The sequence below is a fragment of the Prionailurus viverrinus genome, chromosome F2, assembly GCF_022837055.1.
Source record: "Prionailurus viverrinus isolate Anna chromosome F2, UM_Priviv_1.0, whole genome shotgun sequence".
NCBI classification, from domain to species: Eukaryota; Metazoa; Chordata; class Mammalia; order Carnivora; family Felidae; genus Prionailurus; species Prionailurus viverrinus.
Genome location: NC_062578.1, coordinates 53,939,455 through 54,011,543, shown reverse-complemented (window position 1 = coordinate 54,011,543; position 72,089 = coordinate 53,939,455). Strand labels below are relative to the sequence as shown.

Here is a 72,089-nt window from a genome sequence, read left to right as displayed (position 1 = left end):
TTCTCCCAACTCAGGCTGTTAGCTCCCAATTTACATGGCCAGCAGCCACCAGAAATGAGTCACAAGCTGGCCAGCCTGCTCTCTGCAAAGATTTTGGGTTCTCTCATTTTCCTCTTGCCTTGTTCTAATTCTCTATTTGGTCCTACTGTCTACCAGACTCCTGGTCCTTTAGATTTTAATATACGAAGAATAAATTCTATTTCTAAAGCCTGAAAGTAAGAGACCTTAGAATTTTCCAAAGACTGTTTTGTTGTTGTTGCTGGTGGTGGTAGTGGTTTGTTTTGTTTTTGTTTATCAACTAATTCTGCCCAGTCTTGGATACTTTAGAGCACTTACCAGCTCAAGATCCAGACTTCAAAAACCCAAACTTAGCATTAATCCATTTGGCTCAAATCTAGCCTGCTTGATTCTGGTACCTCAGAAGAGGAGGATCAGCTGGTTGGTTGAATTCACATCTGTCTCTCCCATTTATGAGTAATAATCTCAGGGACAAGGACCAGGTCTGGTTAATCTTTGAATCCCCCAGCTTCTAACACCATGCTTCATACATGGTAGTTACTCTGTAAACTTTTGCTAAATTAAGCTGACTGGACTTAGTATGGCTCAGGAGTATAACCTTAGAATTTCAGTTTTTAAGTGTTCCAGGCATTTTCCTTCTAATCTGGAATGACTCAAGATTTCCCTTACACATAAATCAGAGATGCTGATTGGAACTGTCTATGAAAGCCTATAACATTTTAATATCCTCAAGTAAATCCAATAAAATGCATTTTATGACTATTATATAGCAGTGAAAACCCCAAAGGAAAGGATTTTCATTTGTCATGGATTCTGAGCCTAATTTCAAAGGGTTTTTTTTTTTAATAAATGGTTTCAGAAAAATAAAGTTCTAGAGTTTGGAGAAAATTGGTTTTTACTCAGATTTGATTTAAGAAAACCCTAGAAATGAGAACAATATGATATTAGACAAGATTTAATTTAGTTTTCCAATGAAGAAAGCAGGATTTTTCTTGCACATATTTCTAGTCTTCTGCTACTTTGTTATATCATAGAAATTTTTTTGTTATCTACATGACAAAAATAAGGAACAAAAATACATGGCCACAGGAATTCTAGCTGAATCCACTACTATGAGATGAATATGGTGAATATGTCAAATGGGGCTGTACTTTTGTTTCTTTGGAAGCATGAAATCATGAAATAATCCCCAAAGTGTCTATATTTTGGCCACAGCAACTTCTTACTTGACATGTCTCCATATTGAACCTCATCAAGATAAAAAAGCAAAAGTGAACTATTAGGACCTCATCAAGATAAAAGGCTTCTGTACAACAAAGAAAACAATCAACAAAACTAAAAGACAACCGACTCAATGGGAGAAGATGTTTGCAAATGACATTATCAGATAAAGGGTTAGTATCCAAAATCTATAAAAAAAAAAAACTTATCAAACTCAACACCCAAAAAACAAATAATCTAGTGAAGAAATGAGCAGAAGACATGGATAGACATTTTTCCAAAGAAGACATCCAGATGGCTAACAGACACATGAAAAGGTGCTCAACATCACTCATCATCAGGGAAGAAAATCATAGAAAGATTTCTATTTGAAGCTACTGCCAGGTAGAATAATATGTCAGTGAAATGATAGCTTTCACTGGTGCATGGTATCACAATAATAAGGAGAGACTCTATTGGAAGATAATACTAGAGCTTGAGGGACTATTAACAACTTCCTTGTTTTCCCCTACTGAATGAGGAGATGTTCAAAAAATGAACAAAATGTTCATTGAGATAAACAAAAGAATGAAGCAGATAGAGACCAAAACAGGGCTCTTAGAGAACATGTGGCAACGATGGACTTACTGATTCTGAGCCCCTAGAATTAAGTAAGTGCGCTCACCTACTCATTGCAAATAAAAAGCAAGTTTGGGACTTTTACCACTATGCTTTCCTCATGATCTACTAGTGCAGATTCTCTGTAGGCAGGCAGACCCCAAAGGTTCAAGGGGGGGGAGGGAACTAACTTGTCAGGTCCTCCTATAAAACTCACTAAGCTCTAAATCACTCTGCATCTCCTAGGAAACAGAGGGTAAAGGGACTGAGAGGGAAAAAAAATTCCCTGTAAGGACAAGAGGAGCGGGAAATAAGGGCACTTCTTACTCCTACCAGCACCTCAAAATGATGTATAATTGATGCATTATTAATGCATCTATTCTACAGAGCAGTGTTTGGGGGAGCATAGGGGAGAGAGAATTTCTGTGGAGATGAGTTCTCTAAGAACTGTATTAAATTTTTTTTTCTAGCAATGGCTAGAAAGTGTTGGCTTTGAAAGCGTTCTTTATAATTGTACCTGTGAACACACAAAAAAATGTCTTTTAACTTCCCCACAGAAACTTTTTCTCACAATGCTTGATGTTCAAAACTATGCTTTTATCCCAATGTTCTTTCCCTTAGGATATATTATTTGATCTGTTACACTTGTCTACAGATTTCAATTCTTAAGAACATTTCCCATTAAATATGATAGTAGCCCTGCTTACTGGCTAATTCATCATAAATTGTAGTTCTGGCACATAATACTAACCAGCTATGGAGTAAAAGATCTACAAAAGGTCTTGGATACTTATGCCTATGAGGAAAACTGAGAAGAAATTTTCACAGGTGGGAGGTGAGCCAGGAAGGACACTTTTCTGGAATCCAACAGAGAAGATTCAAGAAATTTCAAGAGGACTCAAGACTCAAGAAGTGGTCAAGATGTTGATGTTGAATTGATCAAGAAAAATCAGAACTGAAATGTATATTTTCCCCTGGCAACTAAGAAGTTACTCTGTAGCCCAATGAGAGTAGTGTTAGCAGAATAGAGGGATTAAAGCAATTTATAGAGGTTTAAGGAATAAAGGAGCTATGGGAATGGAAACCACACTATTATTGAATGTAGATTTAGTTTTGAAAAGAAGAAGAAAGTACAAGATCTTACAGGAAAGTTTAGGTTCAGGGAAAATCAATGTTCTTTCATAAATTGCTACCAATAAATAAACATATACTGAAAACCTATAGTAATTATTAAAATATATTCTGCATAATGGCATGCAGTAAACTACTAATTTCTGTGTTCTCAATTATTAGACTATACAGTATAAAATGGGGCTAAATGTGATGAACAAATAATATACCTAAGGGAGTCAGACAACTGTGAGTGGGCCAGGGATTTCATCAAAGTCTGTGGAGGGAGTGGGGCTTGTTTATTTTCTTAAAATCAGGATATATAAAAACTGGATAAGAGGTCTTCCAAGATGACAACAGCAGAAACAAAGGTATGATGATTAGGATACAAGTTGCATTTTAAACATCCAATCGCATTAAAATTTCCCCCATTTTTTGCTACTCATTAAGAAATCCCCTTATTCTTCTCCCTCAAAAGACCACCAAACACAGAATTATTAGAGAAACTAGACATGGGCCAAGTTAGAGGACATAAAACAGATTGAGTTGTTAGCTTCACTTCTCATTCTGCCTTTTCTCCCTGTCAGCTGGGAGTCAAAATGCTTTCTGGGCATCACCAGGAAGATTAGCTAACAGTTTCTCAAACACACACACACACACACACACACACACACACACACACACACACACTCAGGCTCTTTCTTCCATGTTTTCTGAGCCATAGTTGCCCTCAAATTCAATTTCATCTTTCAACTTGCTCCCATTCTTTTTCCAATTTTCAGACATCTTTTAAAAATTCATTTTTGATCTCCATCCTATCTTATCTTTCCTACAATGTGTTTATTTCATTTTGTGTTTTCTTATTATAAATCTCATAAAAAGTCAGCCTGAACGAGAAACCACAGGGTAGATTTTTTTAATATTAGTGATATTTAGCTATATATATAATTATATAGTTGAAAGCATTGATTTAGATGAGAGGGAAAGAGGAAAAATGCAGGAAAATTTAAGAATAGATGATGAATGAATTCTTTAACAAAGACAGTAGAAATTGGATTCAGTATATAAACACAGAAGTTCCTTAGCAAGTAAAAATCACTTCATTCAACAAATATTTATTGAGCTTCTATTATTTGCCAAGCAATATCATAAACATTGGGAAATATAGCAGTAAACAAATAAAAAAAATCCCTTGTTTAATGCTTACATTCTGGTGGAAGAGACAATGAACAAAAGAAGTGAATATATAAAATGTTTTATCATAGTAAGCACAGCAGAGAAAAGTAAGACACAAAAGGGAGCTAGAGAGTGGTCAGTGGGATTAGGTAGTTGGGGATTTTTTTAAAAAATTTTTTGATGTTTATTTATTTTTGAGAGAGAGAGAGAGAGAGCATGAGCAGGGGAGGAGCAGAGAGAGGGAGACACAGAATCCGAAGCAGGCTCCAGGCTCTGAGCTGTCAGCACAGAGCCTGACGTGGGGCTCCAACTCATGAACGGTGAGATCATGACCTGAGCTGAAGTCAGACGCTTAACAGACTGAGCCACCCAGGTGCCCCGGGATAGTTTTAAACAAAGTGATAAGAAAAAAGGTCATGGAGAAAAAAAATATTTCAACAACAACCTGAACGAAGTAAAAGGAAAGGCATGCAAATTACCTGGGGAAGTCTGTTGCAGGCAAAGAGCAACAAATGCAAAGGCCTAAGGCCAAAACAAATCCATCCTATTCAAGGAAGGGCAAGGAGGTAGATGAGTGAGGAGAGTAGTCAGACATGAGGTCAAAGAGGCAATGGTGAGCCTGTTGGTATAGAGCATTATGGGCCACTGTAAAAACTTGGGCTTCTGCTTGGGATAAAATGGGAAGACAATGGAGAGTTTGAAGCAGAAACTGTGATCTGATTTACATTTTTAGTATAATGAATGACTCCAGCTGCAGTGTTAAGAACAATCTGTGAGGCCACAAGGGAGATGAAAGAGAAAAAAATTAGAGTTACTGCAATAACCCAACAAAAGATTACAGTAACTTGGGTGCCAAGGAGGACTCCAAAATTTGGGACCTTAACAACTAGAAGTATGGTCACCACTAACTGGCATGGGGAATATAATGGAAAAGCAGGATTTGGCAAGGAAGATCAGGAGTATTGTTCTGAATATGTTACATTTGAGAAGCCTGTTTGATATCTAGTGGAAATGTTTAGTACACGATAAGTATGAGTCTGGAGTTCAGGGAGGAGGCTTGGCTGGAGACATATAGCATACGGCTGATGAATATCAACTCATTTTCCCTTAATACAAAAAAAAGAAGGATGGATGCTACTTTGGGAAGTTTTATAATGTAGGGAAGGGAAATTATTAGCGTCTGACAGTCCTATTTCCTCTGTCAAGACTGAGGCAAAGTTATGGACACAAAAAGAAAGAGTTCAGGCTACTAACCAGCATCAAGTAAAAGGACTGCCAAGTGGCACTGAGAGTCCAGCTAGACTTTAAAATGCTAAACTTGTAGTAGTTCCAATTTGTGGTTATACAGTTTTATTTCTACAATGTTCAGTAGCCTAAGTGGTAAAACAGGGAAGCGAGGTCTTGAATTCATTAAGGGTTAGGGAATGACTGGTAGGGGCAGAGGAAGAAAAAGGAGGCAGAAAATTAATGATTCTGATGACAGTACCATAGAATTGATGACCAGAGCAAGCTGAGCAAGCATGTATAATAGAAGTGGCAAAAAATATTTACATATACTGTAGGAAATTGATCTAATACATAATCTTAGACACTGAAAGAAGCTAGATACCATGTAACAGAAGTGACATTTTGCAACACCAAGATCCTTATTCATCCTCTAAAAATTGTACACTTACACCACTGTAAGTACAATTTATAAGTACATTCAAGGAAGGAAAAAGTTTGCAGTAAAACTGATACTTTTAATAGTTGTGAAATTTCTTTCATTGTTCAGACAAAGTATCTTTGCTTTTTCATTCCAAACTGGTTTCATTTGATTGAAGCCAAAATCCCATGTGATTCTTTCTAACTTTCCCTGGAATTTTTCAACACACATAGGCATAATAATATAATTGTGGTCAGTCAAATCCCTTAACAAAGGATAGAATGTCTTCTCATGGCATTCCAAAGAGATGATTTAGTCTGAGCTGAGTAGAGAGTGAGACAAGTAAGGCATGGAGGCTCTCTGTAAGCAGCTCTAGGTTCATGTTTATTTGTTGCAATGAAATAATACTCAATATCACTTTCTTTTTAAGTGCCTACAAAATGCCAAAAAAAAAAAAAAATGAAAGATAAGTCTAAAGATGAGTGAATGTCTTTCCTATCATGCTTCCCAAACATCAGGGTATCTAACAAATTTGTAACAGGTTGGTAATGAGAAGGAATTCTCAAGTTGCATTTACAGAGCTCACAGTCAGGCAGTAACAGAAACTAGCCCTGGCTTGTTTAAAAAAGAAGGGAACTGTATTGAAAGGAGACTGAAGAAAAAATAGAAATCCAAAGAGGTGAGCAACCAAACTTAGGAAGGGTAGGAACTAGAGCAGACTGGGAACTCAGAGGCAGGAATGGTGAATTTTTGCTTTAGAGAGCTACCCACATAAGTCCCTAAGAAAGTTAAGGAAATAACTATTTTTAAGTAGCTTAATGTAAACATTTTGCTTCATTTATTTTTTATTTTAAATTTCTAGATCAGTGTATGAGTTAGCTGTTCTTGTGTACGAAATCACTCAAAAACCTGGTGACTGAAAACAACTGCTCATTATCATTCATGATCCCTGAGTAGTCTGGGTGGTTCTTCTGGTGTGTCACAGCTTGACTGATCTCGGCTGGGCTCAGCCAGGCAGCTGTGGTCTGCTCGCAGGTTGCCTGGCCCCTAGACAATGTAGCTTTCTCTGTTAGTTTTTCCTATCGCCACTGTAACATATTTAATGTATTTAAACACTACAAATGTATTTAACTAAATGTATTTAACACTAAAATGTATTTAAACACTACAAGTTATTTTACAATTCTGAAAGTCAGAAGTCTTGAGTAGGCTGAAAGCAAGGTGTCAGCAAGACTGCTTTCCTTCTGGAGGCTCTAGAGAAGAATCTGTTTCCCTGCTTTTCCAGATTCTAGAGGCTGCCTGCATTCCTTGTACCATGGCTCCGCTTTCCCTTTTCCAAGTCAGCAGTAAAACACCTTCAGATCTTTCTGTGACTTCTACCCTTGCTTCTATTTTCACATCTCCTTCTCTAAGTCTGTACCTCCTGTTTCCTTTTGATAAGGACCCTTGTGATTACAATGAGCCCACCCAGATAATTCAGAATAGTCTCCTCATTTCAAAATCCTTAATTTAATCACATCTTCATAGTCTCTTTTGCCATGTAAAGTGACATATTCATAGGTTCTGAGATTAGGATTGGATATCTTTGGGGGAGGAGGCTTAGTTTGCTTCCTACAGATGGCTTCCCTTACATATCTGACTGTTGGCAGTCTGTCAGTCATGACACCTCAGTTCTCCTCCATGTGATCTCTCTTTCCCACAACAGGCTAGCTCAGACTCATAAAATATGGTGGTCTCAAGGGTCAAGCTCAGCAAGAGGTCAGGCTCCAATGTATAAGCACCAGTCAAGTCTCTGCTAGTATCATATTTGCTTAGGTCCCGTTGGCCAGAGCAAGTCACATGCACTACTCAGATTCAAAAGGGAAAGAAATATATTTCACCTCTTTATGGGAGGGTCTGTAAGGCCTTGGATACAAAGAGGGGAAGAATTTGTGTACAATCTGTAATTGTAAGGGCTTGGATACAAAGAGGGGAAGAATTTGTGGCCATATTTACAGTCTCTTATAATTAGCACAGTAGGTAAGACCTTCTAAGACAAGTCCATCACTGGCTGGAATAATCCAACTCCTTGTAAAATTGTTTTCTTTGCCTAGAATGCGCAAAATGCATTCCTCTCTTCCTGGCTAAATTATTTTTCTCCTTCTTATCATAATTTAGATATAACCTCCTCTAGGAGGCCCCTCCTTTTTGCTGTCATCATACTCAGTACTTACCCTTGACATAGCACTTAACTGCATTGAAATTATGTTCATTTTTCTGCCTTTCAACCTAGACTCTAAGTTTCTTATGGACAGAAAATGGGTCATAGTTGCTCTTGCTTTCACAAGAGTAGTAACATATCCTGCATGTAATAGGTTAATAAGTTATTGAATAAATGTATTAATAAATATTCTATATGTATTATTATATATATTTATTTATATAAATATATATTTATATATTTATATATTTATTATTATAAATATTCTATGAACTCTAATCTTCAATTATTAATGTTTCATTAAAATATACTTATTTAATAAAGCTTTAATCCTTACTTTTTTTCTACTTTGGAACCCAATCTGTCATTGATAAGCTAAATAAGAAGGAACGTATAATTACTAGTACTAAATATTGGTTGCATAAAAGGTTTTCCTGTAATAAAAAAAATAGTGATTTTGGAACCTTGATATCACAAAATGATTGTATGACGTTTAGGAAATCCACAGAGTTCCACCAAGGGTGCTGATTTGCCAAAGTAGAGGTCAGGCTGTCGTCAATTGGGTGGCCAGTCAGAATTAGGAAACCAAGGCTAACTTAACTAGAATCCCTTCCAACTAAATACAAAATAAAAAATGAAGTATTTTGGGATTTTTCCAGGAAGGTCTTAAGGGGCTGCCTGATTGCTGTTAATACATAAGGCAGAAAGCAAAGATTTCCGAAATTACATGACTCAAAGGCTAAGATTCCAGAGCTGCAGACACAACATGAGTAAGCAGGCTGCTCCAAATTGCCAGTGGAATTAAGGAATCAAATAGGAGATGGTGAGTTACAAGAAACAGAGCTTATGTGGGGAAAGGATATTCTGTATGCCTGTAACTGAGAAAGCCAGCTATAACATAAGCTAAAATGAAATGTACAGATGTTTAATATGATGAAATAACCAAGACACCATCCCTTTGTTATTCTCCAATGTAATGTTACAAAGGACCACACTTGGAATACGTGTGGGTGCCATAAATAAATAAATATATATATATATATATATATATATATATATATATATAAAATCTAAGTTATGAAAGACAAAAATGAATAAAAACAACATTGAAGTTTAAAGACAATCAAGTTAGTTAATGTTTAAATAACTTGAGAGTGCTTCTGGCTTAATGTTAAAACTGTCACTGTTAATGCACTGAATATTTTACAGAACATCAGTTAATTACGCTTCAAAACAGATCACAGTTTAATAACAATAACAACAAATTCTAGGCTTTTCGAAAGTTTCTTCATTCTAAGCCTCTAAAACTAATGCACCCTGAAAGGCACAGTTATGTTTATTTGGAACTCATTCAGGAAATGCCCAGCCATGCAAACTGGATATATCCAATAAATTATCATTAATGTTGAATTCTTACATTTTAAAATCCAAAGACTTAATTCATTGAATCCTCACAACAACCCCGAGAGGCTTACTATTATACACATTTTTCAAATGTGGGACTGGTTGCAGAACATTTAGCTTAACTTGTCCAAGGTCATTTAATTACCAAATGGTATTACTTGAATCTAAGCAGGTGATTCCTGAACCTATTCCCTAACCATAGCACTACATTGGCTCACTTACAATATACTGTGTCCTTTATCCTAAACTGAACATTTAGCATTGACACACTTGAGTTATTTAGAAATACTCCAATAGAGTCATGTCAATATAACAAATATTTCTTGAGCACATGTTAAATATGAAGATTTTTATTAGCCTTCATGGAAACTCACAGAAAATGTATAGAAGCGTTGGTTTCCTGGATTCACAATTTCTTTTAAAATAATTTTACAATTGACATATCATCCAAGAGAGGCAAGTATAAATCTGAATTCACAAACAAAGATGTGTAAGAAATAACACTTATTCACTGTTCATTAAATTTATTTGAATCCTTATCCAAGCCTCCTTTGTGTTCTAGCAAGAAATCCATTCTGTTGATTATGTTGCTTCCCTCCTCCAGGACTTTAAAAGGCCCAAAGTGTTAACACAGCACCACATTATTGGGGGTGGGGGTGAGAGGAGTTCCTTAGTCATCACTCAGAATCTCTGTATGTCCATTTCCATAGCTTCCTCTAAGTCTTATGGCCCTCCTGCTTCTGTGTCCCTTGCGCAGGGTATGCCAATCCCTGGCAAGGCTGGGAGGCCTCATACCAGGATCGTTCTTGCTTGATGATCCATTTTCAGAGGTTCTGCCATGTCTCTAGGACATGATTATAAAACAGGGAAGCTTCCCCTCTGATCATAGACTTCAGATTTCTGTCCAGTCTAACCAAAATATTTTCTTTCTTCTGTATCTCAGAGGGGCCTCTATTCCCCTCTTCTTGCAAAGGACACCTGGCATAAAACTTTAAAATTGAGTATAGGTGTTTATAAAAGAGACTTGAGTTCAAAGAACTTCTCTTGTATACTCTGCAAAATTTACATGTGGCAAGAAATTGCTAAAGCTCAAGCTCTCTCCTTGAATAGGCAAGAAGGAGGAAATGTAACTGTACAAACTAATATTTCAATGAATTATCTTCCCTCAAGGTATCATTGAACTAATGAGGTCACAAAGTTTAGCTTAGCCTGCCCTATTGCTCCTTTAATCTAAAGCAATGGTTCTTTCTTTATTTATTTTTTAATGTTTATTTGTTTTGAGAAAGAGAGAAAGAGATGGAGAGAGCACACACAAGTGGGGGAGAGGCAGAGAGACAAAGAGAGAGAGAATCCCAAGTAGGCTCTGTGTTGTCGGCCTGGAGCCCAAGGCAGGGCTCTATCCAAGAACCTCGAGATCATGACCTGAGCCAAAATTAAGTCAGATGCTCAACTGACTGAGCCACCTCCACACCCCTAAACCAATGGTTTTTAAAGTGATTCCTGGACCAGCAGCATTAGCATCACCGGAGAACTTGCAATGCAAATCCTTATGCTTCATCCAAGACACACAGAATCAGAAACTCTGGGGATGGGCCCAGTGGCCTGTGTCGTGAAAAGCCTTTGAATGATTCTGATGCCTGCTAAATTTGAGAACCACTGGTTTAGGCTATGCATAGGCTCTATCATAACATTGATTGTATAGTCTTAAAATTAACAATTTACTTGCATCCTTCATTAGACTTTTAAGTTGCATAAAAGCAGGAACCCCATCAGTCTTTCACATTGCTATATTCCTGTTGCCTAATACAACACCCGGAACACAGTAGTGCTGAGTATATTAATAAATGAATGAATTTAGATATGTTTTATCTTCAGGATTATTGCTCTAGCTTTTTTCCAGATTATCATTCAGATTATATTCATGGACTTGCAATAATTCCTAAAATGAATTCACTTTTGTACCCCAAATTTTCTTAGGGAAACAGAAAGCAGATTTAACCTCCAATGTTACTCTAACTAAATACATGGGTTCTCTCATTCACTAAATATTTATTAAAAACTTAGCTATTATTAGGTCTTCTGTTAGGAGCTCACTAGATAGGTGAGTAAAGTGCATTCTTACTCTCAAAGAATGTACAACTCAGTAGCTAAATTAAATTAATTCTAAACCTATTAATTAATTCTAAACCTAAAACAAATCTGTTGGGTACCATGGATTATTGGAGAATAAGCAGGTAAAGTCATGTTTTTCTGAGTAAATTTGAAAGCATACAGACCACTGGAGTTTTCCAGCTTTGGCAATGACTCTCCAGGATAATTCAAGCTATTTAGAAAGATAGATAATATATCTTTTAGCTAATTAAATGCTCTTGTATTTTCATAAATATGTTTATGTATTTCTTTTTTTAATTGAGCTTTTTATGCTCTTTTTAAAAAAATTTTAATTTTAATTTTTGAGAGAAAGAGGGTGAGTGGGGGAGGGACAGAGAGACCGGGGGGGGGGGGGTAGGGTGGGGTGAGGGTAGACAAAGAATCTGAAGCAGGCTCTAGACCCTGAGCTGTCGGCACAGAGCCTGACGCAGGGCTTAAACTCATGAACCATGAGATCATAACCTGAACCAAAGTCAGACGCTTAACTGACTGACCCACCCAGGCACCCCTGTTTATGTATTTCTAACTATATATTTGAAAATATTCATTTGGATGAGACATGGATCCTCCAACTTAAAATTTCTACTACTAATTGTTTTATTTGCTAACATTCCCATTGAGTTTGAGTTTTCACTGTGCCAGGTACAAGTTATTCATTATTAATTATCATATCATACTAACAGTATTCCCTAGGGGAAGTTAAATTCTTCCTCAGAGACCTAGGAAGCTAAGAAATCACATGGAAAATAAAGATAGAGTGAAGTTTATAAAATCTCTTAACGATCAGATCTTTCTTGACTATAGATAAAGAAGGCTTAGGTGAGAGCTAGTGAGGAATAGTTTTAGCCTGGGTTGTAAATTAATGAATTTAGTGTTATTTTACATCCTACCTGACCATTCAGACTGGAGCCACCTGTCACACTAGTCTGCTCACTTTGGAGGAATGCTCATCTAGGAATGGATGTTATAGAGAGGGATAGAAGAGAGTCCCATGCAAGATTATAGACAAAACCAAGTTGCAGATGAGTTCACATGATGGGTGGCCCTCACAGTTGTTAATCTTGAGTGCAGTGACATGCTAGGAGAGAGGAAAACACACCAGTCTAGACAGGCAGTCAGCATTGGTGCAGAGCTAACAAAACACTATCTGGGCAATGGCACTGGTGTTGTGTCCCTGAAAATAACAGCTAAACATATGGTCTTAAAATTAAAATGAGGAAAATGGACTCTGTCAACAAGACATCATTCTCTAATTTTTACTAGTTTTCTTTGTACTTTTCTGCTTTCTCCCAAAGTCTTCTGTGATTACGTATTGTTATTATAATCAAAAAGCAAATTTTGTTAGTTTTGAATAGCACTCAGATTTCTAGGCAATCAACTTACCTGCCAACTTCAAAAGGATAAGTAGCTTCTTACCTTCCCTATTATACTGTAAGCTGATATTCTAAAATATTCCAACTTGAAGTATAGAATTCAGAAAAAAGCAGCCTAATCTGTAGCATCATGATCCCAAGTAATGCCTAGGCTTGGATTTTTTTCCTAATTTGGGAGGATAAAGCCATGAAACAGAAACTGAAGAGAAAGAAAGGGTTGAAAAAAGCAAAAGCATTTTCTATATCATTCCTGATTGAAAAAGTACAAAATAAATGGCTAAAATGATGATATCATTCTTGGACAGGTATGGGTAGAATAGAGCTGAAGTTAATACCTTCCCTGGAAGTAATCAGGGTCTGTTCCTGGAGAAATAATTATTAACCTCTCTGTTTAACATGATGTTTAACATCCTTGGCCATGATGTTAACTGAAGAAAGTCAGTGGGGTCATTATCTTAAGACACAACTGTGCCAAAACGACACCAACACATTGTAGTGACAGACTCTGAATAAACTATGCATAAGTTGATTATATAAATGATATTGCCATTTTTTCCAAACAAAAAATTGTGTTTTAACGTATTTATTTTCTTTACCCTGATAGTTAAATACACAACATTCTTCAACAAATAAATTTTAAGTGGAAGAAGATGTTACTATTAGATTAAAAGGAGTCACCTAGGCATATATTTTTTTAAGTATAGTCAAAACAAAACTATGTTGACCAGGGGTATACATTTGGCTGAGAAAACTACAAAGAAATAAAAATTTAAGAAGTGGTTATTATAAAATCTAGGAAGTAGTTACTTTTGGGGGGATGGAGGATGTTGCAATAGGGACAAGGAACACAGGAGAGGTTTCTGAGATTGACAGACAAAGTACTTCTTTATTTGAATGCTGATGTCAAGGATGTTTGCCTTATAATAATTTATTAAGCTAAACAATTAAATTAAGCTATTTTTAATTGGTACATACACATAAAAAAACTACATGCATTTTGTATTAACTCCAATATTTAAAAAATTCCAACAGTGGTTCTTAACTGGAAGTGATATCTCTCCCCAGCCTTATCCCCCATCTAGGGAAGTTTGGAAATTTGGGGCAGGAGGTAGATGCCAAGATTAATAGTCAAAATTACTATGAGGACATTTTTAGTGGTCATTATGACTGGGAGGGGGGCACACAGAACATTACAGAGACAAGGTCCATAAACATGTTGCAGTCCTAAAAGAGTCCTGTACAGTAGGAAAATTATTCTTCCCAGAATGTCAATAGTGTCACCTATGTGAAGTTAACAGATCAATGATGATCACCTAATGCTCCATTATATTACATCTATTTCATAATGCTCATTTAGGTCCTTTAATAATGGAGATACTGTGTGTGTGTGTGTGTGTGTGTGTGTGTGTGTGTGTGTGTGTGTACAGGAACTAGTCTCAATTTTTAGGTGGAAGATTTCATTTCAAAGTTTTACAAATTGTGTTTTAATTGCATATGTTTAAGTTCATGGGCTTTAGAATCAGTCTTCTTTTTTTTAAGTTTATTCATTTATTTTGAGAAGGAGAAAGAGAGCACAGGAGGGACAGAGAGAGAGGGAGACAGAGAGAGAATCCCAAGCAGGCTCCTCACTGTCAGCACAGAGCCCGATGTGGGGTTCAAACTTACAAACCACGAGATCATGACCTGAACAAAAATCAAGAGTCGGTTTAACCAGCTGAGCTACCCAGGCGCCCCTAGAGTCAGTCTTGAACAAGTTACTTAATCCTTCTAGAATTCAGTCTACTCATATACAAAATAAGAATATTAGTATCTACATGTATCAGTTAGCTATTGCTAAGTAATCAATCACCTCGAAACTTAAGAGTTTGAACTAATCAGCATTTATTATTACTCACAATCTGGTCTGAGCTGGGCTGACCTCAGCTAGATTCACTCATGCTTCTCAATTACCTGGAAGGGTAGTTGGGGTTGTGTAGGTTAGAATGTCCGTGTTTAGATATCTTAGCTCTTCTCCAATATAACTCATGTCTCTCCAGAAAGCTAGTTCAGGTCTGTTCACTGGTGGTGGCAGAGGTCTAAGAGAAAGAAGAGAAACATGCAGGCTCTTTTTCAAGTCTTTGCCTGCATCAAGTTTGCCATTGTTCCATTGATCAGAGCAAGTTACATGGCCAAAGCCCTGAGTCAGTGTTAAAAGAAATTATTAAATGGTATGGATTCAGGAATGCTACGGTCTGAATGAATCTCCCCAAAATTCATACGCTGAAATCCTAACCCCCAAAGACAGTGGTATTAGAAACAATAGCCTTTGGGAGGTACTTAATTCATAAGGGTGGAACCCTCATAATGGGATTAGTGCCTTATAAAAAGAGGGGGCAGAGAGATCCTTAGCCCCTTCCACCATGTGAGGACATGGAGAGAAGTTGCCAGCTATCAACAGAGAACATGATCTAGGACTTCCAGCCTTCAGAACTGTGAGAAATCAATTTCTGTTGTTTATAAGCCACCCAGTCTGTGGTATTTAGTTATAGCAGCCTGAAGGGACTAAGACTAGGGATATGTGAATAATTGTAGCTATTCATAAAACCAACCCACCATTACTATATCACAGAGCTATTTTTAGAATCATACATGCCAATAAGTGTAAAGTATTTAGTTCAGAACCTGATATACAATAAGTGCTCAATAACTGTTAGTGATTATGAAGAGTAAGAAGCTATAACCATAACATTTCAAACTTCTTATTCAGTATAGCTGCATATAACAAGTAATGGAATTATGACAATGTCTGACTGCTTTATTTCTAGAAAAAAAATTTAAATGGTAGAGAGTTTGGAAACTTCACCAAGTTACTGAAAGTTTGTTACTTATATCTGGGTTGACTTAGTTTAAATCTCTTGAAAAACCACAACACAAATAATGAGGAAACTAGCATGAAGAACATGGCTTTTCCTGGAACCTAACTAACAATGAAATAGACTCATAGTAAAAGAAAAATTAATGTGAAGGTCATTTCTCTCCAATGAACTTCCACAGGCAATCTTGAAAATTTTGAACTTAAACTCCAGGAAACTAAAAAGTATGAAGACATTTCTGAGTTCTTCAAATGGTCACAAAAGCAAATTCTCATATTTTAATTAGTAATTGTGAAGTGACATGGTATTGAAAACAGCTTGAAACAGCTTTAAGCAAGCAAAAGTTTTTGCTGACCCTTTGGAATACACACTGGCCCTACCCACAGTTCTGCTTTCATGCCCAAGTGTGAAATGGGCAGACACATGCACACAAAGGGACATTCAGAGCTGGGCTGCAGTAGCTGAATGTGTCTGAAAGGAGAAGTTGGTGATACCCAGAAGCTAGAAATACACAATGATCCTATCAGGTAAGTAAGCACCAAATAATTTCCTTCAGTTAACAATTTATTATACTATCTTTTCTTTCCATTCAGAAATAGATAGGCAGTAAAACAGATTATAAATTAGCTTTGCTACTAAAGTCGTGCCACTAATTGTGTCTTAGCTGGGTATATAGATTCCTATTGCTGTGGTAGCAAATTACTGCAAATTTATTGGCCTAAAACAACACACATGTATGATCTTAGAGTTCTGGTCTGAAGTCCTAAAATAAGGGTGTTGGCAGGACTGCCTTCCTTCTGGAGGCTCTAGAAGAGAATCTATTTCCTTGACTTTCTTCTGCTTTGAGATACCACCTGCATTCTCTGGCTCATGCCCCTTCCTCCATTTTCAAAGTCAGCAGGGGCATAACACCTTCAAGTTTCTCTCCTCCCTCTCCCTCTCCTGCTCCCAATCTGCTTTTGTGATCACATCTCCTCTCTGACTCTGAACCTTCCACTTATGAGGATCTTTGTGGTTATATTGGATCCAACCAGATAATTCAGGATAACCTCTCCATCTCAAGATACTTCACATTAGCAAAAACACTTTGCAATATAAAATACCATATTCACAGGTTCCAGGGATTAGGAAGTGGACATTTGGGGAGGAGGGGGACATTATTCTGCCTATCACACCAGGTCAAGAGGAGATTGGATTATTTTAAAATATTATACAATCAAGAAGCTTTTCTTGACTATCAGCTACAAAGAGCTGACATTTCAAATGGGGGAAGTAATACTTGGCCTTCCTAATTTATAAGTTTATTGTGAATATCAAAGTAATATGGAACCCTCTTTATATTCTGCATGCATGTAGAATGCAGAATATGACTCAGTCAAATCCCAGAATATAATTATGCTTGAATTTTCACCTATCAGAAGAGGGAGGTTTGGTCTATATTTCTTCAAGGCCTCAACCCTCTCTACATTTTAATTTCAAGGAACCTCTTGTTCTTAATAGTATGTAGGAGAGGGGTGCCTGGGTGGCTCAGTCAGTTAAACATCTGACTTCAGCTCAGGTCATGGTTCATGGGTTCAAGTCCCGCATCGGGCTCTGTGCTGACAGCTCAGAGCCTGGAGCCTACTTCAGATTCTGTCTCCCTCTCTCTCTCTGCCTCTCCTTTGCTTACACTCTGTCTCCGTTTCTCAAAAATAAATAAACATTAAAAAAATAAAAAATAGTATGTAGGAGAGAAGAAGAGTATTTACTATCATGGAAAGGTACTGGGTAGAAGCTGGATTTAACTTGTGCTTGGTCATGGTCAATGCACAGTGGCTGAGACAAATTTTCCTTTCCTTCCCTTCCCTTTCTCCTTTTCTTTCTTTCCCTTTCATTCCTTCATTCCTTTCCTTTCCTTTCCTTTCTTTGAGGAGCGGCAGGTTCACTCCCCAGTGTAACAGCCATTAAAGAGCGTTGGGGATCCCAGGATCAAAGCAGTTTCAAAGCCAGTTTTATAGGGTATACTGTATCAGATGTGAAGCCTAAGTGAAACTTGGGCAGTGTTGGTTTCTGGCCAAGTGGTTTCCAATGGTTGTATCCAGAAATGTGATGGGGACTAAAATTCCTTTATGCTGCCCACTGTTGGGTGTAGCTGTCCTTTTTAGATGTATTATGTTGAGTTTTAGTGTAGGCTTGACCTCCAAGTGTGATGGTTAATTTTCAGATCTTCTGGGCCTTTTGTTCCCCATGACAGATAGGCCCAAAGAAGAGCTGAACTAAAAGCTGATTCCAGTGTTTACTACCCTCGACATAGAAAAGAGTGTTCACTCTTCCCCTCCTCCTAAGTGCCCTCTTCCTCTGAACTTATGTTAACTTGACTTAAAGGTTCATGTTGCCCTCTCTTGCCACTGATGGTTGGTCAGGACCACACTAAAACAAGCAGAACTCCTTATTTCTGAATCTCAGGGAGAAGAAGTTAAGGGAAATAAGTTGCTTCCCACTTAGGTAACTCTGAGCTCCTCAAGCAGCTTTCCCCTCCCACTTAAAAATTCTTCATACAGACAGAGGTTTGATGAATAAAACAGAAGCTCTTGCAACTTTTTGTCATCATGGTGCTCTCTCTGGCATATATTTGCTTACTCAAATAGGTACCAAGGCTTTTTCCAGGGTGTCCTTGAAACTCTACAGAGGGTGGTCAGCAGCTACTTTCTCTGATGGAAAATACAAATTAATTAAATTCTGGTAAGGCTTTCTAATTCAAAGATAATGTATATGAATATACACCACAGACTTTAAGAGTTTAAATTCAAATGGTAGAAAACTTTATCTCTGAAAGAGAATTTAGAGTAGTCTCTGATCCTTGATGAGTTTATACTCTAATTGGAAAGATGAGGCTAATTGTTATTAAAGTATTCAAGAACAATACAAGACAACATTCAAGGAGAGACCAACAGAAATTCAAAAAAGCAAATAATCAATCAAAGTTGCAGGCTGGAGTGGCCAGAGAAAACTTCATGGAAAAGGGTGTGAGTTGAGATTTAGATTTTGAATGAATACGGTTAGCATAAACAAAAATTATTTTTAAAAACCTTTTAGGTGAGAAAAGATATGAAAGTTAGAAATAAACTCTGTGTTGGTGAGGTGAATGAGAACTGTCTTGTCTGACATGGAGATGTGTTTAAGAGAATATCAGGAAAATGAGGTTTGATAAATTTTCAGTAGGTTCTATAATATTTCAAACTTAGCAAAGTATTTACAGCTGATTCAGGAGAGGCTGGATCCTACTTCAGGCTTCTAAACAGAGGAGAAACTCAAGGAAACATTGTCTTGAGAAAAGTGTAACTATATGATATGCAGAAAGGATCAGAAGAAAAAAGACTAGAGATAGCAATATTAGCCAAGACATGATCATAGTTTCTTGGGCATAGAGGCTGGGAGAGCATCAGTGGTAAGAAAAAAAACCAAAAAACAAACAAACAAACAAAAAAGACCTAGGACCAGATATAGTATGTAGGGAGAAACAATAGATTTTGTCTTTTTTTTTTTCTTTCAATTGAGTTGATAATGGGAAGAGAAAGGGAGAAGAATTTGGGGGAGGAGTCTCAAAGATTACTTTTTTTTAAATGTTTATTTATTTTTGAGACAGAGACAGAGTGTGAGAAGGGGAGGGGCAGAGAGAGGGAGACACAGAATCTGAAGCAGGCTCCAGGCTCCGAGCTGTCAGCACAGAGCCGATGTGGGGCTTCACCTCACAAACTGTGAGATCATGACCCTATGACCTGAGCTAAAGTCGGATGACTAACCGACTGAGCCACCCAGGCACCCCTCAAAGATTACTTTTTTAAGCAGACATGGGAGAGATTCTGAAAGAGGCCAGCCAGTGGAATGGGGAAAGTGAAGGACTTGCTTTAGCCATGACATATTTGAAATTGTGAAAAGACACAACAAGTTGGCAATATGAGATTGGAAGGCTATGGAATCAGGACAGGATTGTGAAGAGGAATATATACAAAAGGCCAGCTATAATGATGACTGAGAACAAGAAGGATGGGAATTTTCTGATAGCCTCTCATTCCAGAATGAAAAAACTTACTTAAGGGCAGGCAGAAAACTCTCAGATCACCACTTTTGCTCAGACTGTGCTGTTGAACTCTTCACTCTGAAATGTAGTTCATCTTGGGAACCTTTGGTGCTGTGAATACAGTACTGTGCAGACCCACTGGCATTGCCAAGGTTATAGGGCTTGAGCTAGGTGTCCAGGACAGCTACAATGTCAAGTTGAGGGAAACTCTCTTGCCAGATGATTAAAGAAGTGCAACAGTCTTGGTTTTCTTAGAATAGAGAATCTCTGAAAGTCAGCCTTAGTACCAAAACTAAGAAGGGAAATGGAGTGGCTGACCATAAACAAACAAACAAACTAAATATCCTTCCAGCTGGTGTGGGTAGCCATATCCTATAGAACACCTTCAAAAGTTACAACAGGCCTGCTTTTTCCACAATGGTTAATGGATTTTAGGCTCATGTACAGTATTGAGAGAGGAGAGGGACAGGTGGAAAGAGGAATACTTGGTTGAACATAGCTAAATAATGCTAAACAACTCCTTTTACAAGTGCTAAAACATAAGTTTCTCTTCTTGTTTTTAGGCTTATTTCATCAGCTGTCATTTGTTAAATACCATTTTGTTGGGGGTGGGGGCAAGGAGGAGTTTATTATTGTGGCCTCTCCACCTGTTCTTCTATCACTGTTCTGATTCCTCCATCAGAATGTAAATCATGTGGCCATGAAAATAGTCCTGGCCGACTGCTTTGTATTCTGTGCCCACATACTTCCTTTTCTCTCAATGGGTATAGGAAATGTCAATGAGGAGTCTCAATTTGTCATGGTTGTTGTTGCTGTTTTTTATCTTCTACTTGGTAAATTCTTTTTTTTTTTTTTTTTCCTTTGGCTTATATCACTTCCCATAAAGAAAGATACTTGTCTTCATGATTTTTGCAAGGCAATCTTCCCATTAAAACCAAATAAGATAACACTTACACCATCTAAAGAATGTTCAATTGCTTCAAAAATGCATTACATTGGAAGGTTTATGCCTAATATTACGGCAGAAAGAAGAGATTTCCCTCAAACGTATGTGTGAGGGTGGTAACCACTGAAGCTGCATAAGGATTATGGCCAAGTTCCATGAGAGCATGATTTAGAAATCAATAATGATTCATATTTAGACATCAATATTGATACAACAATTACAAAATCAATACCTACAACAAGCATGCTCTTTGAGGGTGAGCTAACTCTTCCAGGGAGAGAGACAGAGAGAGAGAGTGAGAGAAAGAAAGAATATGAATAAGAACAAAGCCTGGTGGGAAACTTTACCTGGTTCTAATCCCAGCTCTGGAATTTATTAATTATATGGTCTTGGAAAAGTTATCAATTTCAGAGTCTCAGTTTCCTTACCTGTAAAAAAGGGATAATGGTATATTCTTCGTGGATTATTATAAACCATACAAGAGATCCTTTTCTTAAGTTCATAATTAGTGGGTGATAAGCACCATTCATTAACATTCACTACCAACCTAATGAATGGTAGCACCATTCACTACCAACCTAAATGAGAAGACAGGTTGAGGTGAGGGTAGAGAAAAAAAGGAAGGGTACTTAGCATGATCAGGGAGAAAAGGGGATACCAGCACAAATTCTAATTGCTTGAGGTATTTCTCCAAGGCCAGCCATGTTTCTCTCCTCTCAATGCTTAATATTTTCACAATTGAGTCATAATTGCTCATAAACTAAGATGTAAAATTCCCATTGTTTCTTGGAGCAAGAATGAGTGTAGAAAAGTCTACAGTTATTAGAGTAACCCTCTGAGTGATAAAAACCAGTTTCCACAGAGACATGACAGATTTTTCACAGAATAAACAAAGCTCACAGTTTTTATTTCATACAAATCATAAATGTGTGACTTTTATTACTCTGGGAGAAGGGGGTTGTTGCCTAATGGGACTGTTATTTGAACACTCTTCTTCCCAGTATGGAGTTATTAACTCAGTAGACTTGGGCCCAGGGTATTTGGTGTTAGAATGGCAGCACACTGAACCAACCTCACATTCTACCCATGTCAACCAGGATAACATGTTCTTACTGCTCATGGCAGTGTCATTTTAAAACTAAGAGCAACCTGGATCCAGCTCTCTTATTTTTCCGATGAGGAAATTAAGTGCTCTCCCACTTTAGGTTAATGACTTGCTCAGAACCCACACAGAAAGGAAGTGACACAGGCAGGAGGCAAATGTAAGCCTTTGCCAAGAAGTCAAAAATGACTACTCTGTGTTCTATTCCTAATATATTTAGAACTTCAGTAAATATGTATTGAATAAATACATGAATTCTAACTTGAAAATTAGTTCATTTTCTACTCCATGTGGCTGCTGCACACCCTCTAGTAACTTTCCATCTTTTTTCCTTCCCTCGGTACCTAACCTACTTTTGAAAATAATCATTGTGCTTATGGTAGATGGGTGTCATGTTCTCTCATTCCCCCGTGGCACTGACTGTGTTATACCCACTGTCTGGGCTGCCCTCTCTTTTCCCTCCACCCGCATTCACCTAGCTAGGAGGACCTATTAGACTTGGTTCAGGCATCGTCTGTTCCTAGAGGCATTTCATAGCTTCCTCAATACCCTCCAGGATGACATAATGCCCTTCCTGTGTGCTCTCAGAGCATCCCTGAGTTCTTCAGCAATTGTTACAGTCTGCTGCAGCTTTCTGTTTATTCACATACATCCCTCTTTAGATAGTAAGTCCTCTGAGGACAGAAACCAAATTGTGTCTCCCATCAAAGCCCTAATGTCAATGGAGCCTGATATATAGTAAGGGTTCAATAAATGTCTGACAAAAGACTGGATGAATATGTTATTAATTAATCTCAAACAACTATGTATAACTCTAGTGGCCTGTGTCATTCAAAACAGAAGTAGAAGTATTTCTATTGATGTTTCCTATCATCTGGGTTTGATTTACAAAAATGGAGGAGTTAGAAGTAAGATTCATACCTTTCCCTTCCTATTAGTTTCAAACCAAACATAAGGTCCCTCCTAAATATGTTGAGTCCTTTGAGCATGCTTTTAACACCAAGTGGAAAGCAAATAGGATGATTATTACCACTATGCTGTAAAAACCCTTAGAAAACTAGAGGATGGGAAGATTCTGGGATCCTGTTTTTCCCAAGTACTGAACAAGATTAAACCACATCCAAACTGACAACTCCCCTAAGATGCCTTTCCTAGTGTCTGTGACCATGGCTTTGTAACTGAAGGAGGCCTTACTTCTTTCACATGCCACTACCTGCACCACCAATATCCTCACTGAGTCCACTCTGGGACACTTTTTATTAAGTATCTGTACTAGTTTTCTAGGTCTGCCATAACAAAGTACAACAAATTGGGCAGCTTAAACAAAATTTATTGTCTTACATTCTAAAATCCAAGATGTTGGTAGGATGGGTTCCTGCTAGGGTTGTGAGGGAAGGATCTGTTCCAGGACTTTCTCCTTGGCTTGCAGATGGCTGTCCTCCCTGTGACTCATCATATGGTGGTTTTCCTCTCTTAATATTTCTATGTCCAAATTTCCCCTTTTTATAAAGACACAAGTCATATTGGATTAGGGCCCACTCTAATGACCTCATTTTAACTTGATACCTATAAAGACCCTACCTCCAAACAAGGTCACATTTTGGGAAAACACAATTCAGCATTAAGGTATCCAAGGTCCTAGATGAAGGGACTTTCTGGGCTGATGGACATTATCTCATCACTCTAATGAGCATCCAAGGTGTTCACACATTGTTTTTGTAGACACTATAACCTGTTATCACTACTCTTCTAGACCAAAGTGTTGGCTAAGGTATGATCCTCCATTTTCTTAGCCCCCTAGTTCCCTAAGGACCCCATTGCTACTTCATTTAACCCAAAGAAAATTTTACCTCACTATATTAGCTTTCCAATATGTAACCAAAAGTGTCCCTAAAATATTAATAACAGAAACCCTGATTTTTTGAGCATTTAAAATGTTCCAATAAATGAGCTAAGTTCTTTACTTTCATTACCTGATTCTATCCACAAAAATCCTATGAGGTAGATGTCATTTTTAAAATAGAGAAATTAGAGATAAGAGGCTAAAAGATTTCCCAAGGTCGTCAGGTGTAAAAGTGGCTAAATCAGTCTTTAAATCCAAGAAGTCTGACTTCAAATGGAGACTGCTTAACCATGCATCAGGCTCTATTACTGCTCTGACTAGTGGAGTCACTGATTTCTTTGGTGCTATAGCTGAGGAAGGCACTAACCTAGAGGAGTTAAGTTCTAAGCCAAAAATGGTGGGATCTGGAAATGCCAAGTTCTTTCCCAGAGGCATCAGTCTCCTCATGCATGGAAGGTCCTTCGCTATAATAATCTCTTCCTTAGCCCAAACTCCTCATTAGGTTTGCTAAGAGTAACTGGTCTAATGGACACTACATGGTGGTCTTCAAGTAGAAGCACCTCTGTTTGTATGTTCCTCATCAGATCTGGGAAAGCGGAAAGGCTCCTACTATACAAATTCTCCTAAAGACTCCAAACTATCCCCACAAAGCCTACCTCCCATGATGAATATGGAAAGCATTTAGACAAATCTCTTCATCATGCCTGCTAAACACATTTAGGAATATGAAAACTCCCAATTTTTATGGATTGTAATAGATGGTGTCTTCAAAGGTCTCCTTTTGCTGTGTTTATAATTCTAAATAATGACAAATTGATTTAAATTAGCTCTACAGCTTCTAGACATGGATGTTACAGCTTTGAAGATCATCAGAAACAATAATTTCTACTTTTGATCAGGCTGTTAATGTTCCAAATTAAGTGACAATACTAAGCATAACTCAGAGAACAAAATTACAGACCTTTCTACGTGCCTTTATTTGTATAGTTACTTCTGACACTTAATAAGCCCCAATAAATAGCACCATTGCCCACCCTGTGAGACTCAGTGAAAATTCTGGTGTCTCATCTTGAGGATTTGCTTTTAACTCTTGCTTTATTCCCGTATGGGTCCTCCCCATCAAGGTGTGAGAAAGGGGTCTTTCTCTTTGAGTGTGAGAAAGATTTCTCAATGTACTTTCTTGGACACAGAAGTGAGAATAAGAGTAATGATTAACCTTACTGCATATTTACTGTATAACATATATGCATATATTGCTATATGTATATTGTATAATATATGCATATATTGCTACGGTTATTTACTGTATAACAGGAACTGTGCTAAGAGTTTTTATTCATTGTCTCATTTATTCTTTAACAACCTTAGAAGGTCAGTATTAGCATTATCCCTACTTTACAGGTGACTTGCCCTAAGCACACAACTACAATATAGTGGTGCCAGGATTTGAATTCCATCTACATTATTCTAAATCCCATGTTTCTATGTTAAATAATATCCCACAGCACTACAGATCATTTCTCAGATGGCACAGGTGTCCACAGGAGCTGGAAACTGTATGTAAACTGAGTATTACTAAGCCCTTTGTCTATACCTGTCTTACTCAAGGGATCAACCAGAAGTGTGGGGGACAGGGGACAGTCAGGATTCCTCACCCTCTTTGTAAATTAAAGCAGTTTTGCAATTTTCTTATTTTAATATCCAACACACTATAATAATGGAGAGTAAAAATGGAATTGTCCCATTTATTATGATGGTTTTACTGAGTAGTAAACATTTTGTATTATTTTTAGATACTCAAAAGAGAAATGATAGTTTTGACAAAAGAGAATAAGAGAATTCACATATTAAAGATTTTTTTAAAGTCTATATACAATGACTTCTAGCCAGTTCAAGATTGCTTAATACCGATTAGTAATGACCATTAAGAAATCATTTATGGATTTTTTGTGAGTGTTCAGAGATACTAATGGGTTTTAAAATTACTTGGGATTCTTCCTGAGGTCAAAGGAAGAAAATAAAGTATGAAGTGATAATAAAATGTATGAGGTGACTAATGGACAGGTTGTATATATATATAATGGTTTCAGGAAAAAAAAAGAAAAACAAAAAAAACATTCAATTTTTACAGCATACATTTAAACAAATGGAAATCTCACTGCCATAGCCTCTTGTCTTCACTCAAGAACCAGGAAGGTTGATAACATTGTGTATCACCATGGTCTGTATCAGATTCTCAACAATTTTTCAGCCATCAGGTCACTGGCTCTAATCACCTCTGTAACCACTCCCACTCGCAGCTGCCAAAAATCTTATGAAAAGTTGTGGAAAAATAATTCTACATTTGATGAAGCACCAATAAAATGCCTTGCTCTAACATAGCACAAATAACCAACTCAAACACAGTCTTTAGATGGCAAACATGAATACTGAAAATAGTTCCCCACAGACCATCTAGGGATCAGGTATCTAAGTTTTTGCTACATGTATAAGTCAACAGAATAACAATAAATCAAATGAAATAAAGAGTTACATAATATCATAAAATTTTGAATTGTAAGAGATAAATTCTGAATAAAATTTAATTTGAGGATTTTATTTTAAATCACATGATGGCACTCCTGATTTCCCAATATAGAGACAACACAATATATTATAGATATTATAACAATGTAAATGCAGACAAAAGATGCAATTAATAGAAATAAAATGGACATTATAATCTTAAAACAATGTTGTCTGGAGTCATCATTGAGGCTGGTGAAGGAGGCTAAATGAGATGTTTAGATGTTGTTCATTAAAACCATCTTCATTCTGGCTCTTAGCAAATTAGATCTTAGAATCTAAGGTCTTCAAGCCATCTGGCTACATGATTGAGCAATTCAATTATACACTGATTTTTCTTCTTTAGAGCGTACGTAAAGTTTATATTAAGTATGCTTGACCTACTACGTACCTCTTACATATTATTCCTGTATTTGAAGAATGTGTTTGCTTGAAGTAGGATGTAATTGGTATTTTCCAAATATAAAATCTTTTTTTTAGATATACAGTTCGTAACTACAACATCCCTATAGTAAAATTAAGCTTGCTTCCAGGTTAATATTGAGTAGAGAGTCTTAAAAATGAGTAAGTTTCCTCAAGAGCAAAATAATTCAACAAGAATTATTTTGTATAGTGGGCAACAGAGTAAGCACACTGGGGATATTAAATGATATATAATTGATAAAGTATACCCTGCAAACATTTTGACTGCTATACCTTATCTTTAAACTTTAAGCTGTGAGCCTATTTTTAATCTAAAGAATTCACATCTGCAATATATAATTTTATGTTTTGTTTGGAAAAGAACAGTTGAACAGTCCAAAAGAATTTTTAGTACTGAGAAGGGAAGAGTAAAGCTACTTGTGCACTGGAAAGCAATAGATGAAAACACTTTCATGGGAATACTGGAAAGAAATATGTTAGTATTTAACCGTGATCTCATCGCATGACTATATAGAATGTTTACCTCATCATATTTTGATTTGTTCTTTATGGTATGAACATAGTAAAGGCAACTTTTTAAAAAACAAATGCAGAATTGCAAAACAAGGTCCCTTGCTTTTATGTTTCATTGCTACCCTCTCACATGTGTGGCTTGTGTTGCAGTTAACAGTTTAAAATCTGCAGGCTCCCTCTTCCACATGATTAACAAATATGTGAGATAAGCCCTAAGGATCCAGGTCAAAGTCTCCCACCACTTGCTGCCCTGTGAAAAACACACATCTAAATTCTTATCTGTCCTCACCTCTCACCCTCTACCTCTCTCTCTCCAGAGTTTTCATTAACCAGAAACAACACTCTGTGGGAAAGGTTTGTAGAAAATCTGAATGCTTTCAAGTACACCAAACGTAACAGGATAATTCATGTTGTTGGGGCTCTCTCATGTTTTTGGGGCTTTAAAACAGTGAAATAATCTAAATGAGGGTATTTGAGAGATAACAAAAGCATGGAGGAATAACAAGTAATTGCATTCAACATATTATAGACACACAGTCCCTCCATAGTAAGAAATGTTATTTTGGTAATACCTTTATCTTTACTGTGGTTTTCAACTCCACAGGGAAGGCAGACCTGCAAATACCCACTTATCAACTGAATCGATTAAATGCCAATGAAGTGCATGTTCAGGAGATAGATGTTATGAGAAAAATAAAAGATATAGAGTGCCTTACCTTTAAAATATAAAATATTTAAAATTAAGTTGAAGGCACCATAGATTTTTAATAAGATATGCATATTTATAAATCCACGTGCATAGATAGGATTTTAATAGGGAAGAATAGAATAGTTTGAGCAAAGATTTTAAAGTGAGAAAACAATAAGGAGATTCTAGAAAAAGTGAACGTAATTCATAATGATCACTCAAATTCTGGTGCTTTAACAAGTGGTGGTTGCATTCATTATTCTTCTACCTTTCTACCTGACCGGCCAAAGCCATGTTAACCTTTCAGAGATCTTAAACACTGAAAAAATTATGGTGTCATTCCCATCCATACACACACAGACATACATACAAACACTTAAAACAAAAGCAAGACAGCCTTTAAAATTAGTCTGAGGAAGTAAAAATGCTGGTTGTTCCATTTTGGAATAATAAAATCTATTGGATGAGGTGTTGTTGGTTCCCCTACTTCGCTTAAGATTGTGTTTATCTTGACCCTGGGAAATCTAAGATTATGGCTGGCAGAGCTAACCTTAAAAAATGCAATTATATCTCCAAACTTTTCAAGTAAGAATGAGGTTAGACTCCCCTATAAAAATTTAAGTTTAACAATTAACATAGAAGTATTACTGGTGAGAGGGAATCACTGATAATCGAGTTGAAAGCAAGACACAAAATACTGACACATGGGGTCAAAGGCTAAGGTCCACACTTCCAAGGAGCAGGACCAGATCAAGTAGGATAAAAGTGTTCAGGATTTTTTCAATCGTGCTTGTAGCTATTGCCTTATAAGTGTGTATTCATGGCTCCGTCTACTGCTGATGGTCATTCTTTCAAATATGATAAATATTAATATGTTAAAAAAAAGAATGAGGTTAGACCTGCAGTTTCTCAACCTCAGTACTATAGATATTTGGGGTCAGATAATTCTTTGTAGGGGACTTCCCTGTCCATTGTAGAATATTAAGCAGCATCCCTGGGGCCTCTATTTATTAGACGGTAAACAGTTACAGCAATTATAACAACCAAAAATGTGTCCAGATATTGCTGCATGTCCTATAGGGGTAAAATTACTTCTTAAGAACCACCAGGTTAGAGAAAGGAATCAAGACTAGTGAATTAACATGAAAACCCATCAATTTTCAGCTCAAATTTAGAAATACATTTCTAAGGTCTATTTGCACTCATATACTGATCTTGTTCTCAGGAGTGAAGACACTTATTGTGTGTATTGTCTATCACAGCCAGTATTGGGCCAAGAGATGGGTAGGTAGATAGCTAATTATATGTAAGTGGAAAGATTAATACAAATCAGAAAACCATTAAAGGCTATTTGCAGCCAACATAGAAACATTATGTTATCTGCACCTGTGAGAAACACTAGACAGAAAACAATGAAGCCCATTAGAAAGTTCTTAGCTTGGGGGATAAGCATTTTTTTTTGAGACTTGTGACATCCTTGAGCTTCAAAAGCCAAGGAAGACAGCAGTACTAGTCCCCACTTGGAAAGGGGTTTGTTTATTCTGCTTATCTGCAGCCAAAGCTAACAATCTTAATGGTTTTAAAGACCTTAATGTTTCACAGTACTAGGAAGGTCTAATTTGCAGACAGAAGTATCTATAAATGAGCATGTCTTCAGAGAGTCTTGACATATAGTCAAACAACTTAAAAGCATTCAGACTATTTCTAAATAATGAATAGAGGGCAAACAAAAGTGGTGAGTTGGTTATCTTTTTTTTTTTCTCAGTTAAGGTAGAGAGTAAAGGAAGGAAGGAAGGAAGGAAGGAAGGAAGGAAGGAAGGAAGAGAGAGGGAGAGAGGATGGTAGGGAGGCAAAGAGGGAGGGAGTGAAAGAAAGAAAAGAAAGGAGAGAGAAAGAAAGAGAGGGAAAGAAAGAAAAAAGACAGAGAGAGAGAGAGAAAAGGAAGAGTGAGCAAAACCAAATGTAGATACTAAGCTACTTTCATCTTTATATTCCCAAATCATAAAACATGCCTTATACAGTAAGTTTTTAACCCTGGCTTATGAACTGAATTAATAAGAATGGAAGAGAAGGAGAAAGATTATTAATTAGAAATTCTGAAATATATAAGGTTAATTATGAAATAACTTAAAATCTGAACTCCTTTGTTACTACTTTCATTCATATGGACTCTCAGCCTCTCTTTTTAAAACTTTTATCCTTTTACATGATCAAATTTATATAGTACTTAATTATAAAGTGCTTATATAATTTCACAAGATCCCCCACATAATGTTATGGAATAAATACCATTATTCCTCTTTTATAGAAAACATGAGTTCAGAAATATTAAATGATGCTGAAGGCCACAAGTAATAAAGCAGGACTTAACACAAGCTTCAATTCTGAGGCTATTCTGAATATCAGCCTTAAGTGATGTCAGTAGAGAATAACATTTATCCTACTGCAGTGTTTCAATTGCACATAGTGGTTTTAAAAACATGCACTGGTGTCAGACTCCCAGCCCCACAAATTACCAGTTGTGAGATCCTGAGCAAGTTGTTTCAACTCTCTGATACCGTTTCTTCATCTGAAAAACTGAGCTGGTAATAGCTACCCCACAGATTTGATATAAAGATTAAATGAGATAATAGGTGTAGCACATTTAGCACATCCTCATCAGTAGAAATCATCATCATATTTTATCCAATGGAATCTATGTCATACTGGGTATTGCTTATGTGGAGTTCTTATGTGGACTGTTTATGGCAACACTAGCTCTTTCTGGTTTTCAGAACCTCTTGTCATGATGCCCTTTTTTAAACCCGTACCCCTTAAAAGTTGAATTCTTTGATTACTCAAAATTGTGGTAGATCACTTGTTAAGATGTATGTGAAGTCCTGCATCTGGGAGAGTAGAATTTGATGGTAGAGTGTAAAATAAAGCTTTCTAGTTGAAGAAATCACAAAGAAGATTTTTGAAAGTTCTGTTCCATATTTGTAAAATTTAGGAGGCAATGTAGGTCTCTTGCATGACCAGAAATAGAGTGCTTGAGTGACTATTTTGGGATTTGCACAGTTGTAAATGCTTTACATATATTAGTTCATTTCAACTTGACACAAATACACTTGAGGTAAGCTTTGTTATCACCATTCTCATTATATAAAGATGAAGGAACAGGCACTGAGAAGTTAAATAACTTGACCAAGTTAACCCAGCTAGTAAGTAACAGAGATGATTAGAATCCAGAGCTACACCAGAGTTGTACCCACTGCACTATGCTATCTTTCCCCAGAGTATCCCATCATTAATCAATCACATATATACAAGGAGTCTACAGAATGGTGCAAGGCACTTCTGTAGTCTACCCATCAAGTTTCCTGTCGGTTCATAGAGACGTCTGTAGCAGATGCTGCTGATATCCTGCTCCATACTCCCTGGGCTCCCCAGTTCACTTACAGGTACAGTAAGATCCATGATAAATGTACAACTTCTTACCTGGGTTTCTCTTAACCCTGAAGGCTTTCTCAGGGACTGTGGAAGCAAAACCTTCCAAAGACAGGCACAACCTTGGAATTCAGGAGAATTAAAGACCCTAGGGGGGAAACTTCAACCAATACAAAATAGTAATTGGTAAATTATTGCCCAGCATCCCTGTATCATTCACTTTTGTGGAGGGTCCCTAGTAGAACTGAGTCTAGTTGGCCCAAAGCAGTAACCTGCTCAATAAAACACCTTATATCAGTTCTTCCCCCTTCCTTATCTCGCTTTCCACACATTCCTTCACTTATGTTTTCTGCAGTCAGCTTTAAATAAACTACCTACACCCATGGCCTTGTTTTGTGGTCTGCTTTGTGGCAACTCAAAATAATCTCAGCTGGCTACCCAGAAGTTTCCTCCTGTTTCCAATAACACAATCCCCTTGGCTCCAGTTCCATCTAAATGATTAGACATCATGGGAGGAGTAGAGGTAGGATGAAGAAGGATTCCAGAAGGAGACTTTGATCCTTTGGATTCTTTTGTTTTTTGTTTTTTTGTTTGTTTGTTTGTTTGGATTCCTCAGATTGAAACAAAAACATTTCCTCTTGCTGGTGCTGACTGTTCTCACATATCACTTCAAGATGCTATGATGCTAACCAAGTTTCTTTCTCTATACTCTTACTAAGGACTTCCCACCAAGGAGACAGAGTAGGGGAAGAGGCAAGAAGGGAAGAAAACACTATACCACCAGACAAGGATTCCAAAAATCAAAAGAGTTATTAATGTATCTAAAGAGATTTTCATGAATGTGCATTGTCATTAGGAAGATGAACACTCCTATTAGTAATATCCTTTTAAGAGATGCAGTTCAGTAGAAAGAATATGCACGTATCTGGAGACATACTGACCTGAATTGCTTTTCTTTTTCTTCTTTTATTATTGAAGTAGAGCTGACATGCAATGTCACATTAGTTTCAGGTGTACAACATACTGATTTGGCAATTCTGTGTGTTACTCAGTGCTCACCACACTGTGGTGACTGTGGTTACCATCTGTCACCATACATTATTACAATATTATTGATTAGTTCCCTATGCTGTGCTTTTCATCTCCATGACTTACTGATTTTATAACTGGAAGTTTGTAGCTCTTAATCCCCTTCAACTATTTTGCCCATTCCCCCACTCCCTTCCCCTTTGGCAACTACCAGTTTGTTCTTTTTATTTATGAGTCTGTTTCCGATTTTCTATTTGTTTGTTCATTGTTTGGTTTTTTTTTTTTAGATTCCACATATAAGTGAAATCATATGGTATGTGTCTTTGTCTGATAGATCTGAGTTTGGATGCCAGCTTTACCACAAAGAATATGACATCAAGCAAATTAAATTATTGAAGCCTGATTTTTCATACATATACAATGGTGTGGAAATATTTATCTCCCCCAAATTGTTGAAGATTTAAATGAGATAATGTGTGTGAAAATTGCTGGCAGATGTTTAATAAATGTTAGTTTCCTTTCCTTGTCTACTCATGCCCCATCTCAACCTGCCACCCCACAGAGAAAATCCCATGGGAAGTTTTCTTAATGATCCTCAATCTTTCACATGTAGGGATTTCCACTGCTCTATTGTATTAACCTCTTAGAAAGTCTTCTAAACTTTTATGGTCAAAAAAATTTGAAAGGTGAGCCTTTCTTTTGTGACTATTACATGCCAGATTCTACAGGTTAGCCAAGGAAAACTAAAGAAGTCAGGAAAGAGGCAAATAAACATTAGGTATTGAAACTGCAATATATCTGCATTAACACAGGCAAAGATGTGGGAAGTCAATTTAAGACAAAGGAGAGCTTCTATTATGTGCCATTGATAATAGCAAGGTAAATAAACAAGCCTCTCAATCCCTATGACAAGTGGACTACTTTTCAACAAACTATTTTTTAAAAAATTAAGAAGCAGCAAAGCAGCAAAGGGCACAGACCATCTTTTGTCTCTCATTCCAGAACAGACCCTCCTGCTTTACACATTTCTCCCACAAAGTGATTTGACCATTAAGTGATTAATGATGTGGACATTTAGAGGAGTAGCTGAAGCAACTTTTATTCATAAATGTGCTTTTTTAGGTTTTGAATAACTTAGCAAAATGATCTAGCTTCAAATTAGAGAAGCATGTATGTATGTGAATAACTGCTCTCCCCGCACCTAAAGGCTAGACTCGGAGAGCTCTTTTAACTCTCAGACCTTCAATCTTCTCAGGGCAGGACTTATACTTAAGGTCCACCTAGAACACTGGAGAGAGGATGCTGATGCCCAGTTTACACAGGGATCTATGGCCTGAGGTTGCCCAGCACCCAACTTACACTACTACTGATGACGTTTATCACAGTAGCCCATCCACTTCTTGGGTGACTGAAAATGTGGACAGGCCTCAGCCCACACTCTGAGTCACACAGTCAATGCAACATCTATATATCCGAAACCTTCAGCAGGACAATACTCCCATACCTCCACTTTTCAATAACTGAACTTTTGACTCTGCTTATTCTTAGATAATTTTTATTATTACTCAGAGTCCCTTATTTTTCTTCCTAGTTTCCATTCCTGGGAAGCAGTGTTTTATAGAGGTAACAACATTTGTTAAGTAAAAATATAACATCTGGATTTGAGTAATTTCTCTGCTACTTAATAGCTATATAAGCTCTCTGTGCCTCAATTTCCTCACTTTTAGGATTAAGATTGATAATAAAACTTACATGATAAAGTTGTTCTTGGGATTAAAGAAAGGTTTAAACCATGCTATAAACCACAATGTCTGGCACAAAAACATAATAATTTTCTTTCTTAGAAATGAATACTAGCAGAAAGAATACTATTGTTTATCAGATTCTTTGGTGTGGCCTTAGGCCTCCCATGACATTATCACCTCAGTACATACTGGGCAATGGTGCCAATAGTGATGGTCTGTTATCATTGCTTACATTTTGCTCCCTGGGTGAAATGGTTCGGGTAGATACTAAAACTTCTACACCATGTCTGTTTTGTCCCATTAATCCATCTAAAACTCAGAACAGGGCATAAGGTCACTGAACCATTCTTTCCTATTTCAATAAAAAATAGTAAATGTAAGTAGCTCCTCTCAGAGTTGAGAAGGTGAGTGGCATTTCAACTACCACAGCACTTCTGGGCTATTTCAATGAATAGGTACTGTTTTCAGTGTGTCAGTCCCTACAGGCTGCAGGGTGGCGGAAAAGATTCATTGAACAGCTTCAAACAGCATAGAATTAAACTTTTACTAAAGTACTCCAACAAGCCCTGATGATCAGTGACAGAACTACCATCATATAGAATAAAGAACCATAATATGTTCAGACTGAAGTAGATGAGCTGTCACAATTGTCTATCTTTTGGTTCACTGGGTCACAGATGATGAAACTGAGACCCAGAGAGACCAAATTGTAGTGAAATGGATTTCCTATGAACAAAGTTCAGCTTCAAAATCACAGTCAAGCAAAGATCTAAAACCAGACCTAAAGTAAGCACAGATCTAATAGGGGAGTTATGTTCATAATACATAAAATCTAGCAACTGGTCTGGATCCTCACCATCAAATCTTTTTTACCCATTACCACTGCTCCAAACTATTTAAATGCTGAAATGCATCATGTATATTATAAACAATATATGACTTACTTTCAAAATACAGACTCTGCAGTTGATGGAAGAATCGTGGAGTATATCAAGGGCAATAGGCACAAGAGACTTTGAGTTGCTGTAAGTTAGGCAGTGAGGGAGGGTGGAGTGCCTGGATCATCTACTTTCATAGTTCCAGAAGCTAAAGTATAGAAGACAAAATCTTGCTGTTTGCTTGCAGGCTCCTCTTCAGCCTTTTTCAAGCAGTAAAGACAGGAAATGGTATGCATTCCTGTCATTGCACTACAAATCTTAGCATCACGATTCATACAATGACATGCCTGCAATCTGTCTGAGGAACAGGATTGTGAAGTTCTCCCATAAAGAGCCTGCATACTTTCTCACACACACCCTCCCTCCTTACTAGTGCTCTTCATACAAGATCTGGGAGAACCAGTGGGGGGAAAGTCTTCAGGAAAACTACTTGAGAATCAACACTGGTAATTTGCCCTTGTAAGTAAGGTAGTCCTAAGGCTCAATTATCAAGTAGGTAAAATTTTTCTTTTACACTTTTCATCCCCCTTCTGAGGCTTTTGGTTTCACCTTCATCTGCTTCTTCCTACCTCAGGTCCTTTGTACATGCTTTCTTATGCCTATAATGCTCTTCTGAAGTCCCCTCCCCCTGTATTCCTACCTTCTCCTGATTTATCCCTACTTAACTTTTAGTGCTCAGGCGATGCTGAATCAGGGAAGATTTCCCAGATGCCCAGATTACATCATCTCCTCCACCCACTGCACTCTGCTCTGTCTAGGAGATCTCTTTCAGTCTCTCTCTCTCTCTCTCTCTCTCAGTTGGTCTGAGGGGGGATCATTAGCTCAGAACTTTATAAAAACAGTACTCTTGGGAATGATAGTACTTACACCATTAAGCAATAACTATATAAAGCTTATAATAAATCAACTCAAGTACAAATCTATACAACAACTTAAAGTTCCAAGCAATGGCTTAGCAATAAACTTTTGAAATTTAGCACACTTCTAAGTTGGTATGTATTATTATATTTTCCTACTTTGGTACGAAAGTCAATGTACCTTAAAGATCTTATAATGTGAAAACAAAGGAATTAAAATTTTTATCTGAGAGCATAAACTTACCATAATGTCATACTCTAGTACAGTAGACCACAACTAAAAATTAAAGAAATATTGCCTATATTATGTATCTGGTTTTTTTTAAATCTCTCCCAAACTTTCCATTACATACTGATAAGAATTTTGGACAAAAATCATCTAAGGAAATAAAATGCATTATTGTGTGATCATAGTTAAATGTCCAACTGGATTTTATAATGGGATTCTACCTAAGCAGAGTAATCTGCCAGATTTGATGTTATCTGATGAAATAAATTACTTTTATAGTTCTTGTGTTTCATTTACTTTGATCTCATAAATAAGCCATGACAAATACATAAAGACTACCTGTGTGGCATGCTATCATGTACTGCCGAGATTCCCCGCAACAACACGGGATTTATCTCCCTAGCTGCTGGGAACACTGCCTGAAGATGGCCCCGTGCTGTCAGCCCTCTTGGAGGACTGTCTCAGCTGAAGGAAATTGCTATGCTTAAGGTCACCTGTACTTTAAGGGGAAGCCACTAACCAGTGTCCTCATTCCATCTGAATCCATGCAGGGGTATAAAAGTCTAGCCACCCTGCCCCAACTCTAAAGTGTCATCCCAGTTCTAGAGTTCCCAAGGGATCTGCAGAGGTCTTCAGTAAAACCGCGTAACATCTCAACTTCTTGGTCTGCCCAGCTCTGCTTCCCTCCCCTCCCATCTACTAGTATTCATCTCTAGAGCGCTTCCCAATGAGTGTTTTGAACATTAATCTCCATCTCACAACCTACTTCTGGGGGAACCCAACATGCAACAATCTGAAGTAAAGGCCTTCAATAATCACAACTGAATTTGTGTCAATAGAGAACTGGTACGTGTTAAAGGAGACGTCATCTGCTTCTTTCTGTCCAGGGCTTTGGTTTGTGTGGATAACAAAGTTGAGGCGAATGAATTTGTGTGAGGGACACTTTCTAGGAGGCCACCTCTTAGTAAGTAAATGCCTTTTGTTTAATAACAATCCGGTCACTAACGACTTCCTAGATGAAAACTTTGCTGCCATGAGATATGACATTCCTGAGCCACATTCATCTTGGTGATCTCTATTGGGGTAGTGACCCTCTCTCCTGAGTCATATTGGAAACTGGTCTTTGGCCTTCTCTACAGCTTCTGCCCTATAGGTTGTCCAGCATCTCCTGGGATGTAAAGGATAGGTAGCAACAATATACTGAGCCAGTTCACTATTCTACTTGTCTCCTTCTCTCACAAGCTGAGAGCGGGAAACAGACCCATTTGATTTATTTTTCATTTGGGAAGATCCAAGATATCGACCTGCCAATAAGTCAGTTTTTATTACAACAGTGCAGGTTTCAGAACATTCTACTAGTATAGTTCAATATTTGGAATACAAATATAAATTTAATTATGTTTGACTTCCTACATCTTTTTGGTTATAGTATTTAATTTGTTTGTTCATTAATTCATTCACTTATTATTGTGTTCATTCATATGACATATTAAGGGTCTACCATGAAGCATGTACTTTAATGTCCCTGTGAAGTAAATGGAGCATCCAATGCTCACTTATTGGCCCTCACCCAAATGCAGTACCCCTGTTGAAGTCAATTAAATTCTTGAGCCTTCACTCTGAGTTTCTCACAAAAGCCTCCATCACTACACAACTCATTTATCACTGGAATCTATCTGAATGCTATTAAAACTCTGCCCCTAGTGTATTAGCACTTCACTGTTAAGTAAGTGTGACTCCTCCTCCCTTTTTCTTATAGGAATTATCATAGTTGGACTTCCTAGTTCATACTTTTTGACATCTGTGGACCTCTTCCTCCTTCTTTCCTCTTGCCTTCTTGTCTTTTCAAGTTCCATTCCTATTCCTTTAATCTCTGATGACAATTAGTGCATTTTCTCCAGAAAGTATTTTAAAATCAAACTAAAATGTCAAATGTACTTGATATGTTCTCAGGGGTATGGAGTCCAAGGGATATAAGGCAGAAATATTTTTTTTAATTTTTTTTTTCAACGTTTATTTATTTTTGGGACAGAAAGAGACAGAGCATGAACGGGGGAGGGGCAGAGAGAGAGGGAGACACAGAATCGGAAACAGGCTCCAGGCTCTGAGCCATCAGCCCAGAGCCTGACGCGGGGCTCGAACTCCCGGACCGTGAGATCGTGACCTGGCTGAAGTCGGACGCTTAACCGACTGCGCCACCCAGGCGATAAAGCAGAAATATTAATTGTGCTTAGTGAAAATGGGAAAAGACTTTAATTTGGGCTAAGGCATAAAAGAGAAAGAGAAGAAAAAAAGGAGTGGCAATATTGCAATATGTTGGGCAGAAATTGTTGTATAATACCCATTCAAGATATCTTTAAGTGATTTTAAAAACTAAAAGTCTGTAACACTTAACAATTACTTAGCCTACTTTATTAATAAGGGTCATTTCATTTCATTAACATGAAAAGGAAATACACAAACACAATAAACCTTACCAAAAAGTTACTTCTCCCTAATCTTCTCTTAGATTACTTATTGTGTCGGGTTTCTAAATACTCCACATACAGTATCACAAGGAAGTTGGTATTCTTACCACCTCCTTAGAAGATGAAGTACTGAGGCTAAGTAAGATGAGGCAATTTATTCAAAGATACAGTTGAAGGATTTGAATTCAGGTAGTCTTCCCCCACAGTACACACTCTTCATTATGACATCATGGTGCCCCACTGATGTAAGGTCTGGAGCCCTGGAGAATATATCTGGCCAAGTATAGAAGCCAATCAGAGTTTGTGGGTTTGGACTTTCAAAGTGAACTCGGGCCTTTTGGCATTTGCAGTCTCTTTGTGGTGGACAAAATGCAAACTTCTATTTGGAAAGGGGGAAATAAAGTGGTCTGAATGGCTTCAAGGTTTTTGAACATCAAATAGTTTTTACCAAAGAACATTACAATCACTGAAGTGTATCTGTATCTGAGTCAAAACATACATGGATTTGACAGCAATCTGATTCACAAAATATGCAGAGCCATTTCGTGGTTATCATGGTTCCAAGTTAAATAGAAGGCTCTGTCTTGCCTTCTCCCTATTAATTAATTCCTGACTGGATATTCCTGCTCTTCCAGGGGCATGACAGTGGACATGCATTGAGGAGTTTCACTATTCAGGAAATGATGTTGGCAAGAGTGAGAGGTTTGGCAGGGTGGGTGGTTTGGGGGCAGACGTGACGGGAGCTGCCTTCTCTCATGTGGCCCAAGTCAGCAGCAGCAATAACTGTAAGGCATTTTAAGTCTGCAAGTTTCACAGTGGGTGAGCTTTTTTACATTTCCTTCAAAGTCTGTGGATGACGGGATGGGCAAGCAATTGTGCCTGCAACTTGGTAGCGTGGGCAGCTAAGATCAAAGCAAGGGAAATTGTACAAATTGTCCACTTGAATACTAAAGAAGCAAGAAGAGCCAAGCCAACTCAACCAAATATTGCTTCTTTTTCTTTGAACCCAGAGGTTTATGTTCTAAATGGCTGGTTAGCAAAGCAGCAGAAGTGGCTGACAGTCCAGATTTGAGACTGCTACCAGAAAACCCGACTTACAATATATAGAAGACCTGTACTTTTTATTTTGCTGCCAATAAAGATAATAAGTTGGCATAATTCAAATAACCATGTCAAGCAAATCTAAGCTGTAATGATTTACAGAAGAGCAACAAGAAAGTAATATCAGCTTGAAGAAGAAATTAACTAGAGCCAGGATGCAGCTGGAGCATGAAAACCTCACATAACACATTTCTTATCAGAAAAATGAGAGTTGCACTACCTTCTCCACTGCGCCTTTGCATTCTAACATTCTTTGCCCCTATATTATGTCAAATGTATGCATGGAGCTAAATAGATCACTTTATCTTGAGTCTAAGGGCTTATAGTAGTGAATCATAGATAGTATCCACCAATTCTTAGATGAATCTTGTTAAAGCTCTGATCTTGTGGAACATTCCAGAGCCCGATGCTGAAAATGAGATAAGCTGGACTTGACCTACCTCTAACAATTGGTTAGCAATGTGAGATTAGGCAAACCAACTAGCTTCATTTCCTCATCTGGAAAATGAGACTGATCCTAATACTTCTAATATTTGATTCCCAAATATTCATTATTCTGAGATATTTTGTAAAATTTTAAAATATTATTTTAATTATTTTAATATTTCTTGAGCTAGAATAATGTTAAGTAGGTTCCGTTTCTTTAGCACCCAGAAACCTATGAAAAATGGACACCTTTAATCCCATTTTCTTTAACACAAAAATAATATGGACTTGAAGAATCCAAGAGTTGGTGCCCAGAAAATAAATGTCAGTCCTGAATAAGTATTTGAAGATATACCTTTCTGGTTATTTATGACAGATCAGTTCATTGACAGAAAAATGTAGTCACGGTAGTTACTTGGCATTGATAATTAACTAGAAGAGAGATGAGATCAAAGATTCTACTGAAAAAGAATGAAATCACAAGAATCCTCACCTGGCCAAACTCTGGCACCAATTCTTGTTTCTATATCAAGTTTCATCCCAATGAGAGCATTATCTATACATCTGAAGCATCAGCATGTTTCCTTTGAGCCCAACTGCACCTCACCAAACTATAAAACAAATACCTCTTGGTTCTATAATCTCAAATATCAGCTACATCCTACTAGTGACTAAACAATCAGTGTTGAAGAGGTGAAGAACAGATTGTTATTCCCAAATATTTCATATGACATATACCGTTTCCATCTTTTCAGGTTCCTTAGCTTAGGAAATTTAGTGATTTTTGATTTATTGATCTTAATGTTTTCTCTCAGGTATTAAGGTTATTTAAAACCCTAGGTTTTTGGAAATAAAAATGGAAAATTTCACTATACATAGATACATATACTCTAACCCACAAATCTTAAATACCTTTCCAACATGACCAAATTATATCTTCCTTCATTCTTAATTGAAAATACTCCATATTTACATGCTTAAAAGAATCCTGAAAATTGAGGCAAATATTGACAAGTTTCGACAATAACTGCTTAGGAAGTAAGTGATTTATATAATTTCCATCTATATTATAATATATTTTGAGAACAAGGTCAGGTTTTGTTTTATTTTATCCATCCTATTCCATCCTCTGACCACCATCTATCCAAACATCCCACAACACAGATACTGCACACTGCTATCTCTGTAAAGACTTTTACAATCTGTAATTTTAATAACCTCTTCAGGTGATACTTAGGGACACTTAAGTGTCAGAGCCACTGACAAATATTTTGTGGCCCGCTTATTTCCTAATGTCTTTCTTCTGTTGTACTAGGCTATACATGTATCTGTCTAATATCCACGTATCTGTCTAATTGCTAGGGACCATATCCACATGATTTTCCTTAAATTGTGCTGGGTACAGGAATATAGATGTTTAACCAATTATTTGATAATTTTTGATGGAGAGGATGAAAATAATGGTAACAACCATTACAACTGTATTTATTTTAACCCTAAAACATTTTATTTCATTAAGTAGGATTTAGGGATTAAGTTACTTTCAAGTAATTGTTGTCTGAATGCTAAAGGTATTTTCTCCTTTTCATATATGTATATCATGTTGAAGCTTTTCAATATTTTAGGAATAGTTTAAGTTGAAAAAGTCAACTGCTTCTCTTGAGAAATAACCTATTTTAGATAAAATCTTCAGTTAACATTCAGAAACCATCTGAATGTTACATCTTACAAATACATCTTACATCACTCAATCCATTGCAATCTATTGAGAAACATCAACATTGCTTACTTGCTTCTCTGGAGCATTTACCTAGATAGTGATTTGCCTCCAACGATCAGGTAAAGAAGGAAACTACAGACTTTTCAAAAACCTTTATAAAACCTGACTGCAAGCTGACCTGAGATTTTTATAGCAAGTGTGAGGTTTTTACAAGGCAAGAGGGAAATAAAACTTGTTTGTTTGTTTATCTAATCAGCACACACATTTTTCAAACAATTTGGGTTTGGCATCACCCACAATGCATCTGGCCAAACACTTTTTCCCCTTAATTTTTATAACCAAAGAAATTTTCAGGGAAATTTAATCCACATGTTTTTGATTCATTCCATATCCAGTAATGTTTCAGTGAGGGGTATTTGATTTCAAGCACTTTGGAAAACATTCCATCATCAGCAGTTCCTAAGATTACAGGTAAGTCAGTGTAAATAATAGAAACATTCAAGGGGACAGATGTAGGCATAGAAAGATTCACCCAAAATGCAAGAAATCAAAAGTTTTTCTCAAGGTTCTGGGAAGTTAGAGTTAGCTTGTTTTAGGGCTACAAATTCCCCATGTGGTCAAATCAGAATTGGTTTACCAGTAATAGTTCCATTTGCATTGAAACTCCACTGCAGAGAGTTGAGTATTCAATACTTATTGGGTATATAAAATGTGCCAGGGGGAAAAAAAAGGTGCATAACAGTGTTGACCTTAACGAACTTCTAATTTAGTAAGAGATGTTAAGACCCAATAAGATAATACCAATATTCTACCTCAAAACTTTAAGATAGACTATCTAGTTCTCTATGTAGACTACACTAGCAAACTCTCTCAAATCCTAATCCACATAAATACACACAGACATACACACAGGACTGTAATCTTAGATGTCAGGAACTAAGTAAGAGTTTATCCCATTCAATTTAACCAAAATGTATCTTTTATCCTGCATGGCACACAAAGCATTTTAAAAATAGTATATGTTTAAATATATTTTAGTAATAATAATAAAGTGAATAAATAAAGTATAATTTGTTTTCTTGCTTGTTTTGTAGGTTAGTCTGCAGAACTGAAAAGAATATCATAGGATTGGAGGCAATGACACTTGAGACTGGAAAGTAAACTGGAAAGCCATGAGTGCCTTTTCAAGAAAAAGTTGGACTTCAAACTAAATTCCAAGCCATTCACATAGAGAGTATTATGCCCACGGCATTACTACATTTGACACAGCAAAAGCTGCTACAGTAGAATTAGTGATATTACATTTGACCTAATCAAAGAACAGAGTCTACCATTGTACCAGGAGCTCATCACATCATAATTATCAGGTAGACCACAGACCAGAACCTAATTGTGTAGACCCTCTTTTTTATTTTATTTTATTTTATTTTATTTTATTTTATTTTATTATTTTATTTTATTTTATTTATTTTCAATATATGAAATTTATTGTCAAATTGGATTCCATACAACACCCAGTGCTCATCCCAAAAGGTGCCCTCCTCAATACCCATCACCCACCCTCCCCTCCCTCCCACCCCCCATCAACCCTCAGTTTGTTCTCAGTTTTTAACAGTCTCTTATGCTTTGGCTCTCTCCCACTCTAACCTCTTTTTTTTTTTCCTTCCCCTCCCCCATGGGTTTCTGTTAAGTTTCTCAGGATCCACATAAGAGTGAAAACATATGGTATCTGTCTTTCTCTGTATGGCTTATTTCACTTAGCATCACACTCTCTAGTTCCATCCACGTTGCTACAAAGGGCCATATTTCATTCTTTCTCATTGCTCTGTAGTACTCCATTGTGTATATAAACCACAATTTCTTTATCCATTCATCAGTTAATGGACATTTAGGCTCTTTCCATAATTTGGCTATTGTTGAGAGTGCTGCTATAAACATTGGGGTACAAGTGCCCCTATGCATCAGTACTCCTGTATCCCTTGGGTAAATACCTAGCAGTGCTACTGCTGGGTCATAGGGTAGGTCTATTTTTAATTTTTTGAGGAACTTCCACACTGTTTTCCAGAGTGGCTGCACCAGTTTGCATTCCCACCAACAGTGCAAGAGGGTTCCCATTTCTCCACACCCTCTCCAGCATCTATAGTCTCCTGATTTGTTCATTTTGGCCACTCTGACTGGCATGAGGTGATATCTGAGTGTGTTTTTGATTTGTATTTCCCTGATGAGGAGAGACGTTGAGCATCTTTTCATGTGCCTGTTGGCCATCCGGATGTCTTCTTTAGAGAAGTGTCTATTCATGTTTTCTGCCCATTTCTTCACTGGGTTATTTGTTTTTCGGGTGTGGAGTTTGGTGAGCTCTTTATATATTTTGGATACCAGCCCTTTGTCCAATATGTCATTTGCAAATATCTTTCCCATTCCGTTGGTTGCCTTTTAGTTTTGTTGGTTGTTTCCTTTGCTGTGCAGAAGCTTTTTATCTTCATAAGGTCCCAGTAATTCATTTTTGCTTTTAATTCCCTTGCTTTTGGGGATGTGTCGAGTAAGAGATTGCTACAGCTGAGGTCAGAGAGGTCTTACCTTGCTTTCTCCCCTAGGGTTTGGATGGTTTCCTGTCTCACATTCAGGTCCTTTATCCATTTTGAGTTTATGTTTGTGAATGGTGTGAGAAAATGGTCTAGTTTCAACCTTGTGCATGTTGCTGTCCAGTTCTCCCAGCACTATTTGTTAAAGAGACTGTCTTTTTTCCATTGGATGTTCTTTCCTGCTTTGTCAAAGATTAGTTGGCCATACATTTGTGGGTCTAGTTCTGGGGTTTCTCTTCTATTCCATTGGTCTATGTGTCTGTTTTTGTGCCAATACCATGATGTCTTGATGATGACAGCTTTGTAGTAGAGGCTAAAGTCTGGGATTGTGATGCCTCCTGCTTTGGTCTTCTTCAAAATTACTTTGGCTATTCGGGGCCTTTTGTGGTTCCATATGAATTTTAGGATTGCTTGTTCTACTTTCGAGAAGATGCTGGTGCAATTTTGATTGGGATTTCATTGAATGTGTAGATAGCTTTGGGTAGTATTTTGACAATATTTATTCTTCCAATCCATGAGCAGGGAATGTCTTTCCATTTCTTTATATCTTCTTCAACTACCTTCATAAGCTTTCTATAGTTTTCAGCATACAGATCTTGTACATCTTTGGTTAGATTTATTCCTAGGTATTTTATGCTTCTTGGTGCAATTGTGAATGGGATCAGTTTCTTTATTTGTCTTTCTGTTGCTTCATTGTTAGTGTATAAGAATGCAACTGATTTCTGTACATTGATTTTGTATCCTGCGACTTTGCTGAATTCATGTATCAGTTCTAGCAGACTTTTGGTGGAGTCTATCGGATTTTCCATGTATAGTATCATGTCATCTGCAAAAAGTGAATGCTTGACTTCATCTTTGCCAATTTTGATGCCTTTGATTTCCTTTTGTTGTCTTATTGCTGATGCTAGAACTTCCAACACTATGTTAAACAACAGCGGTGAGAATGGGCATCCCTGTCGTGTTCCTGATCTCAGGGAAAAAGCTCTCAGTTTTTCCCCATTGAGGATGATGTTAGCTGTGGGCTTTTCATAAATGGCTTTTATGATCTTTAAGTATGTTCCTTCTATCCCGACTTTCTCAAGGGTTTTTATTAAGAAAGGGTGCTGGATTTTGTCAAAGGCCTTTTCTGCATCGATTGACAGGATCATATGGTTCTTATCTTTTCTTTTATTAATGTGATGTATCACGTTGATTGATTTGTGAATGTTGAACCAGCCCTGCATCCCAGGAATGAATCCCACTTGATCATGGTGAATAATTCTTTTTATATGCTGTTGAATTCGATTTGCTAGTATCTTATTGATAATTTTTGCATCCATATTCATCAGGGATATTGGCCTGTAGTTCTCTTTTTTAACTGGGTCTTTCTCTGGTTTAGGAATCAAAGTAATACTGGCTTCATAGAATGAGTCTGGAAGTTTTCCTTCCCTTTCTATTTCTTGGAATAGCTGGAGAAGGATAGGTATTATTTCTGCTTTAAACGTCTGGTAGAACTCCCCTGGGAAGCCATCTGGTCCTGGGCTCTTATTTGTTGGGAGATTTTTGATAACTGATTCAATTTCTTTGCTGGTTATGGGTATGTTCAAGGTTTCTATTTCCTCCTGATTGAGTTTTGGAACAGTGTGGGTGTTTAGGAATTTGTCCATTTCTTCCAGGTTGTCCAATTTGTAGGCATATTATTTTTCATAGTATTCCCTGATAATTGTTTGTATCTCTGAGGGATTGGTTGTAATAATTCCATTTTCATTCATGATTTTATCTATATGGGTCATCTCCCTTTTCTTTTTGAGAAGCCTGGCTACAGGTTTGTCAATTTTGTTTATTTTTTCAAAAAACCAACTCTTGGTTTCGTTGATCTGCTCTACAGTTTTTTTAGATTCTATATTGTTTGTTTCTGCTCTGATCTTTATTATTTCTCTTCTTCTGCTGGGTTTAGGCTGCCTTTGTTGTTCTGCTTCTATTTCCTTTAGGTGTGCTGTTAGATTTTGTATTTGGGATTTTTCTTGTTTCTTGAGATAGGCCTGGATTGCAATGTATTTTCCTCTCAGGACTGCCTTTGCTGCATCCCAAAGCATTTGGATTGTTGTATTTTCATTTTCGTTTGTTTCCATATATTTTTTTATTTCTTCTCTAATTGCCTGGTTGACCCACTCATTCTTTAGTAGGGTGTTCTTTAACCTCCATGCTTTTGGAGGTTTTCCAGACTTTTTCCTGTGGTTGATTTCAAGTTTCATAGCATTGTGGTCTGAAAGTATGCATGGTATAATTTCAATTCTTGTATACTTATGAAGGGCTGTTTTGTGACCCAGTATATGATCTACCTTGGAGAATGTTCCATGTGCACTCGAGAAGAAAGTATATTCTGTTGCTTTGGGATGCAGAGTTCTAAATATATCTGTCAAGTCCATCCGATCCAATGTATCATTCAGGGCCCTTGTTTCTTTATTGACCATGTGTCTAGATGATCTATCCATTTCTGTAAGTGGAGTGTTAAAGTCCCCTGCAATTACCACATTCTTACCAACAAGGTTGCTTATGTTTATGAGTAATTGTTTTATATATTTAGGGGCTCCCATATTCGGTGCATAGACATTTATAACTGTTAGCTCTTCCTGATGGATAGACCCTGTAATTATTATATAATGCCCTTCTTCATCTCTTGTTACAGCCTTTAATTTAAAGTCTAGTTTGTCTAAGTATGGCTACTCCAGCTTTCTTTTGGCTTCCAGTAGCATGATAAATAGTTCTCCATCCCCTCACTCTCAATCTAAAGGTGTCCTCAGGTCTAAAATGAGTCTCTTGTAGACAGCAAATAGATGGGTCTTGTTTTTTTATCCATTCTGATACCCTATGTCTTTTGGTTGGCACATTTAGTCCATTTACATTCAGTGTTATTATAGAAAGATATGGGTTTAGAGTCATTGTGATGTCTGTATGTTTTATGCTTGTAGCGATGTCTCTGGTACTTTGTCTCACAGGATCCCCCTTAGGATCTCTTGTAGGGCTGGTTTAGTGGTGACAAATTCCTTTAGTTTTTGTTTGTTTGGGAAGACCTTTATCTCTCCTTCTATTCTAAATGACAGACTTGCTGGATAAAGGATTCTTGGCTGCATATTTTTTCTGTCTAGCACCCTGAAAATCTCGTGCCAATTCTTTCCGGCCTGCCAAGTTTCAAAAGAGAGATCAGTCATGAGTCTTATAGGTCTCTCTTTATATGTTAGGGCACGTTTATCCCTTGCTGCTTTCAGAATTTTCTCTTTATCCTTGTATTTTGCCAGTTTCACTATGATATGTCGTGCAGAAGATCGATTCAAGTTATGTCTGAAGGGAGTTCTCTGTGCCTCTTGGATTTCAATGCCTTGTTTCCTTCCCCAGTTCAGGGAAGTTCTGAGCTATTATTTCTTCAAGTACCCCTTCAGCACCCTTCCCTCTCTCTTCCTCCTCTGGGATACCAATTATGCGTAGATTATTTCTTTTTAGTGTATCACTTAGTTCTCTAATTTTCCCCTCATACTCCTGGACTTTTTTATCTCTCTTTTTCCATAATTTTATCTTGTAGTTCACCTATTCTTTCCTCTGCCTCTTCAATCTGAGCCGTGGTCATTTCCATTTTATTTTGCATCTCGTTTAAAGTGGTTTTCAGCTCCTCGTGACTGTTCCTTAGTCCCTTGATCTCTGTAGCAAGAGATTCTCTGCTGTCCTCTATACTGTTTTCAAGCCCAGTGATTAATTTTATGACTATTATTCTAAATTCACTTTCTGTTATATTATTTAAATCCTTTTTGACCAGTTCATTAGCTGTTGTTATTTCCTGGAGATTCTTTTGAGGGGAATTCTTCTGTTTGGTCATTTCGGATAGTCCCTGGAGTGGTGCGGACCTGCAGGACACTTCCCCTGTGCTGTGGTGTATAACTGGAGTTGGTGGGCGGGGCCGCAGTCAGACTTGATGTCTGCCCCCAGCCCACCACTGGGGCCACAGTCAGACTGGTGTGTGCCTTCTCTTCCCCTCTCCTAGGGGCGGGATTCACTGTGGGTTGGCGTGGCCCATCTGGGCTACTGGCACACTGCCAGGCTTGTGGTGCTGGGGATCTGGCGTATTAGCTGGGGTGGGTAGCAAGGTACACAGGGGCAGGAGCGGCAGGCTTAGCTCGCTTCTCCTTCAGTGATCCACTTCAGGAGGGACCCTGTGGCAGTGGGAGGGAGTCAGACCCGCTGCCGGAGGGGTGGCTCCGCAAAAGCACAGCTTTGGGTGTTTGGGCGGTGCAGGCAAGTTCCCTGGCAGGAACTGGTTCCCTTTGGGATTTTGGCTGGGGGATGGGCGAGGAGGATGGCCGTGGCTAGCACCTTTGTTCCCCGCCAAACTGAGCTCTGCTGTCCAGGGGCTCAGCAACTCTCCCTCCCTTTGTCCTCCAGCCTTCCCGCTTTCCGAAAAGAGCTGTTAACTAATGACCTCCCAGATGCTAAGTCCTGCTTGCTGTTGGAACACACTCTGTCCAGCCCCTCCGCTTTTGCAAGCCAGACTCGGGGGCTCTGCTTGGCCGGCAGGCTGCCCCTCCGCCCCGGCTCCCTCCCACCAGTCCGTGGAGCGCGCACCGCCTCGCCGCCCTTCTTACACTCTTCCTTGGGCCTCTCATCTGCGCTTGGCTCCAGAGACTCCATTCTGCTAATCCTCTGGCGGTTTTCTGGGTTATTTAGGCAGGTGTAAGTGGAATCTAAGTGATCAGCAGGACGCGCGGTGAGCCCAGCGTCCTCCTATGCCACCATCTTCTGACGCGGCTCTAGACGCTCTTAATAAAATGTTGGTCTATACATTTGTTTTTTAATTGATTGTTTGGTCTAAAATAGCATTCATTTTCACTTTTAAACTCTTGACGTCTCAATTTATATATTGTACATTTTACTCAATTGCACATCTAACATAATACCATTGAATTTACCCACAGATTGAGTCAGACTGTGGTTTTAAAAAATGGTCTCAACCATAACTCCCATCCTGCATGCCCTCCTGCACTGTGACCGTATCATATTCCCCATCAAGAACTGGAATCCATTTGTTTACTCTCTTGAATCTGAGAGGTTCTGTGACCACTTTGGCCAATAGAAGAATAGGACTGAAGCTTGAAATGTCACTGTGCCAGTTTCTGGCATCTCTCTCTTTTTTTTTTTTTCCAAGATTTTATTTAAATTCCAGTTAGTTAACATATAGTGTACTATTGGTTTCAGGAGCAGAATTTAGTGATTCATCACCTACATATAACATGCAGTGTTCATCACGAGTGCCCTTCTTAAAGCCTATCACCCATCTAGCCCATCCCCCCACCACCCTTCCCTCCAGCAACCCTTAGTTTGTTCTCTAGAGTTAAGAGGCAAATCTCTTAACTAGCCTGGCAGCTTGGAAGCCAGCCTTCATGTAAGATGTGCAATTACCTGAAGACAACAGTAAGAAGCCTAAGCCACATGAAGGGGCCTTGAAGGATTAGACATCATACAGGGAGAGACAGGTCAAGGAACACCAAGGAACCTAACATGTGAATGAAGAAGTCTAGTTGGAATCCTCCAGCCCCAGCTGCCCCAGCTCCTATCAAAGGGAGGTGAGACAAACTACCAGTCAAGCCATTCTCAACTTCCTCACCTGTAAAGCCATGAGTAAAATAAAATGATTGTTTTAAAGCATTGAATTTTGCAGTTGTTTGCTACAAAGCGATAGACAACTGAAACACAGACTATGGGGGAGCTTCCTTCTCTATATCCAAACTGATATGTGGAAAGGGAGATCTAAGGGATTTGGATAGCAAGTCACTGCAATCAAAAAATTTGCAATCCAGTGAGTGACAAAAAGTATAATACTAAAGGAGAAGGACAAATGAAGAAACTATCAAGAAGTGAAAATAATAAATTATTCATGGTAGTAAAAAGAATCTCAGCTTCTGGAATCAAAGAGAAAATTAGTGCTCTGACTCAAGTACAGCAGCCAGAGAAAGTTTCTCATAGATAAATTACATCTATGTAATTAAATGATGGGGAGTTAGGATTGTTAGAAAGAGAGAGGGAAGGCCTTTTATAAGACAAACAGTTTGAGCAAAAGTGGTTAGGGAGAAAATAAGCAGAAAGAAAGAGAAAGAAAGAAAGAAAGAAAGAAAGAAAGAAAGAAAGAAAGAAAGAAAAGAAAAGAAAAGAAAAGAAATAGGAGAGAAAGAGAAAGAAAACAAAAAGAAAAAAGAACAACAGATGGAAGGAGGGAAGAAAGGAAGGAAAGATGGAGGGAATATACAAAAAAAAAAAAGGATCAAGAAAAGAAAAAAGTGGAGTCAGAGGGATCATAGGAAAACTGGCTTGACCAGAATAAATGGCTGACTGTGATTGGGGAAGCATATTTTGAGACAAAAACTTGTACTTGAGTAGAGGAGGAATGAACACAAATACTTGCGCATATATATGTGTGGGTGTATGTGTGTGTGTGTGTGCATGTGTGTGTGTGTGTGTGTGTGTGTGTGTGTATAGTGATCTCTAATATATAGTGATATATATAGTGATATATATAGTGATATATATATATATATATATATATATATATATAGTGACCCCTAATATCAAATATATCTATATCTATGTCTCTGGCCATAAGCAGCCTCCTCTTTTGTCCTTGCCATGCCATACAAATATAAGCATTTGCTTTCTCAGTGTGAGCTGATAATGGTTTAGAAATATAGGACTTCAAAAGTTTTTGTAAGTAAGATTCCTAGTGGCCAAAGTAAAGACCCAGAATAAATTAAAAAAAAAAAAAAAGATTTGTTACAATGGGGGAATCTTAATTTTCTCTGAGAAACCTGAGATTAATTTGCCAGTGCTCTCCTTTAGGTAGTGTAAGGTCATTAGCAATGCACCTATAGTAGACACAGTGATGAATTTGGTGAAGCACTATCCAATAAAATCATTTTGGGGGCACCTGGGTGGCTCAGTCAGTTAAGCATCTGACTCTCAGTTTCGGTTCAGGTCATGATCTCCTGTTTTATGATGTTAAGCCCCATGTCGGGCTCTGTGCTGGCAGCGGGTCTGCTTCAAATCCTCTGTCCCCTCTCTCTTTGCCCCTCCCCTGCTCATGCTGTGTCTGTCTCTCTCAAAAATGAATAAAATTAAGAAAAACAAATAAAATAAAATAAAATAAATAAATAAAATAAATAAAATAAAATAAAATAAAGTAAAATAAAATTAGTTTTACAATGACTCCAAAAAATATAGTGTTAATGCCCTACTCTTGGTGTTACGCCTTGATCTAAGAGAAAAATGTAGAATATCTTGAAGACTGCATGTCCTTTTGGTAATTTTCCATAAATATTACAAATGAATTTTCTTTTTTGGATAACAGTCATCAAAAAGTTTAAAGAACATTCCCTAGAGGAAGCATTCAGTGAAAATATTCTTTTACATATCTAACAGCCAACTAGTCAGAAAGTAAGGTTAACAGTTTCTTATAAAAATCTAATGAAGACTCATGTCTGAATGAATGGCCACCTCACTTGGATGGCCAAGAGATTACTTATGTGCAGTGCTGACGTTTTCTATGATAATAGACTTGGTATCAAGCCACAGATGAATAAATCACCAAGCAAAGCCTCAAACCTCTAGATCTACATGGCATACTATACGAATTTTAGCTTGGAAATTTTTAGGTGGAATTTGCCACTCATATCTCAGAACAATAGAAACCCAATTATAACGATTCATTATAAAGATGGTGTCTAATTTTAGAAAATATAGTATACACACATACTTTTTGAGATAAGTTTTCTGTACCCCTGGGGTAAATAAATGACTTATCTTGCTGTGCTGAACTATTGAATATAAGCCAATTAAATATCACTTGACATCTCTCAGGGTGGATGGTTTGGATATCAGAGTGCTGATGTTAAACTATCCTTTCTGGCAATACTATACAGCAACACTAAATGAATATGGGGGTTATTTCTAGGGCATGATAATAAAATCCAATTACTCAAAATAACTAGCATTGTTGAGTGCTTACATGGGCCAAGTTCTGTTCTAATTGCTTTACATTTATTAACTCATTCAATTTTCACAACTCTTTGTGGTAAATACATTACTATCCCTATGTTACATAAAGGAAACTTAAGTATTGTGATTATTTCACTTGCTTAAGGTCACAAAATTAGAAAGCAGAGGAACCAGGATTCCAATCATGGCAGTCTGGCCGAGAGTTCACATTTTCATCATTATCTTATTCTTTCTTTCGGTATAGAGAATTATCTTTCTATTCATCACCAAAAAAACCCTGTCCATCTCATCTAAGCACCATCATATCATTAACCTACAATTTCAAAGGCACAGTGAAAACAGATCACTAAAAATAGCCATTATTTCTGCCATCTCTGTAGTCTACTCTTGTGTTTTCTGCAAACTACAGTGGTTTCGTTGTTTTTTGTTTTTGTTTTGTTTTGTTTTGTTTAATAAAGAAGTGGAACTTCCCGATTGAAATCCCACCTAAATAAATCTTGCTAGTAGTATCAGGGAACTCCTTCATAGTGATGTTAAATTTTCTCTAAATGAAGAAATTCCAGGTGTTTAATGTTTAGTCATATTTAATGCTGAAATTATGCAAGCAATACTTGAAAAAGCAAATTCTGAAGAAAGCTTTCAGTAAATCTATGCAATATTTTGGAAACATTCTTTGATGGCTTGGGTTTTTGAAGGTCCTCTCACATTTGGTAAAAAGCAAAAGACTGTCCTTGAATTTCCCATTCTAGCTGTCAATGAAGTCTTGGTGTTTTCTAAAAACTGCATGTTGGGGCATCTGGGTGGCTCAGTCAGTTAAGCATCCGACTTTGGCTCAGGTAATGATTTCATGGTTCGTAAGTTCGAGCTCCCCATCAGGCTCTGTTCTGACAGCTCAGAGCCTGGAACCTGCTTCGGATTCTGTGCCTCCCTCTCTCTCTGCCCCTCCCCCACTTGAGCTCACACACACTCTCTCTGTCTCAAAAATAAACTTAAAAAAAAAAAACCTGCATTGGGAATTAAAACACTTTAGGTAAGAAATTATTACTTTACAAGATATCTTATCAAATTTTCATGTGGAATTGTCCTCTGACCAGTTGTTTCCATTCTTTCTATCAGAAAAGAGACAACAGCTGAGGTGGAAGAGAAGTCACTAATAGAAGGCACTGAAAAACTGGCTTCCTACATGGCAGGAAAGTTTTGTTGACATCTCAGAGACACCTTGGAGGGGTCTATAATGGGGAAACTGTTTCCCAACATTAATAGAAGAATCATGTGATGGCATACACAGGTTTTTAAGAGAGCCTTTGCAACAACGAATTACTTCACTTGCCCTTTATCAAAATCCTTTTTCTAATGTGTGTGGTTTTTTTTCTCTTTTGACTCCTTTTTCCAGTTCTGCATGTTTCCGTTAACTTTTATAAAAAGAAAGAGGGATGAGCCATGGGAGTGACTCTCATCTGCACACAATAGATTGGCAAAGACAAGGAGGACAAAAAGAGGTATCTGAGAAATCATTTCTCGGAAGCTCAGTGGCTATCATGAAAAGTGAGGTTAGACGGAAGTGTCAGAGGAAAAGGAACTAGAGAGTTGAAAATTTCATTAAGTGGTAGCAATTTTATTTACTAGGATGGGGGGACAACTAACCAATTCACAAACTAAGTTTTATTTCTTTCAGTATTAATTTAATACAATGCCTGCTACATCAATTTTTATCTTTTTTCAGGCATTTTACTGGGTCCTGGGGATAAAATGATCCATTAAAATTGGGTTCTGCTCTAAATTTTCACAATTTAGTGAGAAATTACACATGTATATAATGAATTTTAATTTCACAGTCATAGACTCAGTTGTGCAAAACTGGATCTTGTTCAGTAGTGGAAAGCTCAATCTTGCTAATTTGAGATATCTCTGGTTTAAACTTAGTATTTTTATTGTTAACAAGTCAGTTAATTTGGCAGTCTCACTCTCTGCTTGTCCTTCCCTTCTTCTTGGGTGATGTTTGGTTTTGGAGAAGGCTCAAAACACCATGGTATTCCAGAAGTTGTGGGGTAAAGGGAGTGGGCACATGTCCAGTCCATTGTAATCACTGATCTCCCTACTGAGGCTTAATACGCCCTGCCTGGTCTTGGCCACCGACTCCTGAATTCACTGTTTCTGGAAGCTGCTGACACTCAAGCTCCTACATGGCATCTGGTATTTAGGGCCACACAGCCTGTGTTCTACAAGGCCTTTTCTTGGCCATGTGTCACACAGTCCTCTCCTGACCATGGGAAAATGTTGAAGGTTCTCCCAGACCAGTGGAGTTCAGAGGCCTGTTTCAGGTCTTCTCTCTGTCATTCCCTGCCTTTTTGCTTCGCTATTCCAATCTCTGCTGTATCATGGATGTGAGATCTCTAAAAAATAGCAGCATTTCCTGTGGTCATTCTATAGAGTAAGACACAAATCTCTGCTCTTAAGTCCCCAAAACCTATGTTCCTCTCCTGACCCAAATTTGGATCAAAGGAGACATGTGAGAATCCCCTCACCTTCTTCCAAACCTTCTTTTTTATGTTTCCCTTTCTTTTTTTTTTTAATTTTTTTTTTTACTGTTTATTTTTTATTTTTGAGACAGAGACAGAGCATGAACAGGGGAGGTGCAGAGAGAAAGAGGAGACACAGAATCTGAAACGGGCTCCAGGCTCTGAGCTGTCAGAACAGAGCCCGACGTGGGGCTCAAACCCACGAACTGTGAGATCATGACCTGAGCCGAAGTCGGACGCTTAACTGACTGAGCCACCCAGGCGCCCCTTATGTTTCCCTTTCTTATGAAGTTTCTCTCCTCCTGCCTCCCTGAATGGTAGGAAAATCATTTTTACACCAACAGGCATTAACCCACACTTTGGTAACTAATATAAAATGCCGAAACCTCCAGATTTCTGAAACTCAAAGCAGAGAAATGATTCCTTTCTTTCTCTCTTCATTTCTGCAGTAACATCCAATTCTGAAGACAATGCTTATAGAAACTCTTCACTGATGGGGCCATTAGAATAAAAAATACATGTAAAGAATCTAACTAGTACCGTTATAAGTATACAATTAGTCTGCTTCCCTGCTAAGTCCCCACCTATCTTCTTCCAGCTAACACATAAGATATCAGTCATGTAAAGATCAAAGGGATTACTTATATAGGTAGTAGGAGGTTAAAAAGGGACTGGTCTTTTCTCAGTATTGGTTAAGCCACCTACTCACATTCCAAAGTAAGGGCCTATACTATACAAGTAGAACTTGTAAAGATTGTGGTAGAGAACCACTTTGTGACCTTCCCATTAACCTCCACCCTAAAAAATAGGTTGGGAGTCTGAGACGAGTTAGTAGAAAAGTACAATCATTCTTTAGAGAAAATTGTTGACATGCTATGAGACCCACTAGGTATGGAGCTAACGCAGAAAAATTCAAGAATACTTGAATAGCTTAGTGGATCCAGTTGACTGTAGTCTGACACATACCCAAGGGAGTTTAAGGGCAGGAAGCAGAGTACAGGGGTATGCTCTGGGAAGTTAAATGATTTTCCTGTGGACTATGTGTATGTGAAGAGAGAGAAAGAGTGAAAGAGAGAGAGAAAATACTCTGGCCTATAATAATCTTAAGTCAGTTTTGCTCGAAAGAGCCACCTGAATGAGTGTTGGACACCCAGCACTTAGAGTTCACAAGGAGGTGGTGCATCACCTGTGTCCTGGAACTGTAGGTGACACCTGCAGTGAGGGAGAAGTGTCTGAAAACCCTGCAAATGAGGAACAGTTTAGCTTTAAATATTTTCCAAGTCTAGGGCCAATGTCAACTCCTGACAGTGCCAGCCAAGTAGTCCTTTTCCTGACCCTTAGGTCTTCTCCACATTTCCAACTCTATCCTTCAATCCTGGGGAAGCCACAGATGTCTAGTGCATTCAGGAGAAAGAAAGAAGTGCTAGTAAGCAAAAAAGGGAAAATGACAACCCTGCCTCCTTGTCCCTATAACACTATGGGTTGAATGGTCCTAGAGGAAAAGCTTCAACTTTAAAATAAGGTTGGGACTTTCATTATTATATAGGGATGTCCATAATATTCCTGAACTGAAATGGTTTGACATAATAAAATAACTGGAGAACTGTTTTGTTTTGTTTTGTTTTTAACTCTTGGAGTATGCAGTTGAGTAATGAGGCCCCCCAAAAATTTGACTGAAAGACAACAAAATAGCCCCTTTGAGTGTGTCTGGCATTAAGTACTAGGAAAAGAAAGGTATTTTATTTCCCACCTGCACCTTATAATCTCTCTTGCCTTAAATGTTGTGAAATATAACACATAAACTCCTATCCTTCAAGAAACACACACACACACACACACACACACACACACACACACAATTTACAAAGGGGAGAAAATTTTTTCCAAAGTACTTTTTGCATTGTTGGGGATTAAAGTATTTTCCCCTTAAAAATTACTCCTAAAACTTGGTGGATAAAAAGCATGCATAAAAACAAACAAAAATCTCTTATTTTTAAAAACATAAAAAGGCACTAGTTCCAGGTAAGATGGAGGAGGTATACCCCCTCCTGTATCTTCCACTGAATGCAGCTTAAAAACCCAGACAGTATGCTTGGGGTGGCTATTTGAGAACTCAGAACAGAGTATCAGGTAGTTTGGGAAAAACACCAGGATTGAAAGTATTACCAGTGTAGTGGTGAGTTCACAATTTCTTTCTTCTGCTACCACTGGGCCTGAACATTAGGCAATCTGAAACCTGGAAGATGTATTCGTATGGAAAGGGAGAGCTAGAGGAGAAGGCCTCTAATTCTGTCTCAAAGAGAAGGAGAGGGGTTCCGTAACACTAAAAGAGAATAGGGAAAATTCCCCCATAAGACTAAAAACAAATCAAGAATGTTTACTCTTAACATTTCTATTCAGTATCACACTGGAAGTCCTAGCTCGTGCAGTAAGGTAAGACTAAGTAAAAGGCATACAGATTGGAAAATAAATGAAACCATCCCTACTAATTGAAACATCTCTACTTATTGATTTATATAGAAAATATCAAGAAATTTACACATTAATAATAATAACTCCTTGAACTCATGAGTTTAGCAAGTCATAAGACATAAAAATAAGACATAAAAATAAGATATAAAAAGTCAATGCTCAGAAGTCAACAGTAGTATTTCTATATAAAAGCAATGAACAACTGGAAACAAAAATGAAAACTTACGACCACTTAAAATAGCTCCAAAAAACTGAATTACTTAGGTATAAATCTAATAAAATATACAAGATCTATTTTTCAAAAACTACAAACACTGATAAAGAAATAAAAAAACAAAAGACTAAAAAGTGGCGGGACATTCCATGGTCACAGACTGGAGGACTCAACAATAGTAAATATGTTAATTCTTCCCAAATTGATCTACAGATAATACAATTCTAATCAAATCCCAACAAAGTTTTTTTTTGTTTGGTTTTTGCTTGTTTGTTTTGTGGATACAGACAAATTTATTTAAAAATTTATACTGAAAACAAAAGAACTGACATAACTAAAACAATTTTGAGGAATAAAATTAAAGTTATCTCACCACCCAATCTTCAGATTTCTATAAAGCTACAGTAATTAAGACAGTGAAGTAAGACAGATACATAGATCAATGTACAGCATAGAGTCCACACATAGACCTTCATTAATACAACCAACTGATTTTTGCAAAGATAGTCATTTCAATGAATGGTATTAAAAAATCTGGACATTCATATGCAAAAATAAAAATGAATTTTACCCTAAACTTCACTGTTTATGCAAAAGTTAATGTATCATTAGTGAATGAATCATACATTTAAATGTAAAATACAAAACCATAAATGTCCTAGAAGAAAACAGACATGAAACTCTTTTTAATCTTGAGTCAAACAAAGAATGTTTAGATATGACACCAAAAGCACAATCCATAAAGCAAAAATGAATAAATTGGACTTTATCAATATTAAAAACTTTTGCTCTGCACAAATCACTCTTTAAAAAGTGAAAAAAGAACTAGAACTAGAAAAAAGAACTGTGAGATCCTGACCTGAGCCGAAGTCAGACGCTTAAACACCTGAGCTACCCAGGTGCCCCACAAATAGCTCAATCTGAAAAGAGGACAAATAGATTTGAACAAAAACTTCATTGAAGAGAATATAAAGAAGGCAAATAAACACACAAAAAGATGTTCAACATCATTAGTCATTAAGGAAATGCAAATTAAAGCCAAAATGAGATCCCATTGCACACGTATTAGAATGACTAGTTAGCAATATGAATAATACAAAGTGCTGATGAGGATACAGAACAAATGGAACTCTCACACATTGTCGATAGCAATGTACAGCTACTCTGATAAATAGTTTGGCATGTCTTATAAAGTTAAACACATACTTAACTACTTACTACAGGACCCAACCATCCCACTCCTCACTCTCCTAGAGAAATAAAATTCATATCCACACAAAGCCTATATATTAAAATTTAAAGCAGTTCTATTAATAATTGCCAAAAACTAGAAGGTAATCAAACTGTCCTTCAATGGATAAACACCCTGTGGCACATCCATGCAATGGAATACTACTGAGCAATATAAAGAAATGAACTATTGATACACACAACTTGGATGAAATCTCAAAGGCATTTACTAAATGAAAAGAGATGATCTGAAAAGGTTACATATTATGATTCCATTTATAGGACATTCTTGAAAAGATAAAACAATAATGATGGAGAACAGATTAGGGGCTGCCACGAATGAGGGATGGGGTAAAAGTGACGATGGAGGGATATAGTACAAGAGAGCGTGGGAGCAATGGAACTGTTCTATATCTTGATGGTGGTGGTAATTATACAAATTACCATATATTAAATCCACAGAATTGCACACCAAAAAAGCTCAATTTTACTTTAATTCAAAAATTAAAGTAAAATAAAGGGATGAATAAGAAGTAGTTGGGAAACTACTTCTTATTCATCTCCTTTACTTTCTGGTAATAGACAATAGTTTGCCAACAACTTCTAGCCAGACTAGATTGTCCTACCAGACATGCATTAAACTGTCCAGCCGAGATGTGTCTCTTAATCACACAGGCACATTTCTGAAGGTGTTCTCCAAGAATTACAAAAGAACTTCCAAAACTTTTGCCAGAATAAGAACTGCCAAAAAAAAAAAAAAAAAAAAAAGAGAGAGAGACTCAGGGAAGCCAGGTTCTGTTATTCTTGGCAAGCTCAATTGCCAAACCAAACCCCATCAATTATAAGATAACATTTACATGGGATTGGGATGATTTCCCTTCCTACCAAAAGAACGGGGCACTTACTACTGCAGATTTAAATTCATCAAACTGAACGTTATTTCTGTTGGGAAATAAACACCTCAATTTCACTTGCTCAATTCTGATTTCAAAGTTAACATTAACATTACAAAGATTGCAAAACTGGGCCTCATTTTAGATACATCATGATCACATAAAGGCCAGGTAGAGGGAAAAATGCACAGGAAGCCTATTTTTTGCCAATTCATGTGGTTTTAAAAATACGTAATTTCTTTGCTAGAATAATACATAAAGTTGCAACGAAGAGACAAATATATATATTAATTTGTTTTTAAAATGAAAACACTCAACAGTCTGAGAAAAAGTATATTGCTAATTAAAAATAATGAAATGAAATAAAGAATAAGACTATCTCTTAAAAGGCAAGTAGAAAACACCCACCATCACAAAATCAGGGTCTTTAGAAGTGGTTTGACTTTAAGGAAAAATGTCAGTGAGTAGGTCAAAGTGTGGAGAACCTCCTTCAGCTTATGTGGCTCATTCTCCTTACAAATGTATTGAAATCTCATTTCAGTAACTATTCATAGTCTAATTTGTATCCATTAAAGCAATTAAAATATTCCAGCTTTGAACCTCCTCTTCTGCTCTGCTGATCCAGATACAACAAAGGTGAACACACATTCAGCTAAGTGAACACTCATGCATGACAGACTATTCAGATGTCCTGGTTATTTTATAATTAATGTGTTTCATGATGATATCTGAGGACATGGCATTTATACTGAGAAGGTACTTGTATACTTATTCTACTTATTTGAGGATTAGCAGTCTCAACAAATGCTAATGTTTTTTAAAGTGCTGCTTGGGTGGTTCCAAAGAATGAATCAAAGCAAGTTTGTATCTGATGTGTGCGCTTATTTATACACAGTTGAAAAGCCTTCTTCCTAATAGGAAGAGAGCCATGCAAACCAGGGGATTGATGCCCTCTTCCTTGGCAGGAGGCTCCAGAGCCTGTAAGTCCATTTATATGTTATCCCTTTTAGGGAAGGGGAAGCAACGAATTGCAAACCTCTCCAGCTGAGGTCCGCTCACCTGTGCAAATTCACTGCAGGCACCCACACCTTGTCTACAGGCAACAGTTCTTTCCCCAAACACATCTCCTCCCTCTTGATTCCTGATCTTTTAGATTCACACACTATTGATTCAATCAAAAACAATATAACAATAATATATCTGGCAAAAAATACTCAATAAAGTTGGTTAATGAAGTCCAAAATTAACAGCAAATAGCACAAGATGAGAGTAAATTTCCTTTCTCTCTGCCACTGCACCATGTTCTGAGTTTTGCAATGCTGCAGCCAGAGATAAGGGAGATTTGTACTCTCAGACCCTTTCCCATGCAGGCTTTCTGTGTGCATTATGCACTTAAAATAACGATCCCTACTTACTGCATACCAACTTGTACCAAGTACTTTAGATGTATTTCTCTGGTCCTTAGTACAGCCCTGAGGCACAGATTTCATTAACTCTCTTCCATGAATAAACAAGTTGAAGCTCAGGGAGGATGCATAACTGACCATGCTGTGTGTCTAACCATTAGGAGCCCAGTGGGGATTCTGGCCCCTTCTGTCTGAGATACCACGCTGCCTGAGGCCTCTAGGACTCCTATAGACAAGGTGACCATATGTCCTGGTTTGCTCTGGACAGTCTGGATGTGTGTCTGCTCTCTCAGCATCCCATCTTATTTGACATTTTTTCCCTATCCTTTTTCACTTTCAAAAGCAACTCAGTTTTGACAGTAAAAGACAGGATGGCCCTGCCTTTGGAACACGGACTGATCCACAAAGGGGAAAGACATGTGTCTCAGGTTCCTCCTCTCTCTCCACAACTTTGTCCTTGACTGATTTTCCTTTTCTTCTCAGATGATAGGTACAGCATCTCATGGGGCCTCCCTTCTAAGCTAGTCTTCTGATAGCTTTTCTCTATGTTTGTATTTTGTAATAAAGTTGAGATATGCCCACCAAGAGGTCCATCTGTAAGAGTGCTATTAGGTATGGGGGAAAAAAAAGGATAGTTAATGAGAGCTTCAACCATCATGTCCCCACTAGGTTATTTTCACAGGAATTAAGAGGGAAAACTGGACTAACATTTATGGAATGCCTATAACACAACAAATACCATGCCAAGACTTTTACATGAACAAATTTCTCCTATTGCTGGTGAGAAAACTGAAAGTCAAAAAGATTAAGTAACCTTCCCAGGTCCTGGATAAAGATAACCTTCATGGGTCTGACTCACAGGCCTTACTTTCCTTTCAACACACTGCTTCCTACATAAATTAAATATAACATGTTCATGCATTAATATAAAAATGTTGCTGACTAGATTAAGATCAACACATTCCATATTTAAAGAATTTGTATTCTTCTAAGGCATTTTTGACCTCTATGCTGTTTCTGTGTCACAAAGCCAGTGCTGACATGAGATGAGCTTGCTGTAACCAGACCTATATTTATTCCTCCTTTTGTTTCCTATACATAATTACCAGCAATGTGTGCGCCTTTGTGATCAGCGTTAGTTGTTTGGGTTTGGGATTGCGACTCTTTAATTGACAGAGACAACTCTGTAAATGTGTATATTTAAAAAATAAAGTTATAAAAAGTGAACAAAGTAAAGCTTCTCTTTAAAATGAAATAATACCAATATTTACCCACTACCCTACAATCAAATGTTTGGGTTATTTAAAACCAGTTCTTGAATGGTTTCTTTCAGATATACATTCTACCTAAAAAGTCTATGAAAGGAGAGCTTTCAGCTTGCCGTATATATTAAAGAGCCTACAAAGGGCACTGAGTTGGCGTAGAGTAGCACAAACCAAAAAGGTCGTATTTACATCGATTGCCCAAATCGCTCAGGGCCAGCAAATATGCAGCCTGGGCTACTTTTTTCTTCAGTTTATTGTCACTAGCCTTGAGGCTGATTGTGGCCCTCTGCCAAAAACAAAAGGCATTTTTGTCTTCTTATATTCCACTTGAGAATGCAACTCTCATGTGAATTTAGTGGTAGCCCTCAATACAACCCCCTCCATTCTTCCCAACCCTCCATATATACAAAGGTTCTGCTTCGTGGTCTCTGTGGTACTTTCATGAATCTGAGGATACTCCAAATAGTGATTCAGAATGTTTCAGAAGCCAAAACCAGGTCACTGAGCATCTCTGACCCAGCTGCAGAAATAGCCTGCCAGTTAGCCAGGTACCCCTGGAATTGATCCTGTGCCCCTGAGATAAATGAAACAGAAATACAAAGATTTCATCTCAGAACTTGTGACCAAGGAAAATCATGAAGTAGACCAAGTCTGCCCCTGAAGAGTTCCAATCCCTTTGACCCCAAGCTGTAAATAGAACTCTGCAAGAAATGTGATGTAGTAGGCAGAACACGGGTCAGAAGACTGTGTTCTAGGCTTACTTCTGCCACCACTTGGCTCTGTGACATTGGAAAAACCATTGTGACTCTCAGATGGTCAGCAGCTTCATTGTCAAACTAGGGTGGACTCTATGCTTTCTGAGCTTCTTCCAGCTCTGGAATTGTGATTCTCTTACTTTCTGATTATTTGCTAATGTACCGCCAAGATAGGAGTAAGTGTGCTATGGCTTTCTTCTCCCTTTCCCCACTGCTAGTGTCCTCTCTCCCAACCCTGATAACATGTGAACACCAAGAACAGTTATTTGTTGTGTCTGCCTCCTATGAGATGGAGAGCTCCTTGAGTGCCTTATGTGTACCTTATCCATCACTATATTCCCTTTAGATCAGGCATGATGTCTGACACATAGTAGGTACTCAGCAAAAGGGGCTCATTTATTTCTTGGCTAGTCAATGGCTATAGTTGAAGACTATTTAAGAAGGTAGAATGCAGAAGGAATTGTTAGCAGGAAAGTTACTCTACGAAAGGAAGTACCCCTATCGCGTTTGAAATTTTATCTCAATGCCACCTTCTCTACCATTTTAAGGACACCCTTTATCTATTCACATGACAGTCTAATCAATATAATCACAGAGCTGTTTTATTTTTAATTTCTTCAACACATGGCGTATACATGTGGGGAGGTATAGAAAGAGTGAGAGAGAGAGAACATATACTTCCCCTAATTTGTCAACATTTCAAAAGGAAAATACTTGTGCTGTGTTATTCATACAGGTCTCTCCCCTCCAAAATAAAAACTAGCCATAGATGCTATTCTCCCTTTCCTAGCCCTTCTCTGCTTCCTACTAGCACAGTGCATTAATTGAGCCATTAGTTGATTTGTTAATAGGCAAACTTAATGGAAGAATTCAAATTTCAAAGAAAAGACTTAAGAAAGAAAAAGTGGGGCACCTGGGTGGCTCAGTCAGTTAAGCATCTGACTTCAGCTCAGGTCACGATCTCATGGTTCATGGGTTCGAGCCCTACGTCAGGCTCTGTGCTGACAGCTTAGAGCCTGGAGCCTGCTTTGGATTCTGTGTCTCCTTCTCTCTCTGTCCTTCCCCCCGTTCATGCTCTGTCTCTGTCTGTCTCAAAAATAAATAAACATTAAAAAAATTTTTAAAAAAGAAAGTGAGAAAAAGTGTTGAGTCAATAACATGGGTGGGTCCCTAAATAATATTTTACTCAAATTGGATTATCACCACCCAGGCTTCTGGTGAGTACACTGTGACAGTCAACATACCAGATTCCCTAAATTAAACATACTTCTCTATAATTAAATATCACAGCTTCATTGTTCCGATAACAAAATTGAAATATTTTCCACCATCATAATATCCTTAGCAGATAATGTCATTGGAATAGAATGATGTTACCACATGATAATAGGCTCTCGACGCCAAAGTCAAGTTATACTGTTTATTTTCAAAGCAGATCATTACATTGACTTTTTTTTCCATTACCAAGTGATTGATGCAGCTTTAAAGGTGACCAACAAAAATTTCATCAAAAAAATGATCCAACGATGAGGATATGTGCTGAATGATTCAAATACCAAGGGAGATGCCACATATAGCAGAGCAGAATCCATTTAAAAAATTAAGCTTTGCCAAACCTTCAGCAGCAGTTTGCTCTGCAAAATGAGAGCAGCTGTCAGAGGCCCCAAAGTGCCTCAAAATACAATAAAACCTTGTGTTGACATAGTCCATTTCTCGATAACTACAGAATTCTGGAATAGAACACCTTCCAACAGAGGAACCTGGTGTGCACCTACCAGACATGAACCAACTCATCTTGACAAGCAGCCTGAAGAAAGGTGGCACTACAAATAACCAGGCAAGGCTTGCAAACAGGGCCTTCCCACAAAGCAAAGAAAAGCCTTCCCACGCGCCTCTGAGACCACAGCCGTTTCAGTCACTTAGGGATACAAACCCTATCAGTGAAGTCTTCAAATACTAGAGACTAACAATGAATACCTTTCTTTTAGACTCAAAGAACTTACACAGAGGCCTTTCAGCTGGAACACGCTCAGTACAAATGGCTGCATTATTACATTTCATCTCTCCCCTCTGGAGGAGGCAAAAAGACAGGGGTACTATCTCTAAAATAGAAATGCTAGGTGATTCGACTTGGACTGACTGACTTTCAAAATCAGATGTGGCATTGAAAAAATACACCAAGTTCTCTACTAGACTTTTCATTTTAAAAAATATTTCATGAGTAAGGCACTGTGCTAAGGGCTGCTGGAGGTAGAAAAAGAAAAAGAAAAAAAAACAAAAACACAAAAAACCTCCACTCTACCCAGATCATGCTGCCTGCTCACTGCTATTTATTTTCTCCGCATGAAGTCATCTGGGCCGGGTGGGTTCCAGTGGAGAGTACTTTGTACAATCAGTGCTTGCTGCTTGCATGAGATGTATGACATGCACACTATTTTTGATGATGATTTTAATTGGTGTTGAATACAATTTATTTTTAATTTTAAAAAAATTATACATGTGTTAGGGATGCCTGAGTCTCCAAAGGCCCAAGTTACATGTTAAAGATTAAAAAGGACAGATTTCTCGACTGGACAGTCCAATAGGCTGACACAAACTGATTACTTGCAAGTATGGTAGCCAGTGTCTGAGAGGCAGTGTTAGTAAAAGAGATAAATTTTAAATGATAGCTCATTCATGAGAAAGGCTCAGTAACCCAGGGCTCATCAAACATATTCTAAGGAACCACTTCTCAGTGTTACAGATTGCCCTGGGAAAGATCTTGTCTATGCAGGGCTAACCAAGAGCTCTTCAACACTGATTGACATAACAGTCCCACAAAATCCATACCTGTGTCCCCATGCCAAGTTCCTGTCCAGCTATCCAGCAACTGCTGCTGTGATGTCCTCTATTACCTGAAAATTCTCCTGTCAATAAGTCCCTGGTTCTGGGCATGCCTGCTCCACTTTGTTTTTCTCTAATGCGCTGTCTGGGTCTCTTGCTCCCACAGTCTTTGTGCTACTTTCTGAGCACCCTCTACTTTTCAATAGCACTTATCCTACTGGTTACTGTTTTAATGTCTTATCTTTCCCATCAGATAAGAAACAGCATGGCCTAGGAGTTAGCATCTAAATTGTTCTCTACCATATTCCCAGCACCTAGACAGTCCCTGGCACATGCAGGTGCTTAAAAATACTTGTTTACTGTTATGATCCCCATGTGCACATCCTTCCCTCGGCTCTGGGACCCGTTCTTGGTTAGAGGAATAAGTAGACTAAAACTCAAGGGACTCATAAACAAGTCAAACTTGCTGCCAAGGCCAGCTTTTATTTTGTGCTAGCTTGATGATAAGCCAGCAACTGATTTATTACTCAGAAAAAAGTCCCGACCCAGAACCCCAGTTTTGATTCTCTAGGGCCGGGGCCATCACTTGCTTTTGCCAGTTGACTCATGGTTTGGGAGGAAAGCTGGTTACTCATTGACAACCTTCCCTGGCAGCTCAGATTGCCTAGTTTCCATTCCTAGACTCCGCCAATCAGTTCGACTCCTCAGATGCTTTCTCTTGGATTTCTCTGACGTATGGACATCTTCCTGTTGTTAATCATCACTTTCCTGATTTAGCCTTGGGCAACCATGCTATTGTATCAAAGACCGTAAAATGCCTCTACACCCCTTGTTAAATATAATTTATATAATATTTTGCTGTAAAAATTTTGAAAGATCTTCACAATTTTATTTCAGAAATTACGTGGTATACATAATTCATTTACTTTGAAATTAGCAATAAATTCTCTATAGTCATCACTCATTTTTGAAAATTTTGGCAAAGTTAAAAAATCCAATCTATGAATTATTTTCAAATAAAATCAATATTAACTAATAAGATATTTAACAAATAATAGAATAACATGTCATACCTTATATACACTGAATTAAACATTTATTAATTTCAATTTTGCTGTTGCCTTTTCATATTTGAAGCCAATACTTCTATCAGTCCTCAAATGTCTTTATGAGCTCCTGAAAAGTAATATTCCTAAAGTACCAAAGGCCCAAAAAATTGCCTTGTCCTAAAAAGGCTTCTAATCCTCATTCTTATAAGCCAGTGCAAAGTTCCATGGCCTTCCCTTTGCCAACCTGTTAAAGATCTACAAAGCTGAATGCTTTAATGGGTAGCTATACCATGACAATAAAGTCCATGCTGTTCTCTTGGGCTGATGAAATTTCCATGCTATCATAATTTCCCTAGCATTATTAAACACCACAGAGTTTTTATAAAGACTTGGGAACCTAGTCAGCGATTTGGTCTTAAGACCTGTCTCTTGGTCTCTAAAAGCCCCACTCCTACACCATGTTGCCAAACAGGTGATCCTTGAGACTATATCATGTATGTCTGGAACTTTGTCCCCAGATATGTGGCAAAACCCCAAAACAGGTTGCTTTTGCCTCATATAGGACAAGTTCCATCTCCTAGCTAGATTCTGTGCTGAGTTTGATCGAGTCTCTTTCAAAAATATTCTCAAAAGAATGTCCAGATCTTCAACCCACTATTATCGCTCTGCTTTTCCAATCTCCTTAGAATAAGGTTGAGTGACTCTTTCTGAGGAATTGTTTTTTCATTTATTCAACAAATAGTTATCAAGCATCTACTATGAATGAGTGAGTGAGTGAGTGAGTGAGTGAGTGAGTGAGTGAATGAATGAACAATAAGGGTGTGAGTTGGAGAGGTGCCGAAGCCACTGCAGGTTTCTCAGTCACTCAGGAACGCAAGCCTCCAAACACATAGACAATGCAGCCTCTTGTCCAATGCAGGGCCCAGGACAGATTTTCTCCTGGTAACCAGGCAGACACACAGGGACAAACATGGCATACCAACTGCAATTGGATTTGTGTCCCAAAATAGACACTTCTGGTTATAATATTAACTTACTTCAAATTATACATGCATCTCTGAAGTATTACTAAATAATATGTTTCACAGATACTGGAGATGGGAAAACCTCATTAGATCATGCAATTCTCTCTCTTTCTTTTTTTTTTCTGGTATCTAAATGAGTTCTCTAGTACCCTATGATTAGTGGGATTTGGTTATTACCAAACTGTCAACTGTTTGGAAGCACTTATTTAATCATGTTAGCAAGGAACAGGTAAAAACGTACACTTAACTGAGTCTGTAATGTTAGCTGGTCTTTGGGCTTTATTTCTATCCACAGTGTTAAGCCTTACAAATAGAGGTTACTTTATTCTGTTTCAATAAGTAATATGCTGTCAATGAGTCCTTCCAACCCAGTTAAGTCTTCCAAAGGTCTGAACATGATTAACAGTTCATTTTAAACATTTTTTTTCAACGTTTATTTATTTTTGGGACAGAGAGAGACAGAGCATGAACGGGGGAGGGGCAGAGAGAGAGGGAGACACAGAATCCGAAACAGGCTCCAGGCTCCGAGCCATCAGCCCAGAGCCTGACGCGGGGCTTGAACTCACAGACCGCGAGATCGTGACCTGGCTGAAGTCGGACGCTTAACCGACTGCGCCACCCAGGCGCCCCAACAGTTCATTTTAAATCACTGGGAAGCAGCTCCTCCATTTCCTCCAAGGAGTCATCTGCTCATTTGCAGATTTATCAGTGAAATGTAGGTGAATTGACCCAGCAAAGATTCACAGTTCTTTGAACCAGACCGGCTGGATTTCCTTATGGCTGGATGCCATCTTCTTTATGCAGGTGACTGAGTGATAGGAGCAATTTGCTGAGTGTCAAAAGCATAAAGGTCAAGAGTGTGTGCACACAGACTAGCTGGATTCGAGTCCTGTATTTACTATTTACTATTTGTGAGACGTTGAGAATTTTACTTAATTTCTCTCTGTCTCTCATCTTCATCTGTAAAATAGTGCTGGTAATAACACCAGCCATAGCATTGCCTGTAAAGATTAAGTGAATTAGAACAGAAAGCTGGCACATAGTAAGTGCTCAATAAATAAAAACGGAATTTATTAAAAGGTGATGAAAATTTCTCAAATCTGATTTTCTGTACTTTACGTATTCAGGAAATACATTGGGGTGCCTGGATGGCTCAGTCGGTTGAGCATCTGACTTCAGTTCAGGTCATGATCTCACAGTTCATGAGTTTAAGCCTTGCGTCAGGCTCTGTGCTGACAGCTCAGAGCCTGGAACCTGCTTTAGATTCTATGTCTCCCTCTCTCTCTGCACTTCCCCTGCTTGCACTGTGTCTATCTCTCTCAAGCTTAAGTAAACATTAAAAAAAATTTTTTTTAATATGTAGTATTTGGGGCGCCTGGGTGGGCAGTCGGTTAAGCGTCCGACTTCAGCCAGGTCACGATCTCGCGGTCCGTGAGTTCGAGCCCCCGCGTCAGGCTCTGGGCTGATGGCTCAGAGCCTGGAGCCTGTTTCGGATTCTGTGTCTCCCTCTCTCTCTGCCCCTCCCCCGTTCATGTTCTGTCTCTCTCTGTCCCAAAAATAAATAAAAAATAAACGTTGAAAAAAAAAATTAATATGTAGTATTTGCTCAACACGAACATAAGCTGCAGAGGAACTGATAATACACAAGCTAGGTAGGAAAACAAAAAATGTGCAAAAAAGTTAGAATTTGTTTTTATTTGTTATATTTATTTTTTATTTGTTATAATTATTTTATATAGTACATGCACATTTGTGGCAGGCATTAATTTCTAAATTGGCCCCTTGAAATGCCACACTATAATTTTTGGAAACTGTTAATATGATAAGATATAGCCCACATGATTATGTTTTATAGTGTAGTAGGGATATTATCTAAGTGGGTTTGATCCAATCCCATGAACACTTAAAGGCAGAGAACTTTGTCCACCTGATAGCAGAAGTCAAAGACAAAGCAAAAGGAAATTTTAACACCAAGTGCTGGCTTGAAAGTGCAGGGGGTCACATGAGGAGAAATGTGGGTAGCCACGTTTCTCAGCTGCTGAGAAGTCCTTAGCTGACAGCTAAGAGGGATATGAGGACCTCAGTGCTGCAATGATAAGGAATGAATTCTGTCAACAAAATTAATGAGCTTAGACATCAACTTCTCCTCAGAGCCTCCAGACAAGAGGTTTATTTTTTTTTCTTTAATCCTTCCTAAAATCCTTTGAGTACAAATTAGTATTTCCAATTTACAGATGAGGAAACCAAGCTTCACTGTCATTAATCAATCACCTTTTCTAATATCATACAACTATCAAGTATTAGAGCCAGGATTTGAACTAAAGTCTCCTTGAAGGTAAAGTTTAGTTCTTGACATTATAGCCATAATGATGATACAAACTGGAACCTTGAAAACTATGCTGGTTTGTATCCACATATCCACCCAGCACTTACTAAGTGTATCCCATGTGTCAAAAGTGAAAAAATATGTTCTGTCCTCAAGGAAGAAACAAAGTTTAAAAAAAAAAAAAAAAAGAAAGAAAAGAAAAAAAAAAAAGAAATCACTTCTAGCTAGAGGATAGACTTAGTGAGGGAAATTCTAGACTTGGGCCTAGAAAATGAATTACACTTCTCCAAATCAAATAATCCAAAGTTGGTTTAGAAGGAGGCTGAAATATTGCTTCATCTGGCTCAGATCATATCCAAGACTTAAATTCTCTCCATTTTCAGTCCCTCTCATTTTCAGTCCCTCTCATCATGGTTTCTGCTCAGATGTTCCACTGGCGACCCTTAAAGAGTTTTTCAGTCTTGTCATTTTGTCGTCTATCATTTTGATACACTTGTTGAATTTCTTCCCGTATTTCTTCATATAGCAATATAGAGATCGCTTTCTGGTAAGAAAAGGTCTGATTCTAAGGTAAGTCAATTACGGGAAATGATCAAGGCAGGATATTACATGGTCAGATTTTCATTTTCAAAGATCTCTCTAGCAGAAATGTAGAGAATAGATGGAGTTGGAGGAGGAGGGGACACGAGGTAAGAGCTACAGGGATGGAGAAGAAGAAACCTAAAATATTATTGGGAAATAAAACTGGAGATATCAGGGTTGATTGATGATAAAAATAAATCAATAAAAAATGATGAGTATCTGGCTTAGGAGATGAGATGAATAGTGAAATGGAGATTAAAAAGGATGAGTAAATTTCTAGAACAAAGGTAGTTAGTTTGTTTCCACACTGAAGGCAATGGTGCCCACATAATGTACAAATGAAATATTATTAGTCTAGTGATCAGAGAAATAAAGTGTGAAGAGACTGAGATGTCATCACCATTTACATGGCAACTAAAACCCTGTGAATGAGCAAGATAACCAGGGGAAGGAGCTGGAGGGTGGAGAGCAGTGAACAAAGGATGGAACCAACTGTAAGGGACGCCAACATTAAGGGCAGGGAGACGGAGGGAAGTGGGAAAGGGAAGAGAAATTGTAGAAGAAGTAGGAAGAACACCAGGCGAAATATAATATATGCATTCTTCCCCCACTATGGTATGTATACACAAACACAAGTAAGTTAAGAAAAAAACTGAGACTTACTATTTCCCTTATTTAATCACCCCCACCTAGCTGAAGGATTCCCCCCCACCCCAGTTTTGAAATAGTATACCACCCACTGAAGAAGAGAGAACTGATCAGTATTTATTTTTCTCTTTTCCAAGTCACCAGTGTCAATTCCTTCTCCAGTCTCCTACGTACGGTAAAGAGGTTTCCAAGCTGTTGCTCTCTTCAGTACATGTCCAGTACATGGTATTTGAGCTGAGGCCCTGGTATCTCTAGGTTCCTTCTGCATCTTGTTTTTTCTCTTACATGCAGCCTTGATTAAACCCTTTGCCTCCAAGTAAGAAATTCAGTTCTTGAAAATGAAGAAATGCAAACTCTAGATTTAAATTAGTTTAACTAGCAATTGCCATGTCAATGGGTGAATCATGCTTTTTAGATAGAAGAAATTTTCCAAGAAAAATGGAGGTAATGAGGGTGGCAGA

The 72,089-nt window shown here is 37.8% G+C and overlaps 1 long non-coding RNA gene across 1 annotated transcript; it reads left to right on the top strand.

The window, feature by feature from the left end:
* Nucleotides 1-15,301: 15,301 nt before the first annotated feature.
* LOC125156122 (uncharacterized) lies at nt 15,302-53,687 on the top strand. The gene is made up of 3 exons (XR_007148479.1): nt 15,302-15,366; nt 42,921-43,193; nt 53,538-53,687. It is a non-coding gene; the product is annotated as an uncharacterized LOC125156122 (long non-coding RNA).
* The last annotated feature ends 18,402 nt before the right edge of the window (nt 53,688-72,089 follow it).